Source organism: Sphaerodactylus townsendi, linkage group LG08, assembly GCF_021028975.2.
Source record: "Sphaerodactylus townsendi isolate TG3544 linkage group LG08, MPM_Stown_v2.3, whole genome shotgun sequence".
Classification (NCBI taxonomy): Eukaryota; Metazoa; Chordata; class Lepidosauria; order Squamata; family Sphaerodactylidae; genus Sphaerodactylus; species Sphaerodactylus townsendi.
In genome coordinates, this window is record NC_059432.1 from 35,069,474 (window position 1) to 35,141,562 (window position 72,089).

The 72,089-nt window shown below is 42.8% G+C and overlaps 1 protein-coding gene across 8 annotated transcripts; it reads left to right on the forward strand.

Annotated features, from left to right (window-relative positions):
• Positions 1-3,456: 3,456 nt before the first annotated feature.
• PCGF5 (polycomb group ring finger 5) lies at positions 3,457-53,596 on the forward strand. 8 transcript variants are annotated; one of them, XR_007245246.1, is made up of 10 exons: positions 3,457-3,810; positions 27,343-27,657; positions 29,139-29,235; positions 31,048-31,103; positions 31,221-31,280; positions 35,373-35,521; positions 36,957-37,055; positions 39,694-39,779; positions 42,387-42,446; positions 45,247-53,596. XR_007245246.1 is itself a non-coding variant. In XM_048505382.1 (10 exons), exons 2-10 carry the CDS (start codon positions 27,546-27,548, stop codon positions 45,256-45,258), a joined length of 735 nt encoding a protein of 244 aa, XP_048361339.1. In that variant the 5' UTR covers positions 3,462-3,810; positions 27,343-27,545; the 3' UTR covers positions 45,259-53,596. The 8 variants fall into 8 exon arrangements, 6 of the variants coding, with proteins under 6 accessions (XP_048361341.1, XP_048361339.1, XP_048361340.1 ...); XR_007245245.1 differs by having other exon boundaries at positions 3,458-3,810; positions 45,143-53,596; XM_048505382.1 differs by having other exon boundaries at positions 3,462-3,810; positions 39,690-39,779.
• Positions 53,597-72,089: the final 18,493 nt, after the last annotated feature.

A 72,089-nucleotide genomic window follows, 5' to 3' on the forward strand; every position in this document is an offset into this window, starting at 1 on the left:
GTAGTTGCCCTGTAAGTATTGAAATGCTGGGAACTCTCCAGACGGGTGTTCAAATCCCCTTCCATAAAACATAATTCCTCTTGACAGGCTGACACACAGGGGAGAAAGTGTGGATATTCCAACCATAGCAAAAGAAAATACATCTGCACATTCAAAGAAGGCAACCCGACTTGGGAAAAGCTCTCATGTAAAAAAAAACAAAGTCAAGGGTTCAAATCCCAGTAAGGGGAAACTGGAATGAAGATAAAGAACAGCTTCCAGCCAGCAACAAACTAATCAGCAGCAAGCCAGGACTGTAAGGCCCCTTCCACACACGCAAAATAATGCGTTTTCAAACCACTTTCACAACTGTTTGCAAGTGGATTTTGCCATTCTGCACAGCTTCAAAGAGCATTGAAAGCAGTTTGAAAGTGCATTATTCTGCATGTGCGGAATGAGCCTAACAATGATACTGCAGCCAGGCTGACTCCTTGGTGATCACTGCAGCTGTCGGTCATGTAGTAGGTTCTACAGATCCTTCATGTAGCACTATGATTGGAGTCCACCTTTGCTTTTATCTTTGTTGGATTGTTGCCTAGAAAAAGCCAAGAAAGAGAGGCAAGGACAGTCAGTAATGTTTTGAAGAAGCAACAAACAACGTAAAGGCTCAAACACTCTGCACATGGCATAAGCTATCTGAAAGTGTGTCATCGTGTACGTGACCTTTAGGTTCCTAAACCTCTGTTACCTCCTACTTGGGGATCTCCACATAGTGGGATTCCCCTGTCGTATCTATTTGTTAAACAATGTTTTTATGAAAACTGAGCATTCTAAAGTCCTGAAAGTTATACATATTCAGTGAGTATATTTGCTTGTTTAGTGTGTCTCTCTGTCTCAACTCAGCCTATCTTGCTGTGAGGCTGATATGCAGAAGGGGAAAGAACTATGTACGGAACCCTGAGCTGCTTGGAGGAAGAGTGGAATAAAAATGTACTTGCATTGAATAAATAACTCCACCCACCGGTGAATTCCAGAGATGACTGTCAAATGGTTGCTAGATTCATTTTGCAGCATTTAGCTGCCACAGAAAAATGTGTTTTCTGCAGCAGTAAAAGAAGTAGAAAGATGCAATCCCATCACGTGAGTAAATTTCACTGGTTTCATGAGGCTTTCTTCTGAGTATACATGCCTGGGAATTGGCTCTCTCATAGAGCTAAGCCAGAGGGCATTACCACATCTTGTAGAAGTGAATTCCCCAGATTAATCATACATTGTACACAAAAGTGTTTTCATTTGTGCTGAACACAGCTTGTCATGCACTTTTCCTGGATGACCTGGCGTTCTACTGTCGTAATTAAAGGCAAAACACTGATACATACTTTTATAAACTTCTACCTACTCCAGCCATCCTTGAATCTTTTTTCTGTAGTTAAACCTTGATATGAATTTTATGACTTGAGAAAACTGAGTAGGTACTTTGCACCATTTTGAAACAGCTACATTGGTTGCCAGTTTGTTCCCAAGTTCAGTTCTTGGTGCTGATTATGACATCCAAAGCCCTTCACCACCTGAGGCCCATCTGTCTGGAGGACTCTGTCCTCCCATGTATCAGTCACATCTTTAGGATGCTACCTGCTGGCTATTCTCTACTAAGGCTGGCCTGCCTGCCATCAACCAAAGCCTGGGCCTTTTCCATCACAGCCCCACCCTGTGCAATGGGATCCCTGAAGAAGGATCTGTTTCCTTGTATTTTGCAAAACAGTTTAAACAAATAACCATTGCAGGTGTAAGAACTGGTAGATAACTTTGCAGCAGCAACATTGCACAGCAGGAGCTGAAAATGGGTTTTCCAAGTCCACATCCAAGTGTCTAGTTTATAGAATCATAGGCTGAATCCGCATGGGCCAAAAACAGCAGTGTGAAAACGGTGTGAAAACAGTATAAACCCTTTTACACTGTTTTAAATGCTTTTACACCATGTTCACACTGCTGTTTTTGGCCCATGCGGAATCAGCCATAGAGTTGGAAGAGGCCATAAAGGCCATCTTCTAGTCCAATGCAGGATCAACCTACAGCATCCCTGACAATTGTCTAGCGCAGGGGTAGGGAACCTGCGGCTCTCCAGATGTTCAGGAACTACAATTCCCATCAGCCTCTGTCAGCATGGCCAATTGGCCATGCTGCGTAGTGATAGAATTGTAGTTCCTGGAACTATCTGGAGGAGCTCGTGGTTCCCTACCCCCACGAAGCGGCTGCTTGGAGACTGCCAGTGAGGGGGAGATGGTGAGCTCACTGGCTCACCATCTCCCAGGGAAGTCAATTCCATTGCTGAACAACTCTTACTGTAAGTATCTGTCCACCCAAAATTTAAACCCATTATTGCAAGTCCTGTCAACAGCTTCCTGCCCTTCTCTGTGTGCCAGCCTTTCAAATACTTAAAGAGAGCAATCATGTTTCCCCCCTCAACTTCCTCTTTTCCAGACTGAAGATTCCCAAGTTGCAAGCATAACACCTGTTTCAGAACTGGTAGGTATCACTCTGAATACTTGTTGGGCAGCCCAAGGCTCTCTCTGATGGCAGTCTTACTGCAAAAGGTGGCAGAAGAAGAGTGGAAGAATGAACAAATCTGCCTGGGAGCAATGTAACATGTCCACTTCAAGGGGAAGAAAAGGTGCATCTGGTCATGCTATGCTGAAGTGAACTGATTTGCTAAATTTCATGGGGCTGGCTGTGTAGCTGTGCAATCAACACAGTGAAACCCTTCTTCTAAGTCCCTTAAAGTCAATGAATTGCAAAGTGGGACACTCTGTTTAGGCTTATATTTTTGGAGGGGTTGGAGCAAGCAAGATTCGTGTAGGGCAAAAACTTTCCTGTAGTAGCATCAACCATTGATTGTGATAAAAACGTAAGCCGTTTGATGGGCCACACTAGCGGCTCCCCCCACCTCCAAAGACACACTCCCGCAATCCTTCTGTTGTGAACCCATTACCAGCGATGCTGTAAATCCCCTAGGCACACTTAACTTCTGGCAAGTCCCACTGAACTTTATGTCTCAAATAACATGGTTAGAATGGTTTTTTGTCTCTGTTTTAATTGCTCCTGGACGCGCAAGAATAAAGAAGAGAATTCTTTCAGAGTGGGGAGGGGGGGGCCCGATGGGGAAGTGGGGTCGTGACCACTCAAACGCCTCCTGATTTATGGCTAAGCATTCTCGTCAATGGGAAAAGCTAAAGTCAGGGCATTAGCTTCACTACGACTTCACTGAAGCTCAGTGAGCATGTGCAGACAACGCTCCACCATCTAAAGCCCAGGCGGCGTGTGTGCGGGACCAGGAACGGTTAAAAAAAAAGAAAGTGAAGCGGCTACCGGCGGCTGAAGGCTTGCAGAGCGGCCATGAGATTAGCCGGGGTGTGCGCGCGCGCCGCCGGGGCAGGGAGCCGCGTCTCCCTTGCACAGCAAACTTGCTGGCTTGCCTTCGCTATTCCCCGAGGGCTGTGTGGGGCACCATGACTGTGAGAGGCGAGGGCGGCGAAAGGCTGTGGCCCAGTTTGTGTCCAATCAGCGGCCTGATTGGCGTGCACCGAGCAGGGCAGCAATGCGTAAACAACCAGCCCTGGGAAAGTCCTCCGCCTCCTGCACCGCTCCGCTCTTCGAGCCTTCCTTCTCGCTAGACTCGCCACCGCCTCCTCCTTCTGCCCCCTCCCTTCTCTCATCCCCCCCCCCCCTTGTCAGCTGAACAGCAGCTGAAAACGCACCTCGCTCTTCCTTGCAACATAACCTAACTCCCGCGCCGCGTCCCCGGGGCGCTCCCTCTGGGCTGTTTGCGGGAAGGTAAGGGACCCGTCTGCCCCGATTCCTCCTCACCCCGCTGGAAAGTTGAAAGGGGGGTGGGGGGTGGAGAGAGAAGGGATGGGGCCAAGAGCGGCCGGTCTGTCATAACAAGTTGCTTAACGTGCTGACTGCTGAACCGCTGCAGCAGCAAAGGTGGGTTGGCAAGCTGGGCTTGCTTCGAAGGGGGCTCCGAAAGGCACTGGAGCGGAGAGTTAACTTTCTCCTCTTTCTCAGATGCACCCCCCCCCCCACACACACACACACCTTAATTAAGAGGCCTGCTTGAAGTATGAGAGTAGGATCGCCCGGAAAGGGGTGGGGGGCGATCGCAAAGAGGTTTTGGCGTAAGATTCGTAATGGGGGACGGAAAGGGCCGGCAGCAGCATCCCATCCTCTCTGGGGTACCCAGCCTTTTTGGCTGCTGCGTGGCTTTTTCCATTCCGGATTTTTCTAGCAAGAACGCCCGACGTCCCCAGTTCAGCAAAAGCGCGAGGTTTCTAGTCCGGAGCATCTGTTCCGAAGGAAGGTTGTTTCCAGCTCAGCACCCCCCCCCCCCCGGCGACCGGGTCGGTTTCCGCTTTTGATTAAGCTTGGATCATTATTATATAAGATGTCACAGGAGGAGGAGGAGATGGAGGGACGACGCAAGTCCTGCATAAGGCCAGGGGAGGTGTTTGCACTCTCTTGTGCATTGCTCTCTCGGTTGTGACGGGCCAGTGCAACGCGCGCACACATACACACCCCTGTGTCATCTCGCAAGTGAAACGGACAGACTGCTCTGCCAGGGATTTCGTGTGCGAAGGCAGAAGCAGTGCTCATGGCAGCTCTATCTCATTGGATATGTTGTGCTTCTCCCCTCGCACTTGCCTCTTGGAAGAAACCGGAGCACGTATTTCGCGGGGAGGCGGGGGGCGAGTTGCAAGAACTCAAATGTTGTTTCCTTTGCAAAGAGTCATAATGGAATCTGGCCGAAGCCGGTGTTTCGGGTTGAGGAGCGCTGGGATGTGAAGTGGTTTGTGGATTACAACCCACGTGTGTTTTGCTTGTTATTGTGGCCCGGAGATGATGACTGAATGGATGAATCATCAGTTCCACGGAATAGGAACCGGCGATGACTCATTTCTCTCTCTCTCTTACACATGCAGCGGCGTTGCATAGGTCTCCATGGCAGTGCTCAGTCCAAAATGGGAGGGAAAGATGGAGAGAGGGCCAACAGAACTTTAAAAGCAAGCCATCCTGAGCACACTTTCCCTAGAAATAGGATCTTCTTTCCTGTATTTGTGTTCAGGACTGGCAAGTTAAAATTGTAATCCGGAACAGGGTTAAAATGGAAGTAAGTTCTGTTGCTTTTGAGAAAAAGGGTTGAGGGATAGGAGGGCCAATAGACTTTGGTTGCCCGCTATCATTTGTGGGAAAGATTGGGTGGAATACTAATTTTTCCTCTTTACAAGCTACTGATCCTTTTGAGTTCTTTCTTCAAGATTGTTCTGTTAATATTTAAGGCATTCAAAACACTGTGGACATTTGAGACGTTAGTGGTACTGGTTGGTTTTTTAAAATTATTTTACCGTCTGATTTAAAATTGCCACTGATTTGAATAGCTGTGTGTGTTAGATATTTCAAATGATGACTCTTAACAAGAGATGCTTCAGCAAGAGACTTGTAGTGGCTACTATCAAATGTTAGGTTCAAATAATTGACTCATGAAGCTTATACCCTTGGAAAAAGTTTGTTGGTCTTAAGATGCTACTGGACTCATGTTTTGTGTTTTACTACTGTAAACTAGCAAGACTGCTCACCTGAGGCTAGGTTTACATCCTCACTATACAATAAAGCTTAGTTGGCTGAACTTGAACCAGCCATACTTTTCCAACTTAACCTACTTCATTCACAGCATTCTTGTGAGGACAAAGCAGGGCAAGGAGGGCCACGTATGCCATTCTGAACTCCTTTAAGAAGGGTCAGAAATAAAAATATACAAGGTAATACTTCAATGGAAAGTCAGTCTGGCAAGTTTTTAATCTGTTTGCGATATTATGCCCTTCAGTTACAAAACCTACATTAATTTAAGCGCCAATGGAAATGGGAAGCTTTTGACTCTCTTGACTACATGAATAGAATGTGCCCCCCAATCAAGGGAAAACGATTTTAAAAACCATATTGAAGACTTTCAGGCTCTCTTGTTAGTCACAAAACTGGGCTGTAAAAAAATCAGATGGAGGTTTGTTATTAACTTCCATATGGGCAAGATTGCACCATAAACTCAGATTCAGTTAATGGGAAAAGTTAATCACACTTGATGTGTGTTCAAGTGATGCAGGTTCCTTTTGGTTGTATCAGGACCATGGTCTTTAGGGTCCTGACTGCTGATGAAGATGTTGGAGAACAAAAGTTTTAAGCTACAAGAGGATTCATAACCATTTAGTAAACAGAGTATGTGGCTCAGTGGTAGTACACCCCTTTTTCAGTCTTTGGCATCTCCAGTTAAAAGGGATCTCAAGTAACAGGTGTTAGGAATAAGCTTTCTCTTGTTCTACACTCCAGAGATCTTTTTTCTGGTCAGAGTAGTCATCATTTTGATCAGAGTAGATCAGTGGTCTTGATCTCATGAGCTGCAGTTCTTGGGTGGATCATGGATCCCCAACTTTTGGGTGATACACTTCTGTAAAGCTGCCAGAGTTTGTTTTGCTTTTGCAACTTTTTGGAAGGATCTGTTAATAGTATCCAATCATAGAGAACTAGGGCTACACACTTCCTGTATCTCTTGCAGGTACTCTGAGAGCAGGAAAGTAAATTACATTAGTGGCAGAGAGAATTTCTTTTTAATATAAGGAAATTCAGAGCACCATCTCTATAAAAACTCTTATTACCCTATGCAGCAAAGCAAAACCTGGATAGCCCCCACCTCCACAAATTGACCTCCAGTGCTCTCTATGTGTTTGTGGCATAAGGTCCTTTTTTCTACAGATGTGGTTATAACTTTGGCCCCACTTTTATCATGTGACAGAAAGACATTTGGCTGTGATCCCCCTTATTGTTATTTAGTGGGTTCACAGTGTAGCCCCTGGAGGGTTAAATGTGGGCCCTGGATTGATTTGTAAAGGTTGAGGACCACTAATTTAGAAAAATCAATTAACTTATCTGGTACAGGGAAGCTTTGAATGTTACAGAGCATCAATATATTGCACTCTCAGTGTGGCCTTGAATGTGGATGCTCATATCCAGAGAGTAATGAACAGACTAGTCAAATATTGATACAAAACTGAAAAAAGCTCCAGGTTTGAAAAAAAGTCAAATCTTAAAAAATTCATTGGGAGTGGTTAATAACCCCTCAAATAATGGAAGCAGTGCCGGCATCTTTAAGAAATATGATCTCAGTTGTCATTATGGGAATTGCTAAGCAGCCACAACAATATTGCCAGCCTTCAAACCTGGATTTCTGTCAATAAAGGGTGTGTATATTGGGGTGTGTGTGTGTTTCTAGGGCTATTTCAGTTTTCCAGTGTACCCCTGTTCCTCTCCCTCTTATCCTGGAGGGGAGACTCATGCAGGATCAGGGCCAGAAGCCATCACAAGGCAGCTTGCAATGTGGGTTACTCACTCAGGATCAGTGGTAGCTAACAGATGATTTGACACCAGGTAGCCTGATGCAACATAATTCACCTGATCCTGGTAGCAGCCTCCACACATCTTCCATTGCTTGGCTACGTGCAGTTGTGGTTACCCAGGACTGGATTTATCGATAGGCCAGGCAGACTGAAGCCTAGGACCTCAAAATCTAGAGGGCCTTCAGTCAAGGGTGAATAATATTTTTGACACTGTCTCTCATAGGTCTTTCTTACACATGCTGTAATAACACACTATTGTTTTTAAGCAACCCTTCTGTAATTTTCCTTGTGTAACCCTGAGTCCCCTAGGAGAGATAAAGAGTTTCGATATTCCATATAAGGAAGAAAAGGCATAATCTTCTCAGATTCACTGGAGGACCTGACGCTACAGGTAGTTCCACTCAGAAGGACCCCAGTAGACTACATAGTAATATTCTAGGTATAAGAATTTCTTATACTGATTGCTGGAAGGGGGCGTTGTGTTTATATTAATTGGCTATTAGCCTGTATTTTTTTATTCTATGCTTTATTGCATGCTCTGGTCACTCTTTAAACCTGGAGGGCTGTTTGGCTGTTGACTGCTGTCTTGACGCAGTGAACTATTTTGGCATTATCAATGACATTTATACCTTTTTCATCCTCCACAAAGAGATAGGCAGTTCTAAAATCATTTCTGCAACCTCAGTCTAAAGTGCCTAAACATTTATCAGGCACTAGGTGTGAGGCACATTCAAAAGCCACAAAAGCTGTTTTGGAAAGTTACAGTGCTATCACTGATGCCCTCAGTCATTTGTGCTTTGGTGTTTATGGGAAGGATGGTACCAGGCATCAAGATAACAATCTTTTGCAGAAAATTGAAGAACTGGAGTTTGTGTTTATGCTGCAACTTTGGACCCATGTGCTAGGTCCAAAGGGTCAGAGGGTCAGCAAAGCCATTCAGAAATCAGAACTGTTATTGAATACTTTTGCAAGTTTGTACAGTTCACTTCAGGATTTTTAAACAAAATTAGAGTAGATTTTGAGGAGTTTGAGCAACAAGCAAAAGCCACCTTGATAAATGTTAACTATAGAACTGTCACAAGGAGACAAAGGCTCATTCCGCACACGCAAAATAATGCACTTTCAAGCTGCTTTCACAACTGTTTTTGCCATTCCGCACAGCTTCAAAGAGCCCTGAAAGCAGCTTGAAAGTGCATTATTCTGTGTGTGCGGAATGAGCCAAAGAGTAAGGAAACAGCAAGGAAATGATGGAAGTGCACCTTGTCCTGATGCTTCAGATGAACTTTCTACAAGTTCAGGGTTAAATCCTTTATCCCTATACTAGATGCAATTGAATTCAGTTTAAGAAGAGGTATTGTATACAGTGATATTGCACAGGTGTTTTCCTTTCTTGCTAATCTGACAGCATCTAAGCAAGAAATTCAGCAAGGTGTTGATGGAAGCATACCCGGCATAATACCTTGACCTGAAACTTACTGACAAACTTTTCACTTTCGCTTGTATATGAGACAAACCATAGGCCTACAAAAGAACACTCTCTGTCTCATGCAGACCTTTATCAAATTATATACAAGGAAAAAATTCAGATGGCCTCACCTAACATGGAAACAATCTTGCGGTTGTTTCTTAGCTTAATGGTTACAACACCAGAACCAAGAGGGAGGGCTGATAACTGTTATTGGAATTATGACAAGCAAAATGAAAAGAAATCTTCACCTCCTGGTGGAAGACACCATTAGAGTGAGACAGGTGAAAGATGGGAAGGCTGATAAAAGAAAGGTGGGTTGGTGTGTGGAAGGAGCAGACATGGTGGCTGCCAGGAGAAGAGAAAGAGGATGTATTGTCAAAGGCTTTAGAGGATGTCATTGGGATATAAGAAATGAAGTGGCTCCAAGTGACTCCCTTTGCATCCCTGTTTGTTCTTTGAAGCATAAAAACTTTCGCACAGGGGTCTGCAACCTGCGGCTCTTCAGATGTTCATGGACTACAATTCCCATCAGCCCCTGCCAGCATGGCCAATTGGGATTTGTAGTCCATGAACATCTGGAGAGTCGCAGGTTGCAGACCCCTGCTTTAGCATAATATATCAATGAGTAATTCAGTCTATCAACGATGTTACTTTGAGGAACACTCCATAAGAGCATATCCGTATGGTGGCTTTGTGTATTTATGAACCAACAAGTCTCTGTTTCAAATTTCAGTTAAGCCATTAACTTACTGGCCTCATCCATAATACTTAGTGGGATCCTATGGCTCTATTCTGCTAATGATGGAGCTCTCTGTTGTTGCAAGGAGCCTTCCACTGATGAAAGACTCTTTGCACAGGAGATTTCTACCATTAGCAGAACTGTGCCATATGGTCCAACTGATGGTAGTGTTGGAGGGGTTACTTATATAAAATATATGAAACATTATATTTCACATACAGAAAACAGTGAAACATGCAAACATTAAAATAAACAGAACATAATCTTATAAATAGTACTGATGTCTTGCCTGTCTTTGCCCATCTGCAACACAAACTGTAGAAAGTTCCTTCTTATGTGAACTAGGGAACCTCATGGCTATAGTAATGCAGTGACTGCTCAAAGAAGTTCCTGTATCTTGTAGACTTTATTTGCTTCCAGTTTTCTGCTCAGGTTCTAATTACAGAGCAGGAACTGTTGTTCAGATACTTCCCTATAGACTCTAGAGAGTATGCAAGACCAGCATGTTGATGTAGGCCTTTGAATTATGCAGAATTGCAAACCAATCCATCAATAGTAGGCATATTGTAGCACCTCAATCCCTTTTTTTTTGCCATCACCTCTGACTTACGGTGGAATTTTCAAGGCAAGAGGCATTCAGATGTGGTTTGCCACTGCTTGTTTCCATGTCATGATTCTGGTATTTCTGAAAGGTGTCCCATTGAAACACTTGATTAGCTTCTGAGATCTGACCAAATCAAGTTATAGCTGCATATAAATAAAGCTGCTAACAACTTGTTTGAAAATGAAGATGAGAATGGTAAGTACTAGTTGACTTTATGGGCTACCAAGCCAACCAATTGGCTAACTGGAATGTTCATCCCTCTCCAAGCAATATAGTACAAATAGCTGGCATCCTTATTCTGATAATCACAGACAGAAATTCCTGTAGAGACCTCAGTTGAACTAGTGTTACGATGCTCAAAAATAATGAGAAATGGATGGATAGTGGGCCTTCCTGTGGAAACAATGAGCTTCCTTAACTTTCTATTTTTATACCATGAATGTTTGTGTATTTTGGCTTTCTTTAAGAATGACACCTTTTTTGGGGGAAAAAAGGCAAGTACTATTTTATTGCAGAAACAAGCAGACTTGAACGGCAGGGAGCACAGTATATCAGCTCAAGTACTACACCACTGTTCCTGTCTGTTCTTAATGCTCTCTCGATGCTGTGTGCTGTCAAAGTAGAGCCAGTTTAACTTAGTTCAGGGGTAGGGAACCTGCGGCTCTCCAGATGTTCAGGAACTACAATTCCCATCAGCCCCTACCAGGATGGCCAATTGGCCATGCTGACAGAGGCTGATGGGTGCTATTCCTAATTTATGAAGCCACGTCTACCAATTCCTCATCTTTCAGAAGACAATGGATCAAGAGTGGTGGAATGGAAGGGTGCCCTATTGGAATACAGAGTGTGGCTGCTTCTGTACAGTTTCTTTGATGCACGAAGCAAGGCTTGATTACCAGAGAATCTAGTTTTGGAAAAAGAAGTCAAAAGTTGGATATCAGCCTGTCAATTACATTGGCTCATGTCTTGATATACCGGGTGTCACTTTTGCTGTGACACCTGCAGTGATGTTCCAAGCATTGTACCTTTCAGAAACGGCTGAAGTAAAAATACTGAAGAAAATACAGTGCTTCTGTTGTCCATTTTGCACGCTTCAAGTCACTGGTAGGGCTGGTGCCTTCATTCAGATACTTATCCCAACTACGAAAAATAAAAATGTATAGATATTCTCTCAGTTAAAATAAAGGTATAAAGTTCACTCCTGTGTTTAAAAATCCTTGCTAGCACTATGCAGCGAGTCAAAGCAGCATTCTAAGCATCACTAGACAAACTGCGGCAAAGACACAGAATTGCCAAGAAAATTAGTCCAGAGACCACCTTGTTACATAAGCAAGAGATGAGGCTGGCAAAAAGGTGTCTATAGAAATATTAGATTAACTGAAGTTAGGTACTGTCAGTCTAGGGGTCTACGGGGACGAGTTCACTGACTGAAATCTGCCTTGCGTGTGGTTGGTCATCCAGGATTAGAGCTGTGGAAAGCTCCTTGGGTGAGGTATGTGCATCAGCACCATGAAGCCAGAGCCGTTCTGTTCCCACATGTTCAAACCCCTTATATGCAGTTTCATCTCTAATAAGCTATGCCTGTTCAGGAATAGCTAATGTGATGCAGTGGTTGGAGGATCAAGCTGGGAGACTCAGGTTTTGAACTGTTGCTCCACCATGGAAACTGGTTGGGTAATGTTGTGCCAATGGTGCAAACGCTCAGCTTAAGCTATCCCACAGGCTTGTTCTGAGGATAGAGTTAATGAGAGGTCCCCACCGGAGAGGAAGCTGAAATATAAATTAAGTAAACAAACACCCAAAGTCTCTGCAGGTATTATTAAATGTGGCAGGTTTGTGGCTGCAATGTAGGTAGCTAAGCCTTTATTTCACCTGAAATGGATGGAACTGACAACCCTATTACTGTGTAGACCCCATAAATGACCCTGATTGCAGAGCATATGGATAAGGGTTAGGAGCTCTGAATAGCACAGGCCCCATACATTTGATATACACTGGAATGTGTCTAAAATTATACACGGCTGCAATGATCTTTCTTGTATGTAGTGCCTTCAGTACTATGAACAGTAGTAGTTTTGCAACCCAAATTATACATATTGTCATTTGTCAATACAGAGAGGTAGTGTTTGCCTATATTTGCCATCGTCTAAATAACCTCTGCCTTGCAGTCCGATTTTGTACGTCCACACTAGCTGAAGCAGCTTGCACTGTGGCAGCGAAAGCAGAATCCACAGCCTGGCAAGGAAATGGCAGCAGGGCAAGTCACCACAAAGTCCACTACAGATAGTTATGCTTTAAGTCATGTTGCCTGTGCTAAAACAGAGGATTCTTCTAATGTTGCATTGATACACTGACCTGTTCCTTGTAAGTGCAATGGAAATATACATGTTATAAGATCAGGGACAAGTACCCTAGCAACAGGTTCATCTAACGTTCTAGCACTGCACAGCATGCTTCAGTACTGAGCCATGAAAGGGGCATTACATCCAGGATTGCAGAACACAGGAATTAATGGTCTATACCAGGCTGCTATGGTACGTGTTGATAACTCAGCAAGAAACAATCATAGTCAGAGACTGCATTTGTTTCAGAAGCCTGCAAGTATTTCTCTCGATATTTAGCCATGTATTTTGTTATGTCAGTATATATAAAAGGATACTGGAATGGGGAGGGCGGGGGCAAATGAACAGCACGACAGAGTGGCATTATGATGTAGTTTCACACTAAAATTCCAACCTGAACTCACGTTTTACATATTGATATTGATCATTCCGTTATTGGATCTGGTGGCATACGAGCAGCATGGCAGAAGGCTGATGCAGCAGAGAAGCGAGTTGATAAAATACAGAGAAATGCACATCAATTTGGCAAATATAGGCTGTGTTTGGTCTAGTAGGACAGAATATCAAGACCTTGTCAAGAAAACAATCTAGTGAAACAGGATGCCATTTGAATCAGTTAAAGAACTAAATAAAGAAGCTTCACTTGCTACAGGAAGATCAAAGTACTAAATACAAAATATATTTTGCATATGCCGTGTGTGTGTGTGTGTGTGTGTGTGTGTGTGTGTGTGTGTGTGTGTGTGAGAGAGAGAGAGAGAGAGAGAGAGAGAGAGAGAGAGAGAGCAAACTTATGGCAACCCCAGCAAAGGACTTTCAAGAAAAATGAGGAGGAGAAATGGTTTGCCATGGCCTTCCTCAGCAGAGTCTTCTTTGGTGGTCCAGCTTCCAAGTACCAGCCCCACTTATTTCCAAGATCTGTGAGCTCAGGCTATACTGTACCACCTTCCCTTCCTATGTCTTTAATAGCTAAAGTTTAAAGTTAACTAAATATTATGCTCAAGATTTTATTTATGTTAAAATATAGTTACTCTAACTTGTGGGATAATTCAAGGCAGCTTGCAATCAAAATCAAGTGAAAACCAGCTACAATAAAATAGATCTTCACCAGGCAGCTTGATCCGATGCCTCACTGGCTACTGCAGAATAAGATTGTATAAAAGTCAAAAGACCTATGAAAATATTTTGAAAAAATTTGCTGTAGGCTTTTTTGTTTGTGCTTTAAAGCTTTCATTTCAAAGAGTTGCCCTCTATACCACAACTTGTAAGCTTCGTTTCTGGACTCTTCCTAATCCATGTTCTGCCTCTAGAACAAAACTTGTAACATGTTGGATATTTTTCATTATTCAGAAGTAGCTTTTTTTGAAAAAAAAAGGTCGACAACCTGGGCAACGAAACCTCACTTCAAACAGGACAATAAAAGCAGAGAACTACTCAAAATTCACTTCTGCACATGCAGTCAACAGTCCAGTACTGACAACAAGAAGAAGAGTTTGGATTTATACCCCGCCTTTCTTCCCTGTTAGAAATCTCAAAGAGGCTTACAAACTCCTTCTGTTCCTCTCCCCACAACAGACCCCTTGTGAGGTAGGTAGGGCTAACAGAGTTCTGAGGGAATAGGGACTAGACCAAGGTCACTCAACAAGCTTCATGTGTAGGAGTGGGGAAACAAATCCAGATCACCAGATAAGAGTTTGCCACTCAGGTGGAGGAGTGGGGACTCAAACTCGGTTCTCCAGATTACAGTTCATACATTTAATAATGCCGGATTTCAACTGGTAGTCCATAAGGTCTTTCAGAAAAGGCCCAGGGAAACTGCACTGCCTTTTGGGCCTTTCATTTATTTATTTATTTATTTATTTATACTTTGGGCTTCTAGACCGCCCCATCCCCACTGTCTCTCGCCCCCATTTTAAAACTATCACATGAGATGGTGCCTTCTGTACAATCTCCAAGACCTGTTCCACAAGAGACAACAAGGAATAAACAGAAGAAGAGAGTTCCTCCTGCAATGAAAGTGCCTGTAATGGACTGTTGCATTGTAGGAAGTTGTCTCAGTTATAGAAATCCATGACTGACAGGGAGTTTGAATACAATTCTGAGAGTGGCAGTTAGAACTCTGTCAGTTAAGAACTGGCAGTTGACTGAGAGAGAAGTTAACCGATAGGGATTGGAAACAGCTATGTAAGCTGTCTAGTGGAGGATTTCTCCTCAGGAGTCAGAAGAAACATAGTTTGGGTTTTTGGAGCAGAACAGAATCTATAACCAGTTAGATAAGGAAAATAGCTCTAAAGTTTTATAGTGTGATTCCTAAAAGTATAATGGGAGATAGCTCTTGTGAAATGAGTGATCCCTGGCCAGTTTAATAGAGAAACTGGGTAAGTGTGTTGCAGCCCAATCAAAAGGCTACTGCAGCCAGGGATGGTTCCACCACTGTGTTGCCTCCAGAGGGCTTTCAGGTGGCATGGGGGTGCAGCAAAAAAGCCTGAAAGCCCTCCATAGGGCTGAATGGAGTTACACCATGCTTTTTTGTTTTCCTAGAGAAAGTAGAACTGTGAAAGCCAATAAACTGTATATTCTAGTCGCACTGCAGAGGTAAGTTAACTTTTGTTAACAAAAGTTGTTTGGCTAGTTGCTGCACTCTGCCTCGGCAGAAACTGTCTACATTCATCCATCTGTGGGATAGCAGGAGTTTTCAAACCATAAAAAATATCTTGTCTCACCAGCGAGCAAGCAAAGTGACATGAAATAACTTTAAAATAAAATTTCATACTCAAATGTTTCTAAATGTTTGAGAAAGAAAACAGAGTAGGAGGTGCTAAAACTCAACTAAATATTACATTTTTTAAAAATGCTGTTTCTTGAAACTTGCAGCATGTCTGGAAAAAAATACCAGACGCTGACTGCTTAGGTTTCTAAAGATATGATGCATGAACCTAGTAATTTAAATATTTTCTCAGCAAATTGTAACTCTTGAAATTTGTACATAATTCTTTTATCATCCATAAGCAGTTATGATATTGCCAGTTACAAAATAGTCTCCCAAGTTTTCTTTTAACTTTGTGAAGAAAGTTTAATAAAAGAAGGTAAGTTCAAGAACAACCAACACTCCTTAGTTCCCCAGTTTTGTATGCCATGACTGGGACAAAAGTTGTCCTGCTCAGAAGTTGTCCTGCTCCCAACCAAGGCATCCCATTTAACTGTTTAAACTACTTTTTGGGTGATTCTGTCTTCATTCATACCTTGGTGTTTATTGGGCAAGAGGATAAGGACAATTTTATCATTTCCTTTCTACTTAAAAGCTTTTTCAATGACATAACTGGAAAACTCTTAATTTAAAGGTGTTCTGTGTTTATCATCTACTGGATCATAATTCAAAAGGACATTCTTTAAAGTTAGGTGAAATACTACGAAATTACAGCTATTTCTTGAGTATTTTCAGTGTTTGGAGTAAAGATTCTAATCACCTGTTTAGGGTTTCTTTCCAGTTAGAAATGCATGCTATTGTTTCTGAAATGAAGAAAATACCAACTAAGATTTATAAGTTAGGTTTGACAAGCTAAAATTTATGGCTACATATGATTGTACATATAGTCTTAAAGTAATATAATCAAAGTGCGTGTTAAGTGTTCACAAACTTATTTTCTCATCAAAAATCCAATGACAAATAAAGGCACATAGTATCCATTTTTTACATCCCAAAATGGATATTAACATCATAACGAGAGCAGGAATGTCTTCTTCTGGAGAGTAGTTAAAAGGAATCGGAAGCACTTGGCAGGAGGACAGGAGGGGATAAGGCTGACTCTTCCCCCCCCCAATTTCCCCAGGTGAGCCATACCTCACTGTCCCATATGGAGCACCACAGGATGAGGCTGAACTGAAGTCAGGGTGAAGGGAGCTGTGGGTAGCTGGTGGAGTGGCTGCTGGGCCAGGTGCTGAAGAGGCAGCTTGCATTTGGTGAACGCTGTGCAACAACGGCTCCTCCTCGTAGCACTTGTGCGTGACTACCTTTTTTTCTGATGTGCTTTTGGGCTGTCAGAGCAAGGCCAAGCATGGGCAGGGTGAGTTGCATGCCAGGAAAGGAGAGCTGGATTACCTGTACCGTTGCACCCACTGTCTCTCGCCCCCATTCACTTGGGGGTGTTTGGGAGTGGCCAAGGAGCCTCTCACTCTGCTGATGATATCACCTAGGTTTGGTGAAATTTGGTTCATGGGGGCCAAAGTTATGGACCCTCAAATGTGTAGCCCCATCTCCTATTAGTTTCCATTGGAGGCCGTTTCCACACGGCCGCGTTGGGGTGTGTGTCGGCGTATACAATGCTGACACCTCCCCCCCGGGACCGTTCACACGAACGGTCCCGGTAGGGGCAGGGAAGATGGTGCAGCGCTGCACCGTCGCCCGATCGACGTACCTTCCCTGCGACCTTCCGGCGCGTCACCCAGACCAGGGGACACGGCCCCTGCCCTGCGCGACAGCTCTGGAGTCGCGGGGGGGGCGTGTCCCCAGGCCTGGGCGACGCACCGGAAGGTTGCAGGGAAGCTACGTCGATCAGGAAAGGGGGGATGGTGCCTTCCAGCTGCAGCCGCTGTTTCCAGAAAACCTGTTTCCAGAACCCACCCACCCACCCCCCATGCGAACAGCTCCCTAGGGATGGCGACTATCCCAGGATTAATCGCCAGTGGGAAATTGCCCAAAGTGCATTGAAAGTGGATTGAAAGTGCATTATTCTGCATGTCCAGAAGGGGCCTGAGAGGTGCCCAGCTAAGTAGCTGAAGAACATTTTTTACTGTTTATTATAAATATAAAGGTGGGAAAAACACAAAGCAATAAATAAATAAATAAATTCATGCTACTGCATCACATGCTACTGCATCACAATATTAACTGACCAAAGGGCTGCTCAGGCAAATGTAGGCCTAAATTCAGCACGCCGGTCAGCCGAAGAACGCGAGACGAGACGCTGGAGATAACATCTGGTGGTGGAGATCGGCCAGCAGCTGGAATCGGGGAGACGGTCCGTGTTCCCTAGCTTGAAGTTCCTCCGCCTGCCGTTCCTGGCACCCTTTATTGTTATCCTATTGGGGGGCTGGTGGTGAGGGAGGACTGGGGAAAGCCCCGAGAGCTGAGGGTCGGAGATCATCATGTGATGCGGCGATCTCATCTGGCTACGCGGCGGAGAGGGAGGAAGCGTCTGAGCCTAATTCCTCACCTGGGGCAAGACCATTGTCCCTTGGCGCCCGGGTGAGATTGAGCCACAGGCAGTTCATGACCGCGTGACTCCATGGGGGGGATGAGAGTGAGGCGCGGTGGCGACCAGCAACAAGGTCAGAGGTCCATTGGCGTCCCAACGCTTCTAGTACTTTCACGGTGCTGCTGGATCAGCAGTGCATTACCATATCTCCTCCTTTGCATTTTGTGAAAAGGGGGTCAAACGCTGTAAGAGGCTGCATTTAAAGGGACGCCTTTGTCTCTCCGCCGGCCCAGTCAAGCTGACCAAGCTGCTTGTGTAACATTAGAACTTGCCAAGTGCAAGGGAAATTTAGGGGCTTCTTACACATGTTACAGGCAATATTAGACACGCATTAGGCGAAACCGTTCAAGATCCGATAATAAGGCACAATAATTAAACCAATGCAGAGGCTGTACTAACAGTACTCAACCATCCTCCTCCGCAGCCAGCTCCAGAGGGCTGGACCACCAATGGGGAGCAAAACATCACTCTTTAGATTAGATGATACAACTTCTTGCAGCTCCACGACTTTCATGTGAATCAACTGGGAATTATCAGAAAGATTAAAACCAACACATATTATGCCATTCTCACAACCTTCGTGAATTATAATAACAATAAGTAATCAATAGCTGCACTCCATTGTCTAGGGTCGCTTTGACGAAGTTCGCTCGGAGGCCAGGGCCCAGAGCGTGGAGGTGGAGCTGATGGACTTCGCATAAGCAATGCCGCCAGCCGGCCAATAGTCTTTAAAGATTGTAAGAAGTTTGAAGTCCGACCCCACCAGGGCCAAGTAGGGAGATCAACTCTGTTGAGAGGGCGACCGCGTCATCCGGACAGGAGGCCCAAAGGCAGAGCGATGCTGGCGGCGCAAGGCCCGGCTCCCCGGGTGGAGCCTGGGTAGGACGATGGTGAGGCGACTAAGGCAACAAAGAGTTCGCAGAGAGTCGGGCGGAATGTAATTAAACGCTCTCCCCAGGTCCGGCAACCAGCCCCCCTGGGGAGCAGGATAAGCTCAACATGGGGGAATGTCCTCCCAGTGTGAAGTTCCACTGGCCGAAATGAATGGCCCGGTCGGCTTTGGCTGCTCGCAGATGCGGGCGAGGTGTTAGGATTCGTGTTACGCATAGCCCTTGGTGACAAGAGAGAGAGCCGGGCCGAGGGTTTGGACGACAGGTCCCCAGTCGGCTTCATAGAGCACCTGATGGATGAGGCATTCATGAAGGGCTTTAGCCCAGACCTCGCCAGGAAGTCTCCGGCTTTGCAGACGGGGAGCAGGCAGGAGTTTCTTTAGCAGGTTCCCGACTTCTAGGTACTGGCCCAGGCAGAAGGATGAGACGTTGGCAGCGGCAGCAAACTGCTCCCCAGATGCTTGGTCTGCGGAAGCTCTCAGCCAGGGGTACCGACGCTATCGCAGGAGGCGTAGAGCAGCGGTGCTGGGATGGTGGTCGCTGAGTTGGCGTAATGATTGCAAGGAGAGCGGCACAGAGGTTCTCGGGTGTCTCGGGTGGTCTTGCTGGCGCAGCAGCTCTAGGGTTTGGTTGGTGGTCGCTTGATCGCCTCAGGTCATTCGGTCTTGGGCCATGCACGGCGCTCCTGTTGAGATCGCTGGGCGGATCCTCTAGAGAGATGCGCTCCATCTCCGATGGGGTTGAGCCCTGGCCATTCCATGGGTTGGCCTGGTCATATGCAGTCGGAGTCCACAGGGACCTGTAGGAAGAGGATTGAAACACACCCTCTTTCCCAGGTTACTGGAATGGTCCCGCCAGGCTCAGTTTAGAGCAGATGGCGGAGATTGGGACGAAGTTTAAGGTTTAGAATTTAGCATAAGAAGGCTGAAGAAGGCTTGTTTTGCAGCCTGTGAAGGTTGCTTTTAACGCATCTGCCCCAAATTTACCCTCTTTTCTTTAGTTGTTTGACAGAGGGCAGGAGGTAGGGCGACCCTGGTGGGAATTGGCTTCAGAGCCATCAGGGTGCGCTGGCTTGCGGGTCCGAGCCTCGAGGGGAGGGAGCAGGATGGTCCTGGGGATTAGGTATGCATGCTTAATCAGCAACAATAAGCAATGGAGGCTTTTGGGGATGGGCTTATCCGGGAATGAAGCACTCAGGCAATTATAGCTTAATTCCTCGCACACACAAAGGAAAAAGAGGGGCCCGGTAAGGGAGTTGTACTTACCGGGTGGACCTTGGTGGCAATTTTGCGGAAGCTGGATGGTGCTAAAAAATTTTTTGACCTAATTATCTTGGGGAATTGCCGCCTCGCCGAGACCGGCCTCTTTATACGGTTGCTGAGTCATTCTAACATGGTATCACTGATAAAGTTGCCAGGCTACAGCCATGTAACCCAAAATGGGTTTGGGTATTACGCATAATGGCGTGTTCCTTTTTAAACCGGGGCCTGTCCTGACAGTGCTGCATCAGGACGGTCCAGATTTAATCCAGGGAGGGCCAACAATAATTGGCCCTCCCCGCCTACTGGTCAAAACAGAAGGAGTAAAGAGGAGGGGAGAGGGTTCAGCTTCCCTACGAAAATTAGCAAGTAGTCTCTTTGGAAGGCACGCATTGGGGACTGTCAGTGATCTCGCACGCTTTACCCATCCCAGACCAGAGTCGCTTTAACCTGACTCATGAGGTCCCTTCCCCAGAGATTGACATGCATGCTCCAAAACGCCAAGGACTGCCGCCGCCGAGCCCTGGCTGTTGACCGCGAGCTGGGCGATGTCTGGCTCACGGTTTGTCTGCCCCCCCACCCCCAGATGTGCTGGCGCTTCGGGTCGGCCGAATACTGGCCTGGCCACCGCTGCTCTGATGATTTGCAACATCAGCCGTGTCCACCAGGCCCTTGAACTACATCCTTCTGGCGCATGCAGCCCAGGTATGTACGAGCTCCCGATAGCGCCTCCACCGCCAGCGACGGTGGTGGTGGCTGCCATGTTGGCCAAGCTGGGGCTCGTGAGGCCTTTATTGGGTCGGCAGCGGTGCAGCAGGCAAGAGGGATCAGCTGAGCGGCAGCTGGCTCCGCAGGCAACCCCTGTGGATGTGTTTGTCCAGACCTGGAGACATGTCTCCCGGTGCGTGGAGTCGATCACTCCGGGACGGCGAACAGTCTCGTTCAGTGGCAGAGGCTTTGGCAGCACTAGCCCAATTGTCCCGCAGGGATGGGCCTGGCCATACCGGGTTGGGGCCACAAGGACCTCGGGGAACTTAAAGGAGATGGGCTGCGCATGCAGCCAGATGCCACTTCCAGAAGGTGGTTTTGGTAGGGCCTTTACGCTGAGCCTGCTCCAGTACTCTCCTCCTGGTCCTTGGTTAGGGGAGACGCCTGGCGTGGGAGTTTCCATGGGCAGTCGCTTCTCCAGCGGGAAGCCTTTCGGGCAACGCGGGCACCGTGGTTTTGGTGGCCTTCCTCCTGGGAGGACCTCCTCCATCGTAGGCCCCCACTGGCTGCCTTCCTACACTCCTTCGAAGTGTCCGATTCGCCGCGAAGTTAAAGCAGTCAGTCTTGAGATCGCCTCACCGTGGAGAGAGTGCTGCGCGCAGGAGGCTAGCTTGGTGGGCGGAGGATCCGGATGTCCTGGCAAGCCTGGGCATGTCGGGTTGCTCCAGGATTTTTGCCCAGGCCCGCGGATCGCCTTCAAGTGCACTGGCTGGAGAGGCGTTTCTCCCTTTGGCGAGGCGATGAGGAGCCTCGCTTGGGCCTCCTCGCTATCTACCTCGCTCCTTGACGCTTCCTGGAGCCTGGTTCACAAACTCGCATAGGGTTTCTTGGGGTTTTTGCCGGATGGAGGAGAAACTCTGGTTGGCTGGTCAGCGCTGGGGACCTTAACTAACGCCTTATAGGCTTAATTCAGAGGCTTAATCGCAGGGGCGGGTGGCCTCGGCAGGACAATCTGATCGTTAGGGTTGGCGAAAAGCCCTCGGCCGTGAAAAGCTGCGCCGGGGCGGGTAGGCCGCCAGAGGTGGCTGCTCTGTTGAAGCACTGCTATGGAATCCTCGCATTTTCCAGACCACACCGCGCGAGGGCTCAGGAGCACGCGGTAAAGGTGGCTTCCAGTCAGCTCGGAACCACAGGGTGGTTCTGGCGATGGCTCTCCGCAGCATGCCTCTCTACCGTAGGGGCTAGTGGATTCTACGCCCCGCGATTGCTTTGGCGGAGCTCTGCGAGGATGTTATAGTTTAAAGGGCGTACTCAACTCCGCTGAATGATCGCCACCCTCCCTCAGTATCTGTAAAGTGGACGGGCATAATGCAAGAATCTTCGGGTGATCGCTCTTCCTGGCCAGGGTTTCTGCAGATCGCGGGCTAATTACCGCTCTATGAGAGTTTTAAAACCCGCTTCATTACGCGGGCGCTGGACGGAGGTGCAGTGGCTGAAAATGAAGGCGAGCAGTAGAGGCGGCTGGGTCAGCGGGAGAGTTTGAATTGGGTGAAGGAGCGAGGTGGGGGGCAGAAGGAGGACAGGGCGGCCCAATTTAGTGATAGAGAAAATCTGCCACCTGAAGGTGAAAGATCGAAGGAGGGCGGCTCTACAGCAAGGGAGCCGAGGGTCTGCAGGCTGATGGCGACAAAACATTGTTCCATCGCCAGTAGCAGCTTACATCGGGCGCTACGAGGCTCTGTGCTTAAGAGGCGCCCTTTACATTTTCCTTGTGTCCTTAAGATTCAATGTCCCCCCCCTGGGTACCATGGACACTGAGCTCAATCTCTCAACCAATTTGGCGCGAGCTCCTTCTACGGGACTCCTGCCGTATTTCGCTAACGCTTAGTTCACAACTGCTTGTCATAAGCCCTGCTTTGCAAGCTCCCTACTTCACCGTGTTCCGGCCGGACGAGAGAGTGTCCTAGGACGCGTGTCTCGATGCCGATCCAGTGACAGGCGACATCAAACGGGTGGTCCCTGATGCTGACCAGCTGGACTTCGTATCGCTGCCCCTTCCCCAGGCGACGGTGAGCAGGTGGAGGTTCAGGATTCCTCTCGGTTTCGCACTAGCTAGGGGCTCCACCTCCACTGTCAGCGAAGAACGAGACGCAGACGCCGAGATAAATATCTGGTGGAGACGCCGCAGCGGAGACCGAGGTCCGTGTTCTAGCGAAGTCTCCCGGCCTGGGTCGTTCCCGGCACCTTTTATTGTTGTTATCCTATTAAAGCAGGAGGGAGACTGGGGAGTTCCGGGAGAGCCGGAGGTCGGGAGATCATCATGTGATGCATGATCTCATCTGGCTACGTGCGGAGAGGAGCTGAAGGCTTGGAGCCTCTAATCCTCACCTGCTGGGGGGGCAAGACCATATTGTCCCCATACCGTGATTGAGCCAGGCAGTTCGCGACCCGTGACTCATGGGGGGGATGAGGAGTGGGGGCGCGCACCAGCAAGGCCAGAGGGGTCCGCTGGCTACGTCCCAACGTTCTACCACGGTGCTGCTGGATCAGCAGTGCATTACTACAGGCAAAGTCTAGTGAACAGTTGGAACCTTTGGAGGGAAAATCTCCTCAGGGCACTAGCGGGCAGAGGGAAGGGGCTTAGGGATGCACAAGAGTAACCATGCATTGGATGCAACTTGACAGCAGTTAACGCACACATGAGGATTTTCCTGATTAATCTGGCAGCCTTTAAAACATTTATCTGCCTATCAATCAGAAGAGATATTCTACCTTTCTCTTTCAGACAGAATGCCTTTTCTAATTGGATGACAATTAAAAATTACATGACTATTTAAAAATCATGTTATGAATATTACATAATATTACATTTCAGTTTTATGAATGGATGCCACATAATTCACTGATGAAGATCTAAGGCCCCTTGAACTAACATGGCAATAGGCCTCATGTTTGAAAGATGATTTGTGAGGCAGATAAATAGATTTGCTTGCATTTAAATGGATTTTTTTCAGCGAGAAAAGTAGCATCTTGTAACTTGAAGTTTACTAAATAGATTCATGGAAGTCTGGAATAAACATCAGTATGAAGCAGAACTATCAGTAAGCCAGGTTATGTTTTAAAGTGATGTGAAAATGTGGCCAAGCCTGTTCTGTAGTCCATTTGCTGAACAAATGCAAAACAATTAGTATTAGTCATCTATATAATTAGAATTAGAGCACTAGTTATTTAAGAATAACCAGTACTGTATAAACATCTTGTTTTGCAAGTTCAGACCATAATTATAGTTACACTTACACACCTCATCCTAAATGCATCTATTCAGAACTCAGTCCCATGGATTTCAGTGAAAGGTACTCCTGGGTGCTGCTTTGGACATCAACATAAGCACTTGTACCTCAGGAGAAATCTCGCTGAATATTTTGACAGTGACTCATATAGGCCAACATACTTTTAGAACTGTGTTATTTCAGTTTTAAAATTATCTTGAATATTTTTGTTGGATATTGTTAAAAGTCAGCACATCAAAACTGAATAAGATTTGAAATTATCTGCATTATGGCTCAGATGCTTAATGCAGGAAAAAGAACAATGCATTACTTTTCCCTTTCCACATTTCTCAGGATTTTTCCCCCTTGCAGTTTAGAGCCAAACTGTATGTGATTTCCATCATGCAATAAATGATGAAGATACTCCCCTTGTGAAGGGTGCTTTGCACTGACATTATAACATGTAGGATGGCTGATTTTAAAGTTTTACCAGACATGGAGAATTTTTGCACCAGTGAATCACTAGCAAAGAAACCCTTAGTATCATAAAGAACTTTAGAAACAGTATTATGCTTTTTACAATTGTTGCTGCTTTTTGTTTTTATTGGCAATCTCAATTTGATATTATTGGCTTTTTTCTGAATTACTTTGAACTTGGAAGTGCAGCAAATGAATTGTAAACTTGTGTAATGAGAAACTGAAAAGAATGGAAGAATACTGAAAAATATAACATGGATTCTTCTGTGGCTGTTGCACCTCACATTTCTCCAGATGGAAGTCTAATTGTTGGCATAGACAAAACATGTATATGGTTTCAGCAATACTTGTGACTTAAAAATTAGTATTATTTTTGCAGTCTGTTTTAGCTGTAGTCTGGCACAACAGAACTTCAGGACTTGACAATTAAAAGAAACTGATTTTGAAAACCACCCAATTTATCTTGTATACCGAGGATTAGGTTTGTTCCATTTAACACTATGCTACCCCAAACCATAACTGAACAATTTTAGTATTTATTAATGTTTATATTAAAAATGAACTTAATTCTAAAAGCAGCAATGTAAAACCAAGAGACAGGTGAGTTAGTGGAGGTTTGCCCATGCTTGAATCACTGTGTGAAGGTCCTGGATTTTGTAAATGTAATTATTTTTTAGAAATGTTACGCTAAGGGGCATCTGATGCAGAAAGCTAAATATTTTGAAGCTGATACTTTTAACATCACAAGCCCTCAACATGTTAAGTAGCTAGAGATAAGGAACTTACCAAGAAAAAGAATTGAACTCAGAAGAACAGATAAGAACCTGTGATTGAACCAATTATGGAGAAGTCAGAGGGTGTGGGGGGTTTTTTCTGTTATAGAAGTGTAAATTCAAAACTTAAAATGGTTATGTTTAATGAAATCTAGTTATGTTTAATGAAAACAATAATTGTAATATTTTGAAGTGCTTATTGGGGTTATATGTCCTTCAACATATGCTCAAAGATGCACTTTTATAAGCTGTCAAGAGGGTTCACATGAATGGCAGTGGGGCCTCAGCTTATAATGAATTATAATGAACTTTTGAATCATCTTATCGACACACAAATACCTCCTTCCAAATTCTAACACTTAACAGAATTTCTACTTTAACTGTGTGCTAGTAGAGATGCAAGGGCTAATCTGAAATGTCTGCCTAGGTACCAGCATTTAGTACATGTCAACAAATTGTAGTTATTTCTATTGTACCATGCTTTAGATACCTCTCTCAATAACCTTGTAAGGCTAAGGACCTAACAGCAGAATACATGTAAATCCATGTAACTGAAAACTTAAATTCCCTCTTTTCTTTAAAAAAAAGCTATTTCATTAAAGGCTGATTTGTGGGGAAGAGCTGATAGGGAAGACAGTGTCGTTGTTTGTTACTTCATTGTTTGTTACTATTCCCTGTTTGTTACTTCATTGCTCCAGATTACCTCTTTCCAATGTAGCTGTTCCTAGAAAAAAATATCCCTGTTGTTTGGTTACACTCATTCATATGTACACTCATTCCTTTTTTCAAAGCTGTCAGGGATCAAGGCTAGGGTCGCTTGGGAAAGTCCGTCTAGCTTGGGAAATTCCTGGAGATTTGCTGGTGGAATCTGGGGAAGGTGGAGTTTGAAGAGGGGAGGGGCATCAGTAGAGTTCAATGGCCCAGAGTTCAACTGGGGAACTGAAGTTTATAGTCTGGATATTGGTTGTAATTCTGGGGGACTCTCCAAGTCCCACCTGGCGATTGGCAACTCTAAGGCTGCCTGGCACCATCCCATATGTTGCTTTTAAAACCACTTAAAGGTCTTCTGTTTCATGTCAACAAGATGTTCAATATATACCAGTGTGTTGGCCAGTCGTTTTGATAAGTGTTTTGCAAGTCAAGTCCACAGTATGCACTTGTGTAGCATAGGGAATCCTACAGCATATATGATTCCTGCCCTTTGTGTAGATGTGGTTCTGCTCCAGGGCTTGTGCAGGCAACACCGTGGTGGAAGCTGGCCTAACTCGGCCCTTGTTGCTCTGCCTCTTAATTCTCTGTCATCCCTGGTGCATACCCTTACATAAACAATGCTGAAGGAATGGATATTGTATAGTGGAAAGCTTTCAGGGCAGGAATCAACTGGCTGTTGCGGGTTTTCCACGGCCACGTATCCCGGAAAGCCCACGACAGCCGGAGACAAATAGTCTGTGCATGCTCAGATACCCTGTCCTTAACATCTAAACCTACCTCCAAGCGTGGGGCGGTGTGCGAGAGAGCGCGCGCCAGGGCTGTGGCGCAGCAAGACTTGCTTTGGGGCTGTCCCGTCGGAGGCGGGTGGCGTGGCGCGGCTTTGGCAAGGGTAGGAGGCCGCGCTTGCTCTTTCCCTTTCCCTTTCGTCGGCCGGGGCGAGGCCGCTGAACGCCGCCAGGTATGGGGCAAGAGACGTGGAGGGGAAGGCACGCAGCACAGGCCACGGCAGGAGAGAGCGCCAGCGCCAGCGCCCGAGGGGGAGGGCGTGCGAAAGTGCCGGTGGCCGGCTGCGAGCTCAGTGGCGCGTGGAGAGGAGAGCAATGGGAAGAGGGACGACGCTGCTTTCCAAAATGCCCTCCCTCCCATGGCTCTTTTTACAGGTTGCTGCCACTTGTATTGCTGGAAGGAAAGGGCTGTCCCCGCGTAGGCGACGCACCCGCCGCTGTGGCGTTGGCCCCACTTCATCCTTCCAATACAAACTCTTGGCATGTTGCCTTCTTTTCTACTTTTAAAGCCTCAACTGTGCTGAATGACAAGTGATTGCCCCCTGCCCCCCGCCCCCCCCCCATACCGCCTCCTCTGTTTCAGCTGTATTTTCTATGGTTAATCTCTCTGCTCAGACTTTCCTTTTTTGCTTTTCTGTGCCTTACAGGGCTGGAAGATGTCTAACTCTAAAAAGAAGGAGAGGTTGGGAGTCATCACCCTCTGAGAGGCCCTGCATCCCCATCCTCCAATGCCTGGAGAAGTCCGGCTGCATATAGCAGCTCACCAGCTCCTGTGATCCTGTCTTGCTTGCCTTGCACATTTCACAGCTTGGGTCCCAAACATTTTCCTCTGCTGCAGCTCCTGCCACGAATGGCTACCCAGAGGAAGCATTTTGTGAAAGATTTCAACCCCTATATCACCTGTTGTATTTGCAAAGGATACCTTATCAAACCTACTACAGTAACTGAGTGTCTCCATACTTGTAAGTAGTTTTTGTAAGTTGGGGTTTTTTTTAATGGCATCTTTGTGTGTGTTGGGGGAAAGGGTGTCTTTCTGCTAGTTGCGGTCAATCAATATTAAGGAATTGGATTATAATCTTCATAATAACAGTTTTAACACAGCTTACCCAGAAAAAATTTTGAGCACTGGTTTAATTACTAGCTAGTCTGTACATACAGCAAAAATAAAACAAAATTCCAGTGGCAACTTAAATACTAACCAAATTTATTCCAATGCGAATTTTTATGAGTCACAGCCCACTTTGCAAGATACCTATGAGAAGAAAGTCATACTGGGAGATTTTATGGAAGTGGTTTTGGGGGAGGAGTCATCAAGGATTGGTGTCAGTTACACCATGAATCTTTCAAGTGTAAATCACAATGTAAGGAGGAATGGGAGGAGTTGATGTAAAAAGGGTAAATCTGAGTCTGGCCATAACTCAACAAAATCAGCAATTACACTTACATATACTGGTTGGTTTGGAGCCCCCATGGTGCAGAGTGGTAAGTTGCAATACTGCAGTCACAGCTCTGCTCACAACCTGAGTTTGATCATGATGGAAATCAGCTTCAGGTATCTGGCTCAAGGTTGACTCAGCCTTCCATCCTTCTGTGTAAACATAGTCTGCCTAGTAAACATTGTGATGTGACTGGTGTTTGCACAAGGGACTACCTTTACCTACTGGATGGTAAGGAAGATCAGAGGTTCAAAGCCAGGGAATATCAGCACACTGTCCTCTTTTTAAAACTCAAATTCTTGAATCTTCTTGTATCATGCTAAAAAAAAAGGTAGTTAAAACTGGCAGAATTGATTGGCTCTTATATTACTGAAGCCATGGAAGTCTTGTCCTATAAAGTGTCTGGGCAGGAGACCACTTGAGAACAAAAATGAAAGGCCTTCTGAGCTGTTTAGAGGAAGTGAAAGGTGTAAATGTAATATATGCACTTTCGTTCATTCCCTGTGCACTTTGCAGTATCCATTGCAGAAGACATACATACACTAACTTGCAATAGAAACTTATATTTTAGATTCTGAATCTGTGCTTCCTGGTTGGTTTTGTTATCCTGTGCACATCATTAAATCTTTGTTATACCAGTGTCTTGAAAAGAATGGATACTTAACGTGAAGTAACATGCAAAGATCATGCCTCCTGCTGCTAGTCGTTATCTTCATGCATGCTCAGATATATGCATGGACTTCCCCTGCACGTTGGGTTACACACTGGCTTTAAATTCATGTGCAGCTCAACACAAGTAAATTAATAAAATTTGTAGGGATGACTATGATGCTGGGGGGGAGGGGGAAACTCTGAGTAACTGGGGTTCCAGCTGAGTATGGGAAGGGGTGGCAATTTGGGATGAATCCATGACAGACCTAAGGTCACTAGATATTATTTTTATGCCAATATTTAGCACTAATTCCTACATTTTCCATTTTGTCTAATATAAATCTCCTACTTTGTAGTTTGTAAGAGTTGCATTGTACAGCACTTTGAAGACAGCAACGACTGTCCCAAATGTGGCAATCAAGTGCACGAGACCAATCCTTTAGAAATGTTACGGTAAGGAGATATTGGTTATAAATTGTTTCAGTGGAACACAGCTTATCCTGATTTAGTGCAATGAGAATAGGATAGGATGTGTTAGCTTTTAAAATGAACAGATATTTTCACGAGGTTACCAGAACTTTAGATAACTGAAGTTTGAAGAATTGAAAGAAGTTCTTTGTTATTTCATGAAAAAGATTGTTATTGGAATCCTGGTGATGCTGATTGTGACTGAAACCAAAAACACCCTTCAATTCAGAAGCACTTGAAGTCATATTTTTTCAGGAGGTGGCAGAAATATCCTTAGACAGGGAAAACTCTTTCCAAGATTCTAGTGTCTTTTCCTGCTGCACTTCCTTTTCTTTTCTAAAATTGCAGTTCTGTTTTTTCTTCTTTGTCCCTTTCCACTCTGAAAAACAGGATTGTTTACTACAGTGAAACTTATTGTTGGGGAATCAAAAGGATGATGGCAACTTTTCCTAAAGTCTAAAATATGATGCCTGTTAACAGTGATGCAATAGATACTTGCATAGAGTAGGCAGGTTAAAATGTACTTTTAAAAAGTTATTTTCAGTTGTATACAACTTTTTTGGGGGAAATAACTGGTGAAGGGAAAATTTGTTTCAGATGGAATGTTTCTGTTCACAAAAAATATAAAAGTCACAGGAAGGGCAAAATAAGTTGTAAATCAGTTTTCATGCATGACAGTTAATTCATCTAAAGCATGAACTGTTGATTATACGTGTGAGTTCTATTTAAAGCAAATGGGACTTGAGTGTGTATGAAAGATACAGATGTAATTTCAAATGTGCATATCAGATTTTTTTAAATTGATGTAAGTCAGAATTGACGTGACAGCACTTAACACGATCACAATTTTCTATTGGCTTCACTGGGACTTTGTCAAGATTGACCTTAACTGGATCATGTTCTATGACTTTAGGGATATTACAAATCATTAAGGAGGTTTCTGGAGATGTAAAGGAAACTTCTCTTGCTAAGGGTGACTGAGTACAAACTCTGAGGTTTACAGTTCTCTTCTTAATGTCAGGTAGCATTGATTTAGAATTATACATAAAACAACAAGATGGACATCTTGCAGCTGATTACCCACAGGGCAGCTGCTGTACACTGGCAGCTATAGTGTGTTGGGACAAGATTTCTGTGAGCGGAAGCACAAAGCTAGTGTAGTAGTTCCATACATGTAAGCCGACAGGATAGGCAGTAGATTTTGGCTTAGATTCAGTGAACCATGGGTGGAGCACTGCTCATAGAAAGTGGTCTTCCCAGCTCCCTTGTCCTACTGCAGCCCCAACTCTGAAAAGCCACTCCTGAGCATTCATATACTTCCCAAAAACAGAATGGGATGTGGCACAGAGGCAGCAGCGAGAAGCAATCATTTGTACAAATGGCTCCCACTTGTGCAAAAAGCATTCTTCTGTGCATTCATATGCAGGGGACAATAGAAATGTAAAATGTCTAAAAAAGTTTTAATATGGGGAAATGTGTCACTCCTGTTTCTGAAATAAACACAGTGATTGCATTTCTATTAAACCTAAATTTGTCTGGCTGCTTACCAGTAAGACATGACTAATATATAACTAAGCATAGAAAGTTGTACTGTTTAGTATATTTATGAAATTTTATTTTTGTTAAAGTATTTATACCCTATCTTTCCTCTTGACTCATGAAGCAGTCTAATATTGACTTCCATGCTATATAAGAAGATTTTTGAAGTAAGCATTAAGAACAGCATTCCAGAAATAATGTTCTACCATATTTTTTAACTATCAGCTTTTTGATGACTTAATATCTTCTCTCTTAAAGGCTGGACAATACATTAGAGGAAATTATATTTAAGTTGGTACCAGGACTTCGAGAACGTAAGTTTTTTAAAAAAACTTTCATAACTAGATTTACGATCCCCCCTCCCGGGCAATTTCGTTGATAGTTCAGCATTATTGATTTGAAATATCACCCTTCTTTATTCTCCTTACCAGAAGAACTGCAGCTCGAGTCTGAATTCTGGAGGAAAAACAAACCTCAAGAAAACGGAGGAGGTAGTTTTACATTTTTTGATAATGTTGATGTTCAGTGTATTTTCATGGCAGAATGTTGTTGATGTTCAGTGTATTTTCATGGCAGAATGGATATGTATAAGAAATTGTGAATGTACTCAAAATTGACTCTTCATGCGCAGCAGTATTTACTGAAGTTAGCCCTTGTAGCAGTTTGTTACCTAAGATCCAGTAGGCAGCAAAAGATAGGTCGTATTAGATAGGTTATTATCTAATGTAGATGTTTCTTTGGCACTTATACTGAACAGGGTATATAAGAAATCCCCATTAAAGTAACCCTGTAAAACTTTATACTGCTGTTAATGTTTTGTCCAGTTACACTATATAGGATCCAGGAAGCTGACTGGTAATGTTTTAACATGGGGTCCATGCATATAAACATTTTTGTTGGAAGTTATCATTATGTAGATTTTAAGAGGCATAATCCTGTGAATACGAATAGGCAGTAGTGTAGTATCCTACCCACAGGGTCTGTAAATATCTGAAAAATACCTGTGGACTTCCATGTCTGATATCTTCTGCATGTATAATTTCTGCTAGAATTGCTCTAGGCAGTTCAGTGAAAGCAGAATATTGACATAGGTCTGGGTTAGCCCTTCAAGAACTGTAAACATGATACACTCAGCTATTTTTTCTGTTCTTCAGTTGTCTGGTCTTAGGGCCAAACTGGACATGATTCTGTCCTTATGTCCACCATGGGGATGCTGCCACCATTTTAAAGTGCTCTAAAATGCTGGTGCAGGCTGAGATGTTCCTGTTTCTCTCCATGAGACTTTTTAAGTGCTGAAATGGCCACACAGAGAGAGAGAGCGAGAGAGAGCATGCAGCTGTTTTGGAGCTTGAAAAAAGTATAACAGGGTGGGAGTGACATCGATTCAGGTCTTTGTGGCATTTTTAAATCACGTTACGATAGTAGTGGCACCTCTGTGGCCACAAGGGCTCCATTGTATCTAGTCCGCCCTTAATCTTTGCTGATGGTAGTTCGATGACATCTTGCCAGTGATGTTCTCAAAACTCAGTTAGCATTGTGAGTGTTTATGTATGCAGACTTGTGCTCCATATTTCCATGTTTGTACCTGGCCTCAGAAAGCTTATATGATAAGAGTAATATTTTAGTGGCTATCTCTGCTTTTGTGAGGCTGTTTCAGCAGTGCAAATAATTTACCACTTCCTTCCTCCCCCCCTCCCATAACCTCTTTGAAAGAGAATGTGAGTACAATTTATACTGTTCTTGTAGCACAGTCATACATAACTACCTTTTATTGCAATGGCAGCTTAAGCATAGCTCTGTTCCCATGGGGGTTGGGATGTGCATAACTATCTGAAAGCAAAGTGTAAATTGCTTGCCCTGACTGCACTATTCATTCCATTCCCTGGGAAAGCATGGACTAAAATCCTAAACCCGTAAAATAGTGTGAAAGTTGCTAGTTCACAGCATACTTGTCACTAGAGTTTCTAACCCCCTCCCACAAATAAACAGGTCTTCAGGCAGTATCTTCTATTTATATTTGAAATGCAATACATTAGGCAATGATTTTCAGCATATTACACAATTAGATAGCTACTTTAGATTGTTTGTGTAGTTTGGCTCTGGTTTACAAAACTCCTTTAAAGTATCTTCTTGCAGCCCACAGCCTTGTTGACAAGTTACCATGAACTTGGAAGTTTAAATCTACAATATATGTTTAGATAATATGTTAGCAAGGCAGGATCATGTAACAAAAGTGAAAGTTAACTTATCCAAAAGGTTTTAGATTTGTGCAAGAAAAGAAAACAAATTAGAGCACCAGTTTCTTACTAGACAATGTTAGATCGGCTATTTCTAAGAAGTTTATGCCAGAAATTTGTATACCTTCTGTCATTCAATAGAAATGCATTTTAGACATTATTTCACAAAGTTGCCTTAAATTGTACTTCTCTTCATTGTTGTGTTACCTAAAATGGTGTGATCTGCCCCTTTTAGAATAGGGGAATTAGCAAAGGCGTAGCAGGGGACATAAGCTCAAGATCTTTGTCACCAAAGTTTACAAAGATGGGTTTCTGCAAGAAATCCAGAGGACATGAGAGTAAAAGTTTAATGATTTTCATTAAAAGGGTAAAAATAATAGACATATAAGCACACAAATGTTCAAAGCACACAGAGAAGTCACACCATCCTAGGATATAGATAGTGTTGAGGGTAAAGGTCTGGAAAAGTGAGGGATTTTTGGGGAGTGAGGTGATAGTTACTGTATCTTGAAGAGGATTGGTCCGATGAGCAGAGTTGCTAAGTGCTGGATAAGGGCTAATTATAGGGGGAAATGGGCCCTCGGGTTATGCTAAGTGACCCTAATCTCCCAGGACAAAGGAGCCTCTTACCTTTCTGAGCGAAGACAAGAGAAGACACTGAACTGAAGTTTTGGATGCTTAGGTTAAGCGGTGGATAGTTAATGGTTTGGCACTTGGCTTAATGTTCTAAGCCAGGGAGTGCAAAGAAATAGTTAGCTTTTAGGGTGAAGTTGATTTAATAACAATTTTGGGACAGTGCCAAATACAAACGTTGATGGTCTTTGGAGGGGTTAGTCAAAAACTAGAAGATGATATTAGTATTTTGGCAGGAACTCTTGATGAAATCTTTGTTAGTGTATCCTTTGTCTCATGGGGCATATTGGGAATTGGCTTTTGGGAATTGGCTTTTTAGGCTGAAAACATTGATTTCTACTCTCTTTAGAAAAATGAGAGGCAAGTTATTTTGCAAGGCTGATGTCAGTGGGGGCTACTCCAAGCAGATTTTTTCTGTCCTCAAGGTTGACACTGAGCCAGTTGCAGAGGATGGCATTCCATCTTGGCACTGCATTTCCAGGCCACCGTAGAAGATTGGCAGAATAGGTAGTAGCATTGCTTCAAAAGCAGGCTTCCCGGCCACCCACCCACCCTGGGTCTGTCTGGAACAAATAGATCTATGATCTTTTTATCCATTTTTGGTATGTTTAAGCATTGTGATTGTTTTCATCCTCATGACTGTCTCAACAAAGGACATCATTTCAGCAACTTCTTTCATTTAGTTGCTTAGAGCTATTAGTACTATTGAAAAAATGGAATTTCTTATGAGTAATCCTGAAAAGTGATGATCTGTTATATCCTGGAAATTCACTTATAATTTTAAAAAGACATGCAAGATATTCTGTTAACAAAGATTGTTTCTAATTGTTGACTTTTGTAAAACTACATTTAGGTAGTTTACATGTAGAAACTACAAATTGCAGAACATTAAATAGACAAAAATATTTCCTTATTGGTGGGGGAGGGGTTAGGTAGATCTTGTTGTTCAGTTCATCTTCTTACAAGTCCTCTGAGCACATACACTGGACATTTACCAAGAAATTCCGGTTTTCATATTTTATTATTTTTATTTTTGCTAAATTTTGTACCCCGTCCATTTCCAACCCAAGACAAGATCAAGGTAGTTTACAAGAGTTTAAAACATAAATAATACAATAAACTAATAATAATACTAAAACCTAGACTTAAATCTACAGATGACAATCAATAAAACAACAGCACCCAACCTATAATATACATCTCACACCTTGACACAGTCCTTTTACAAGGCGTTGTCTGAGGGTCGGGGAGAACTGAAAAAAGAATAGAAAGAAGTGTGAGGAGGGTGCACATTTAAATGTGCATACTGGTAATTGATAGTAGATAGCTGTATGTGTGTATGTATGTGTTGGTTGATGATTTAGAACTGGTGCAGCTATGATGCTGAAGCTGTCTTTACTGTAGTTAGGAAATAGACAGTGTCAGTACAGAATCTTATGCTCCTTCCTGTTTGTAGAACAAATTCTCTTCTAGTAGTACATATCATAACAGTTAACAAATGCATCAGCATAGTTGTTTACTGAAACTAACCAGTTGCCGAGTTTCCAGGATTGTGTACTAGGTTTTGAAGCTGCACTGTTGGGCCAGCATGCAGTGACTTATATAACCCAATTATTTGCTATTCTGTCTCATTGATTCTAAGTATGTTGATGACTGAGATACTGGTACATAGGTTGCAGTTTATGAATAAATGTTTAAATTATTTTTTTTCAGAAGGAAATCCAAAATCTGAAAATCCCAATGATGATGGAGATAGAGATGAAAATCAAGATGATAAGGACTATCACAGGAGTGACCCTCAGATTGCTATCTGTTTGGATTGCTTACGCAACAATGGACAATCTGGAGATAATGTAGTAAAAGTGAGTTTTGAGAATGAAACAATTCTTTTTTTTGTATCAACTCTTTAGGTATGTTGCTGTTGGCTGTTCTCATTTTCTGTACCTTAATGTTCCCTTAAAACTGTGGGCAATCTCAGGCCAAACTTGACATTGCAGCAGCAAACCATGAGTTTCCTGGTGCCCATTAGCTTTTTGGATCTAGAGGTTAAATCCAAAATCATTTGAATGGAACACATTAAAACAGGGAGGGTCTGGGTCATTCTGTATCAGCTGGCTAAGGAAGCACTGAGTTCATCCTGGGCACCCTGTGAACCTCAATGTAGCAATAGACACACACTAGCCAGCCTGTATCTGTGGCTGCAGAAGAAGCAGATTTACCCCATTTTTTGCAAACAGAAACTAAGCAGCATTAGTTTCCCTAAGCAAAGTGCCAGTCCTATCTTTCCTCCCTCTCTGTGGTGATGTAAGACTTCTGAAGAGCCAGCAGGTACCAACTTTGCATCTGTAGTGTGTGCCCATTTGGAAGCAGCAGTCTTCATCTTGGTTTGACGCTTCTACAAAATATTTGGAGGCTCCCTACATCTTTTGATCTCCACACAAATACACACCCCATGTGACCAATTTGGTGGAGGCACTACCTTTTCTCAAAATTGAAATGTGCTCACGGGTTTTACAGGTTTTGGGGCATCTATGTCACAGCAGTGAATCCTGCTGAACAGCTGTCAAGAGGCAGAGCAGGGGTGGTGGTTTCATGCAGAAAAGCAGTGGACAAGAGAGAGCTGCTCAGCCTTTTCCCCTTCTCTCGTTTTCTCCTTGCAGCCTTTCTTTCCCAGGCTAGTTTCCCCCATCCTGACTCATTTCCATTCTCAGAGCCTGGCTCAGAGAAAAATGGTTGGGTGGAGGCAAAGGCTAGAAGGAGAAATATTAAACAAATCCAGCCTCATTTGAATTTGCTCCACACTTATACAATTCTTCAACCCTTCATTTGGAAGCACGAGTCTATCATTGGATGCATAGTTTGGATGTGTGTTTCATGAATTACATTATTAGGGTTGCCTTCCATAAAGCTTAACATGGACCTAACTGCTTGGTAGGGTTGAATTTACAGTGTTTTCATAAATGCTGCAGTCTCATCCTATGTACATAAGGAACTGCCCCAAAGATTCCAAGTTCATACTTAATCCATACAGCCTAATATTATCTGCTGTGACAGGAAGCAGCTCTGTGGCATTTCTTAAATCCGTTACTTGGACTCCTTTAGCTAGAGATGCCACAGATTGAGTCAGAGATCTTTCACATGTAAAGCATGTTCTCCATCACCAAGTATGTTCTCACCTCACTAATGACATCAAATGGTACATGTTTGTTTTCCAGTACAAGGTTTCTGGGCCTGGCTAAACAAGACCATACATTTAAAATATATATCTCAATTCATAGTGTTGTTTGTTTTCTGTAGGGATTGATGAAGAAATTCATCCGGTGTTCTACACGAGTGACCGTTGGAACTATCAAGAAGTTTCTAAGCTTAAAATTAAAGCTTCCAAGTTCTTATGAGGTACGAAGAAAACAATCCAAAGGTTGTAGAGTTCCTTGTATAATAGTTTTGAACTTAAAAGTTCAGTGGTGCAAATAGTTGTTGGCTTCTAATGCCAATGGAATGTCGTGAAATATGTGACATATGAAGAACTGCTGGTTAAAGGAAGAAATTTTAATAACTTTTGTACTTCTTTGGCTTGGATTGTTGTGCAAATTGCCTGAATGTTAAGTGCTATCAAGTCAGTTCTGACTACACATTAATGATCTCCAGAACAACCTATTGTTAAGAATCTTGCTTGGATATTTTCCTGCTTTTTCATTTCTTGATTCTTTCAACTTTTCCTAGCCTTATTGTCTTCTCCAGTGATTCTTGTACTTTGGTCCCATTATGAGAAAATAGTAGCCTCCATTATGAGAAAACAGTAGTCTGTTTACGGCCCCATCCAAAGGGCACTTGCCCCAGCCAAGGGGCGAATCCATTGGTGCACAGCTGCTGTGGCCCTCCCTGACCCTAAGACGTGGCACTGGATGAGACCCTAGTGCCCCTGCTGCTGGCGTAGCAGGAGAGGGCCGGGGGCATGGCAGGAAAGGAGCTGACATTAGTTGGCTTCCTCCCAACTATTCACCACCTTGCACCAGCTGCAGGCACTTACCTCTTAAGCCGCCATGTCTGTTTATTTTTGGTGAAAAGGAGGCTTTTTACATTGCATATCTCCCCACGCTGCCAGCAAGCCTCTTATGAGAGCAGCGGAGTGGCACAGCTGTGGCACCACAGCCAGCTGCCTGGCCACTTGGATGGGCTGCTTACTTCTAGGGAGAGTTCAGGATTGATTTGATTTTTTTAAAAAAAATTTTGCTTTTTACCATCAAGTCATATTTGACTTATGGTGACTCCAGATGGGGTTTTCAAAGCAAGAGACATTCAGAGGATATTTTCTATTACATGTCTCCATGTCACGAGCCTGGTATTTCTTGGAGGTCTCCCATCTAAATACTTGCCAGGGTCCACCCTGCTTAGCTTCTGGGATCTGTCAAGATCAAGCTTGCCTGGGCTATCCAAGTCAGGGCTGATTTGATACAGAAACCACTAGTTTGTCTTTTTGGCAGTCCACAGTATCCCTAAAGCTCTTTTCCAGCACTATATTTCAAAGAAATTCACTTTCTTCCTGTTAACTTTATTGATTGTTCAACTTTCATACCCATTCATAGTAATGAGAAACTCTATAACATGAATTATCTTCATCTTGGTCACCAACGAAACATCTCATACTCAAGAATTTTATTTAACTTCATGGCTACCCTTTCCACTCTCAGTCTCTGTTGGGTTTCATGGTAGCAGACTCCCTTTTGGTTGATGAGGGAGCTAAGTAATAGAAAATCTTCGACATTTTTAGTTTCTTCATTGTCAACTTCAAAGTTGTATAATTCACCAGCAGTCATTGCTTTTGTCTTCCTGATGTTCAGCTGTAGTTCTGCTAGGGCAATTTCTGCTTTAACTTTCATCAGTAGTCATTTCAAATCTTTCCTATTTTCTGCCAGTATTGTGGTATCATTTGCGTATCTCAAATCGTTAACGTTCATTCCACCAATATTCACTTGTTTTATTATTTCCAAGCTTACCTTGATTCATATGCCTCACATTCCATATTCCTATCAAATGTGTCAAACAGCTTTGTACTTTGTTTTTGCATGCATTCACATCAACAATTTAATGTCCTTTCGACTTAGTACAGTTATATCATTAAGGATAGCACTATTCATAGTTTTCTCAGTTCTTCCACAGTAGCTGATTGAGTGCCATCCAACCTGGGGTTCTGTTTTTCAGGGCTATACCCTTTTTCATTTTGGATTGTCTCATCATAGGATTTTTGTAGTAAGAGATGATCAGAAGTGTTTACTATTGCTGCCTTCTGTACAGCACTAACCAGGGTTAGCTGAAGTGGCATTGCTGTTGTCTACAAAAGATCCTCCACCAGTGTCACCTTCCACTACCGCTGCTGCCTAGTGGCTACCTTTCAACGATTCCTCTGCCCCAGTGGTAGGAGTCAAATAATTTAACAATTGGTTGTTTAACAACCAGTTCTGCTGAAGTGGTGCGAACCTGCTGAATCCCACCACTGCTCTGCCCCCATCCCCATTGGAACTGGTATTTGAATGGGCAGCAGTGATGTCATAAATACCAACCAGTAGCCTTCCTTTGCAGCTGGCTTTTTATCCAGGTGAAATACTCCAAAATTTTGCAGAACTATTTTGTTCCTAGAGCTAATCTCTCCCAAAAAAATTGTGTTCGTACAGCAGTAGATATCTGACTTCACTGCTTTTGATCTAAAGAAGCATACAAGGATGTCTAGGTCACATCCCAAACTACTTTTTAACCTCCTTCAAAAATGGATGTTTCAATCTGCAGTCAGGAATAAAAGAGAAAAGTCCTTGAGAGTATGTGAAGGAGTTGAGCAGATCAAGCCCATTTTGTTTTTATTTTTGTTCAGTGATCATTAACTCATTGGCAAGTTCTAATGAGGCATTTATATGCTTTCCACTTAAATGATGAATTATCATCTAGAAATGATCTAGAAAATCTTGGTAAACTGCCTGGACTCATGATTATCCTATGGTTTATTGTACTTGGTGTTTCTTTCCCTCTTTTTTCCAGTTAGATGTACTATGCAATGGGGAAATCATGGGTAAGGATCACACTATGGAATTCATCTATATGACGAGATGGAGACTACGAGGCGATAATGTAAATATATATCATTAGTTTTTAGTAGCAGTTTTGTGAATTTATAACATTTTATGGTGTATGCTTCCATTTGGTTATAAAATTCTCCACAGGGAGCTCTGCCATTTCTTACATTTTCTGCATTTGAAAAAAAAATCCAATATCTGCATTCAGGACACATCAGAAGGCCTTAATTTTAATAGGTTCCCAAAGTTACAATGTGAATTGTACAGTATGACTCTTACCAACTTACCTAAAAGTAGAAGATAAACAGGATCAGTGGTAGTTGTAGCCTTTGGTACCAAAAGACTCAATAGTTTTGTTTTTTGTTTGTGAGATTTTATATCCTTCCCTCATTCTAAAATTTACAAAATGACTAAAAATATAAGCTGAATTAAAACCATTCATAGAAAAATCACCAAAAACACCTATAAAGACTTTCAACAGCTCAGTTACTAATCAGGAAAAAAAGGCAGGGTGTAGGAATCAGCTGAAATGTGGCCTCTAAATCTCCATTAGCTAGGTATCTGTTGGGAGAAGGGCATTCCATAACTGAATGTTGGAAGCAAGTAGCCTTCTTATCAAGATACATTTTCATAGAATCACGGAAGAGACTACAAGGGCCATCTAGGTCAATCCCATCTCATGCAGGAACAATAAAAGCACTTCCAATAGATGGCCATCCAGCCTCTATTTTAAAGCCTCCAAAAAAGGAGAGTCCACTAACCTCCGAGGCAGCATATTCCACTGTCAAACAGCCCTTACCATCAGGAAGTTCTTCCTAATGTTTAGGTGGAATCTCTTTTCTCATAGTTGGAACCCATTATTCTGTGTCCTCATCTCTGAAGCCACAGGAAACAAGCTTGCTCCATCTTCAACATTACATCCCTTCAAATATTTACATGGCTGTCATATCATCTCTTTTCCTCTCCAGACTAAACATGCACAGCTCCCTAAATCTCTCTTCATTGGGCATGGATTCCAGACCTTTTACCCATTTAGTTGCCCTCCTCTGGACAAGTTGCAGCTTGTCAGTATTTTCAAAAAGATGTATCTGACATAGGTGCTACCCGTTGTGGTATGGAATGACCTAGGCAGGTTGGAAACAATTGGATAACAGGATTTTGTTTAAACTCTCCCATTTGCTGAATATCATCAATCAATATGTCTTCAGCTAATCTAGGTGGCAGTAGTTGACCATTAGCATTATATTTTGTGTTAAACATTAACCATAGCCGTAGGAAAGAATATTCAGCCCCAGGCTTCATATATTTTGGCAAGCCAGTAATTTTGAAAGTCAACGTGCCAATAGTTCTGTAATAATACAAAACATTTAAATTTATGTACAGAACAGCTAGAATGTTCTGTGCTCATTAAACTCTTTCATGTTCTATTATTAGCACTGAGATGTAGCTAATATTATATTTCTTCAGTGCATCATAGTGCGGTTAGTAGCATATTTATGTTTTTACCCTGCCTCTTCAAATGCTCAAAGTGGCTTACATGGTTAGTCAGAATAAAAGGGAAGGTGTACAGTTCTAAAAATAAATAATAGATCTGGTTAGGCAAAGTACAGTAAGAATGTGTTCTCAGAATTTTGGAATCTGCTTTGAGTCTCAGTGAGAAAGGTAGGCTATAAATACAATCAATTAATAAGTTAAATGAAACTAATAGGTAATGATGACTAAGCCAAATTGAAGCTTTTCCCCCACATGCAACTAAGTGTGTGCTTACTCTTCAATTGAAATCAACTGAAATTGAAAATACTTATATTGGGATTTCTCTACAAGACTAGTTCTGTGCTGTTATAATATATAACCAGCATCAAATTTTACTACATTTGAACTGTGTTCTTGTTCTTGTTTTAGCACATTTTTGTAATAATTAGCTAATAATAATCCTCTAGATTACTATCTACTTTTTAAAAATATGACCGGGCTTTTGTGAAATGATGCTTCTACTGGCTATAGCATTGAAAATTAAGTTTTGTGTTTATGTTTTCTGTATAAATTCTTGTTACAAAGGGTCTATCTGCAATACAAGGTTTTGCTCACTTGTATCTACATTGTGTTCTCCATTTCTTGGATCTAAAGATTCCCTGTGCCTGTGAAGAAAGTACTTCCACTCACATATCCCCCACCCCTCAACATACACACATACACACACAAACATGGGTTATAAATCTCTTCCTCCAGGTCTGTACCCTCTCCTATAACACTTGGCAACTGACTCCAGAGAAATTAGGGTCCCTTTACAGAGGCCTCTTCTCTCTCACCAGGTTTCTTTATTTGGGAGGATTTGGATGTGTGTGCGCCCCCCCCCCCCCCCCGCATGTGAGTTGAAGTGCATTCTGCTCCCACAATGGAATTCTTGGATCTAACCAATGTGTACTAAATTCTTGCTGCTCTTTTTATTTTCTAGATAAAAATGTTTTGTAACTTTAGAAATAGCCTATATTTCCAACAGAAATTGGTCCAGTAGAAGTTACATTTGCCTATTAACTCTGGGACTAATGTTGTTTCTGTATGGATTGTAAAATCCTCATGTGTAAAAAAAATTTGAATGACTGCTAATTAGTGTCCAGTTGTGGATGCCTCTTATCTGATCAGGAAATCATCTCCTTTGCAGTTTCGGTGTCAGAACTGCTCATCTTCGCAAGTCTGCTCACAGGATGGCTCTGTTTATCAGGTAAGAGGCACTCCCGACTGTACAATTACAGTCATTAATATCACATCAGTACATCCTTTATTATTCAGACCACCTGATGGAGGGAGGGGGTGATCCTGAAGTTCCATATTACAAATATCTTCCCGTCTGAAATTAAGACTGGAAGATCAGAGGCTCAAAGTGCTTTGGGGTTTTTAGTGTTTATCTAGGGTGTAAAAGAACTTCTGAATAATGTGTTCATTCAATATTTTTGTCAACACTAGGTGCTACTTTTTCCATTAGTATGTTGAAAGCCCAGCTAGCAGTGATGCATAAAACAATTACTCAAAATTGGTATCAAACCAGAGCAGACCTTAGGGAGAGTGTCATAACAACCAAATGAAAATGGAGAAGGTTGCCCTTCCATCTGCTGTTAGCAACTGATGTTGAGTAACCATAGTAGAAATGGAAGGCAGTTCTTCACTCGTGCCTTTGCTTTGGCAGTTCATTTGTCCAGTGCCAACAGCAAGAATGGCAAATAGTGCATCCATGGCCACAGACTATGTTTCTGGCTGGTTGCTCTAATGATTTTAAATGCTTCAACTGTTAAGGTACGTGCTGGTGAATCAACTGGATAAAGAACAAATAGACATTCTTAATAATGAGGAAAGACGATAGTCTAACTTCCTTCCATTTGTAACATCTAAACCAAAGTAGTAGGCCAAAATCTTTCAGCATGTCTTGTAGGTTCTTTCTGGCTAAAACTCCATTTTCAAGGATTCCCTTTATAGCAATAGGATGATCCCTGCTGTTATTACTGGCTAAAACAAAATATGTGACAGAGCATGAACTCAGATTCCTGCCACATGGCAGCTGCCACATGAATTCAGATTCCTGCCACATTTCCATGCTATCTTATGCCTACCACCACTGTGGAGGACTGAAACTGTCATTCCTTGCTTTGAAATTTCATCAGGTTGCTGCTTTTGTATACTTTTGGGGTGCCAGGGGTAGAGAAAGGAAGTTTTGTCCAGAGAGCCTGATCATACAAAAGATGTCCCATTAAGCTTTTTCAAGAACAAGTAGGTTCAACGAAGCAGTTGATCCATCAGTTAACTACCCCATTGGAATAAATAGAACTTAAAAGTACTTTGGCAGAATAGTGGCCAAAATGTTTTTGAATCATTGTCAGTCTAAGGAGTATTTTAAATTGCTGCCTGAATTAGCCCTGGAGTATAACATTTTTTAGAATGTAGACTCATAGAGTTGGAAGAGACCACAAGGACCATCAAGTCCAACCCCCTGTCATGGGGGAACACATAGTCAAAGCACTCCTGACATATGATCATCCAACCTCTGTTTAAAAACCTCCAAAGAAGGATACTCCACCAATCTGGAAGGCAGTGAGTTCCACTGTCGAACTGCTCTGACAGTCAGAAAGTTCTTCCTAATGTTTAGGTGCAGTCTCTTTTCCTACACCTTGAATCCATTACGTCATGTCCTAGTCTTTGAGGCAGCAGAAAACAAGCTTGCTCCTTCTTCAACATATCCCTTCAAATATTTAAATATAGCTATCTCCCTTTAACCTTCGCTTCTCCAGACTAAACATCCCCAGCTCCCTAAGTCTCTCTTCGTAGGGCATGGATTCCAGACCTTCTACACTTGACCACTAAAAAACCAAGTTAGCCTTGCTTCTTTAGAGCCCTCCCCTGTTCACTGAGCTCCAGATCGTAACCTAGGGATTGAAGACTTTTGCCACTAGTCACTACCTTATGTTTTGCTATCTTCCTGAAGATGGATCCTTTTACCCTGGTGTCAGTCCATGCTGATGCTTCTGAGCAAGTCAAAGAGCGAGTGGCAGTTGATTCAAATTGGTTGGGTGATTAAACAGAATCCCCACCCCTCAACAGCCTGAGGCAAACACACAGCCAACAACAAAGGAACCTCCCATACAGACAAAAGCTTCCCCAGGCCCTCAAAGAACAAACACACAGACCATCAAAAACATACACATCAGATAAGGATTGAGTTTAAGGATAACCCCCACAAAAAAAACAGAGCTCACCTTTTTCTCACTGTCTTTTACCCTGGTCCCAGAGACTACAGTCCGTGCTACTGCTTCTGAGCAAGTCAAAGAGCGAGTCAATGTATAGTCCCTCGGTGTTCATTCCAGGGACTACATTCCAGGGACTAGAATTAGAGAATTTATGCTCCATTTTTCATGATCTTTCAGTTTCTTCTTGTTGCTGAGACATGGCCTGACTGTGCAGTGACCCCAAATAAGGACTTCCCAACCCTCACCCCTGAAATATCTCATTGAAATCATTAGCTTAGTTCCTTCTGGAGGCTGTGGACCTCCCTGTGTGTTTCAAACAAGGTAATCTTGTATATAACGATTGTCCTGGGCCACAACATCAGGGAAGAGTGTGCCTAGTGAGTTTGCATTGGGAAGCTACTATGTATGTAGGAGACATAAATTCTGTGTTGCAACTACCAGGGCATTTCAGGTGCAACCTTTGCCCCACACATAGAAGTCAGGGGTTGGCTTTTCTATTTTGAGCCTTTATTTTGAACTTCAGTTTGATTATTTGATTCCCTTAATACAAAACATGTTATTATATACTGTGAGTTAGTGCTAACAATCTGTTGATAAGTCTTCTACTAGTTGTACAAGTTTTTATATTTCTGTCTATACACAGTCATTGTTTTTATTTGTTCTGTTTTCATTGTGGTTTTAGTCTTACCCCATGGTTCTGCAGTATCGACCCAGAATTGACTTCGGTTAGACCAAAGGGCCAGATCCCACTGAGATTAATCCTGCACTATGTTTACCCATCGACAGATTGCACAATGAATGGATTTGCCTGGACTGGGGGGGACACAACCAGAATTTCGGCATGTAAATATGGACTTCTTATTCGGTTGATCAACTGCATCTTTCTTTCCCCCTCCCCACCTCAATTAGAGTAAGCCAAGTGCCATTCTGCTACTGAAACATCCATAAGATATTTGTGGTATCGAAGTCTACTAGGAAAATTGTTCAATGTATAGTTAAGACTCAGAATCTCTGGAATAGTTTGCTCTGCCTGTTAGAAATTTTCCCTGGTCAGTAATGTTGATAACATTAACCAAGACGGCCATGCAGTCTTTCACATGTGGTGTTCCAGTTTTTTCACATTTACTATTTTACTGAATAACGTTGTTTAAAAGAAGTACTGTACAAAAGGTTAAAGACTATAACTTTGGAAATATTTTGTATATAATATATGTTTAAAAATGTGGTTATGTTGCCACTACCTTCTTTTTTTTCTTGTTCAGTTTCTCATAGATCCAGGTATAGCTCACTAATTAGTGTGCACCAGTCTTTTTGAAGCATCTAAAAATTAGACTTTTTGTCAGAGAAATGAAACACAATTATTCCTGAACTGAAAGTGTGTGCTGAAGCACTCAGATAAAGTCTCATAACCTCCTTTCACTAGAGTATAAAACTTACCTAGAGTTTTGAATTTGAGGAGTAGCAAATCAGCACACATGCGGCAGGTAAAATTATTTGTCTTTTTAAAAAATCCATTGCATAACATTTTTTAAAAAATATATGCCTTGGGGATAAAAAGGAATTATTATATAAACGTACTCTAAAAAGTATGCGTTGGGTGTCTTTGAAACCTGTCCTTTCAAACTTCCTCTAAAATTTGTTTTGCTCTAGTGATGATCCCGCAAAAAGGAAGACTGAAATCAGCGTTCTCAATGAATTGGGACCACTGTGCTAATCTTGTGTCAACCTACTCGTCATATGCCGATAACCATATTCTGTGGTTATTTGGAATATGGAAACTGTTGGACAGTTGGTTACCACATCCGAAACTGAAATATGGCAGACAAAGCTTTCTGACCAAAATTACTTATTGGCTATTTAGGGGAGAAGTGGATAATGCCAAAATGTTGATGATTGCCTTAGTTATCGCACATGCATTCTATTCATTTGTAAATGCTGTGTTGTGGGTTTGGACATCATTACACAATTCCTTCAGCATAAATTACGCACTATGAATAATAGTGGAATAATTAATTTCAGAAAAACAGTAATAGAATGATACTAAAAATCTGGCTTGTTAAGCACAGAAAGGGGTTAGACCATGAAAGGTTTCTGGCCATTATTTCTAAAGGAATATTGTGTGCCTTCCAAGACCAAATCAAGATATGCTTCTCAGCACCCACATAAGAGGCAGAGGCATCAATAAAAGGGATCAATAGCAACCCTCCCGCCACACTGTGTTTGAACCCCCTCTGTGAACAGTGCCTGCTTCCCTCACCTGTAGTGACTGGTCCTGTCAGAATTGGTAGTATTAATTGCATGTTGGATCTTATTGGCTCTGCTGGAGTATCATGACTGTATCCACCTGTGTTCTTCCCACTCCAGCATCCTTTATGCATTTGGTTTGACCTAAATAGCTGCTTGGGTTCATGAGGAAACTCGTGGCTGCTCAGTTTTAGCATTGTCTGTTTGAACTATTGACCCTTTCTCTGGTCCCATACCATATCAAAAATTGTTTGAAAATTTGCTTCATTTTAAAATTAGTTTGTTATATAACATCTGTTGTTCATGAAGAATATGTCCAGAGCACCTCTGGGTTCATGGAATTAGTTCTTGGATTCCTAGATAAATGCAACAGGCATTAGACCTAATTGGTCATAAACGAACTTCAGACATTAACTGGGAAACCTAAAGTGGTTTAAAAGAGATATGTGTCTCTTTCTATAGTTCTGCCTTTCAAGAAGCATCTTCTGTATCTCCTCATGCTAGGGTAGGAGTCAGAGACGCTTGAACTCAGTACATATCTAGAATTTGTACATCTTGCCATAGGAACAAGGTGCCCCTTTTGAGGATCCAGAAGCACGGAAAGGGACGCAAAAGACCACTAGTTTGCAGTTTTTCTGTAGAAGGTTGTAATTACAAGCTAGTAATTCATGATGAATTTTTTGGCATTTCTAGGGTTGCCAGTTCCCCCCCCCCCAATTGCGGGTGGAGTATCCCCCGCCTTCTGCTGTCCTTTCTAGCTGCTACTTCAGATGGTGATGGGAGACAGCAAAAAGGCCATTGAGCTAACAGCATGATGTCACTTCCCTGGAAGCAACATCAGTCCTTCCTAGAAATTTCCCTCTGGTGATTCCTGGAGGGATGTGATGTCACTAGGAGAGGAGGGGAATTAAAATCATGTCAAACCATCGCTGATGCACAGGGACAGGCATGCCCACACACACAGTCTCTTGCTGGTTGCCAGACTGTGCATATTGAATGTTTGGCCATTGACTTTAGTAAAAATGGTGCCAGTCCTTGAAGTCTGTACCATATACCATCTATTTGTTAGTACTGGGACTAACTTTTGTACTGGTTATAAATGCTCTTTTACTATCAGCAAATATGAATCTTTTATGTTCTGTTACCACTGCTCTGCCATTTTAAACATTGTACAGGCATAAAAACTATCTGAATTTTGTTCAGATGAAGTATATACTACTTCCACATTATATCTGAACTATATTACGGTTTCCTTTGTTGGCTCATGATGCATGTTTCAAAACTTCATGCCAGTTGACCAAAATGCATCTTCAGACTTTATATTTATTTTTATGTTGTATTTGCTTTTAGTGGATTTGGAGAAGGTATTTTCAAGCCCAATAATAACAGCTCATGTTTCCTATATAAGAAGAAATTTTGCTTTTTTACTGTAAAGAAATGCAAGTATTTGGGGTTTGGATCCAAAGACTTTCTTCACAAGCTCAGTAAGCCCACAGATTTTGCAGGCTGAGAATTAATGTAGGTTTAATTTTGTAAAACTTTATTTGAGAGCAAGTATCTTTCCACATGAATAATGGACAACCATGTTATGTGTGAAACTTGAAGTCTTTAAATTTCCCTTGCTCATGTAACCTTGTAGCTATACCTTGGAATTACTGGTGCTTCATAGTTACCACTGTACATTTGGCTGAATAATTGTCCAAAGGCCAGCCAACTACAGGTGTCTGCTGCAGAACTTAATATTTCAGTGAAGCATTCTACTCATTTATTCTTTGACCTTTCCTAAAAATGCATGGGTACCCAAAATAAATTCAAGATTAATTCGTGATTAGTAGAACCAATGCAATCTTTTGGTGCCAAAGAAAGATTATGTAACTAAAAATACAAGTATTCCACCCAAGCTGCTGAGTGTATCTGGAGATTTTTCATGCAAGCACTAAAACAAAGTTCAGTTGGGGACAAAAAAATTCCATATCTGACAACAGTACTGGCTGGCTGTTGTGACTCACTTTCTGCACACGCTACATTTCTTTTTCCCTTCTTTGAAAGATGATTATTCCATGCATGTATAGATATTTTCTATATTGGGCCAAAATACAAGTGACAGAGGCCACAAGTCCATCCTGTGGCCATTGATGTCATTTTAAAAACATTGGTAGTTCTTTGAAAATGGCTGCAAGATCCTAGTCCACATTTCAAGTGTAGAAACAGCCACAGCAAACTGGGCTGTGCTTGCAAATGCATCTGAGCGGGGAGGACAAGAGCTCTTGGGGCCCCAGTGCATTCAAACTGGACTGGGGCTTCCCACCAATTTTTAAAGAACCACAGATTTTTTCAAATGGCACCTGCGGCCACAGGTTGGGCCCATGAAACCACTGCAGGTCCAGTCCAGAGATCTGCAAGGCCACTGTGCTGGCAGCAAAATACTGCCTAGTGCCCAAGCTTAGGGCACACAGGTATCCATAAAAAATATGGCATTGGGTTACATAAGTTAATTTTGTTCCCTGATTGAGGCATTTACATTTTACTTAGATACTACAAAGTTAAATCTATCTCTCTTACACAAACACCGAGGTGGTGCCATCTCTTTGCTTCCACTAATGGAATCTAGACTGACTAATAATATACTTGCAACATAGGTCTTGTGCCAAATGATTTGCTTATTTTGGGGAGTGGTGTCCATTCTCAAACGCCTACAATATAGTTCAGTTAGGTTACCAAAATTCTGATAGTGCTGAAGTATTCAGCTGTAAAAAGCCCGTTCCTGCAAACCCATGTATTCAAATTATTTATCCAAAAGGTGTTCCAAAAATGTTTAGGAAGGGTTATTTTTTAGGAACTGTTGTTTGTGCTGCCTCAGGACAATTAAACAAAAAAATAGTTCCATGCCTATTGCGACTCTTGCCAAAGAAAAGTATTGGACTGAATTTGCAGGGTGACATAATTTTCCACTGTGTTTTTTTTTTCTAGCAGTATCTTTTATGTATGGTTTTCGGAGTACAGAGTATGTGACAAGAATAAAATTGAGACCGGAGGAGAAGAGCAAAAACAGTTTGTGCATATTTCTTCAAGGAATGTGTGATAGACAAGATTAGTAATTTGAGTCTGAGGGGCCCCAGACAGGAAATATTGTTTTGTTTGCCCAGTGGTACTTTAAAAAAAAATTATATGAACTTGCTTTCTAGAGAAGTAAGTTTTGTGGGGGAGGGGTTTCTAGGAATGGATTTTTTTTCCTGGAATGGTGCCTGACGTCAAAGTTGATTATCATTGTGGATGCTGGATTGTGCCTGAAGCATTTTGTGCAGCTTTAGAATTAGTCCTGCACACTTTTGGGGGTTTAAAATAAAATATTGAAGAGTTTACATGATTTAAAATGAAAAGTCGCACTAGTTGCCTCCCAATCAATGAGCATCATAACAATGAGGGGTCTCATTGATGACAATTTATGGAGAAATACAAAGGCCTTTATTTTCAGTTCTCTGCTTTTGTTATCAGTGTTTGGTTATACCTGGCCTGTGAACCAAAAATTCAGTGTGCTGTTGATCTTGCAAAATCTGCAAAGCACATCATACTGAACAAATGAATTTCTGACTTTTAAAATAGCAGCAGGGCTTAATTGCATTATATTTTGAAGTCTGGGAATACAAGTTTAGAGATTCAAAGCAAGGTAATCGCTTTCATTTTTACAGAATTTATTGTTCAGGGGGATTTTTAAAGGCAAAAATGCACTGCTTTCGGTACTGTCTCCCCAACACTGTGCGATGCAATGCATATATAATGCAGTGCATTTGATTAATCTTTTCCAGAGCAGTTCTTAATGTTAAAAGATATCTGCAAAGGCTGGATGTTAAATTCTGCCTCTGAAACTGGCAGTAAATCTATGCTGCTGTTCTCTAAAGTTACAAACAAAGCATAGACTACCACTACAAGTCGGCCGTTACAAAGAGATACTGTGCTGCATTTTTTAATATACACATATATACTAGGGTAAATGGTAACAAGAGGGGCAAGGATTTAATTCCTGTGCCTACTAAGTTGGGAATAAGTAACCCCCAGGGTTCCCAGTGACTTGACTCTGAGAAAATATGCATAGGCTTGGGCTGTAAGTGTCCTTATATCAGGTATGATCCAAGTAACGACATGAAGGAGCTGGTTGACCTGAGCGGTAGTGCTTCTATACTTGCTTTTGTCTGGTTTGATGGTTATGAGTGCATTACCACAGTCGCTCTTGCAATACGTAGAGACCTTAATACATACTACTTTGTTGCTGATTTTCTTTTTAATGTATGAAATATTTCGAGAGGGGTTTTTTGTCAAAAGTGAGAACATCTTTTAACAAACCCTTTTGTGGTTGTAAAATTCAGCTTATGAATCATTCAAATTGAAGTGAAAAAAAATCTTTCCAGGTCATTGGTTTAATGACAGTCTGTCCTACTTATTAAGAATATATGTATTTTTGTAAAAGAAATGCAGTTGTAAATATTGAAACTGTCTTGTTACCTGGGTGTTTGTTTTTTGGAACAAAAATGCTGCTGCTTAAGAGGATCACCTACTTCTTTTGAGGTTTTGTGCTCAAATGGATTTTCTTTGGATTTGTGGCATGTTTCTTCTGTACTTAGCTGAATTGTTACAACTGGGCTAAATGCATTTTATATCTAGGCCATTACAGCCTCTCATTAAATCTGTCTGAAGGCACACTTTATAATGGTGCTTTTTCCATCTTTGATATTATCCCCCTTGTGCTCTGCAACATTCCTAGTTTGTTGTTGCTGTTGTATTATTTAAAAATTCTGATTTTATTATGAAGGTCACATTCCAGCTTGATGTGTCAGTGAGTACTTATTTTCCATTTGCAACTGCTGATAAGGTTGCCAACTTTTTTTTTGTAATAGTGGCTCTTTGGGTGGGGCCAGAAGGCAGAGCCAGGGTGGACAAAGGCAAGGAAGGATCTGGTGGCTCATCTGTGAAACTTGGAGGATTTTTACAGGACAGGAAAAGAACCAAGATAGACTCCGACCCCTTCCGCACATGCAGAATAATGCACTTTCAATCCACTTTCACAATTGATTGCAAGTGGATTTTGCTATTCCACACAGTAAAATCCAGCTGCAAAGTGGATTGAAAATGCATTATTCTGCATGTGCGGAAGGGGCCTTGGAGAAGCAGGAGGTGGAGAATTACTGGTGGAGCCTGGCAGACTCTGCAGTTTATTGGTCTGTAATGTCTGTCCAGTAAGACAAGATATTCAGCACAGATTACAATACTGAGAAGCGGACATATAGGCTTTGGAAATCCCCGTAGGTGGAGAGGAGAGAGGTAGAATGTAGTTAGGAGAGGGAACTGACCAAAGCTGTAATTCATTCCAGAACTTTTGTTTTTCCTCAGCTGCATAGCCATAGAGCCTGCCCTCCAAAGCTACCATTTCCTTTGTTTAGAGGCTTGTAGCTCTACTGACAGAAAATACTTTTACTGATTGGACCAGTCAGATACTGAATGCTTGTGAGCCATGATTATAAAACACGGTTTATTCTTATATCCAGTTAATGTGGATGTAAGTGAAATGAAAAGAAAACCCCCACAAAAGAAAATTCAGATACATTTTTTTCCCAGAGCAGGGAGGGGTGGTATACCTGGTGCAGCATTTATGAAAAGCTGTTCCCTAGGAAACTGCTGTTAGAACATACAAGGTTTCAACTGCAATTCATGAATGACTAATTCAAAGAGGTGTTTTCAGCAGCCCTCTTTAAAGACTTTGGTGGTGTGGGGGAGCAGCTTCTAAAACTAGAACTAGTCACAGAAATGTGTGCAGGGGCTGAACCTTAGTTCCTTTTCACCTTTCTTTATGAGACAGCCATTAGCAACTAAATGCTTAGCAGAAATGCCTCAGAATTTAATCAAATGTCACATTCCGATATTATTCCTAACTTCTGTATCTCTATAAGGATATGCCCCATCTTTTCAGCAGACCTACCAGAGTGACCCAAGTTTCCCATCTTCTGTGTTTTGAATATTTTTGTCTGATACCTAGCACTTGTTATTAATCTCTGTGTCCATATTTTCTATTGGCAATGAATTATACCAAAGTCTGTTTTTGGATCTCATATCAAATTGTTTTCCTTGAACTGAGTTTCAGCCCTCAGACAAATAGTGGAAGGCTCTTACCATAGTGGCTAATATAACATAAAGTGGGGTACAGATATTGAGTTTACTTTGGGGCTAGCGCATGCATTTTAAACTTTAATTCATATTCAAAGGCAACTCCTACCATTGAGATTCATAGTATCACATGAAAATGGTATAAATTGTTCACTGAAGTATAATATACATTCTTGAAAGCCAATCTGTAACGTGCGCTAGACCCCCAAAAACGTTGTACTAGTCTACCCACTCACTCTTAACCTTTTTTAGTAATTTGCATCATAAAGGACAAAGAACAAAGTGTCGTCCAGTTTGTTCTTTCATAGTTGTCTGGAAGAGATTCATAGTTGTCACGGGCAATCACATGAGAGCCCATTTACCAGCCAGTTAATATATGTCACTTTTAATCTATTTTAAGTACATACTATGAGTGTGCTTCAAACTCTTTCAGTGCTAATATCAAGGATGTCCAGAGGCACCATTGTTAGTTGCTGGAAAAATTCACACCCCATATATGGTCCATATGCTGCAATATGCTTCCAGCCCAGTTGCATAAAACCCAAGAAAATCAAGTTGGGCAAGTTGTACAATGACTCTGCTTGTTAGCACTGAACTGCTCTTTTCTGAAAGCAATAAATATATTCATGTTGTAACATCTGTTGTTCAGCATACAATACAGGGCATTTTGTTGCAGTTTTGTTATCTATATAATTTATTTTGTGCTATAAAAAGAATTCTTCGGTCTATCTGAAAATTTGTCTCATGTGAGTGAATGGGTTAGTGAGTCATGGTTATGTAACACCAGCACTGTTCAACCTCACAACAATCAAACGTTGACTTGAATCTCAGGTAATCCTGACTGCCAGCACTTCTTGTTGCCTTTAATTTCTGGTCACTTTTTAGTCTCTTGCTAATCCAACATAGTAAGTATACAGAGTTGTTCCTGGAACTGCTCGGGGGATCCTTCAGAGAGTTATGATGTGAAGAAGTGCCCCCAGAAGAGAAGGTCAATACACAGACCACAGAAGTGTTTTGTTATTGGCAGGAGCCTCTGAGGATCTTAGCCTCCAAGTTTGTTTGTTTATTTAACAATTTTTTTTCAATACGTTCTGTGAATGTGTTGATTCTGATCTACAACTTCCATTAGCAAACGATCTTAACAAAGTATCCGGGTCTGCAGTTGTATAGACTCTAAAGATGCGGCTGCTTATTTAGACAGGAGGAAGGAAGCGGAGAGTGAAGCCAAAACCAGAAAGAGACGCCACGCATAACACATCTGTGCCAGTGATACACCAGGGCTGCACCCAGTTTTTGATTATGAGAGAAACCAGAACAGGGTAAAAACAAACAAAAGCTGTCCATAGACTCAACAGTATGATATGAAAGGCACTCCTTCCCGCAAATACTAGAAACTGGTTTTGTGGAAAACAGGTTGCAAACATAACCCACAAGACAGGCTTGTGCTTCTGTGTTGTTCACTGCAACATAAAAAATAACAGCATGCGTATGGAAGAACTTGGAAATCTTTTATCCCAGAACAGGGGATTTAGGTCTACATCAGAGATGACATTTTTTCCTGCCCAACCCATGCACAAGCAATGAAAAAGTAAACACTGCAGGCCATCATGAATACTCTTCCTCATTTGCCTCACTTCCTTCTTGGCTCAGTGACATCTGACATACACTACACAGTGTTCTTAGTATCTATCAATATGGCTGGTTTGTTTGCAACTCCATGTAATTGCACATTCTCTGCTTCCTGCAAGTACTCCAATGTTCCATCCAGTTTATTTTCTTTGCCAAAATTAAAGTAAGGGGCACATTGCTGCATTTAATGAGCTCAAATATAGCTAGTGAATGCCCTGCTAGGTAAAGGACCTATTATTAAATAGAAAAAAATGTGTGAGCCACCTCTTTGGTACACGCAAGAACCTTTCCCTGTTCTTAGCTGCAGTGAATGATAAACCATGAAATAATGTATGGTGATTGCAAATACTTCTCTGAACTTTTCTTTAAAAGGGATGTGTTGTTTTTACTCTTCCGTATACAGTGGAACCTCGGTTTTCGTTGGTAATCCATCCGAAAAGAATCGATGAAAACCGAGGCAAACATTTCCATAGGAATCAATGTACATCCAATTAATCCGTTCTAGGCACTCAAAAAAATATACCAAAAACACATTTTTGGTGAATAAACATAGTGTTTAATGCTGAAAACAGTAACAAACAATAACACTAGGACCAGCTTCAGAGCCAGTGAACCAGTGTCGCACCAGAAAGCTGTCCAAAGAGGTCTGTTTCTGACGCCTCTTTAAGATTTGTCTGAAATGGGGCAAGACATTGTCATTAAACAAGTTGCAGATATGGCCTGCAACAGCTTTGTCCGGGTGATTTTTCTTCACAAACCCCTGCACCTTACTGCAAATCGATGAAAACCGAGACAAATTTTTCACTGAAAAAAATCAATGAAAACCGAAACCGATGAAAACCAAGGTTCCACTGTATCGTAAATATACACATTGTTGTTACGTACTTTTATTGAGGAAACAAGATCTCTTTTGTCTAAACAGTTCTGAAAAGGTGGGGGAAGAGTGTTTTTGAATGTTGGAATGTTTGCTCTTCCTCTGCTGTTTTAATGGGACAGATGCCAACCTTTTTATTAATTATGATTGTAGAGGTCTCGTTTACAAATGAAGTTGCTGGAATCCTGCCATCAGCATGGGGAATTTGCATTGCAGGATGCCAGCACGTTTTTGTTTAAGTCAAAATTGAATGACCGAATCACTTTTTCCATCAAGGGCAAAATTTCATGCAAGAAAAAAATAAAGAAAACGCAGAGCTGCTGCACACAGCAAAGCCACCTGTAGAGCTAAAACTGTCCCAGTGATTCTTCTTTCCTTGCAGAAAAGGCTAAATAGAACATTGCCCAAGGTGGATTACAGTCTGAAAAATAGTAGACAGAAAATAATTTGGAAAGGAGAGACAAAAAACCAGTACATACCAAAAATACACGTCTGGCTGCTTGTTCACAGTTTGGGGGGCTTGGGGGGGAGAATCTCAATGTGCTGAAGTAGACTCTTTCTTTACCATTTTTCCCCCACTTCCTCATTTCACAGTTTCTCAAACTTGCTTTACTTTGATCATTTTGAAAAGAACACAGCCCAGACGCACTATTTGGAAGGCATGGTGTGTATTTGCTTGCTGCAAATATGCCATCCTCATTAGCACTTCTCTCTTTTTTTGCTGTCAGTTCTTTGCAGGCATCATTTCCCTAACCGTTGCCATTTAAAATTTGTGTCTGTTGTGTGTGATGTCAAGTCACAGCTGACTTATGGCAACCCCATCAGGTTTACAGGGCAGGAGCCATTCAGGTTGTTTGCCACCGCCTGCTTTTTTGTGGGCTGAGAGAATTCTGAGAGAACTGTGACTGGCCCAAGATCCCCCAGCAGGGTGCATGCAGAACAGTGGGGGAACCTAACCCGATTCAGCAGAATAGAGTCTGCCGCTCTTAACCACTACACCACACTGGCTTTGTATTCAGTCAGTCAAAGCCTTTTATTGGCATAATAAACAATACAGATTAGTAGTAATCATAGAGTAAAACAATCATGGTTGCAACTTAATAACATAGCACAGGTATTTAGCCACCGTTTCATTGATAGCGGAAGAATCATTGTTTAAAAGATTTTAAAAAATTGTTGATCTGATAGACCTTCTTTATTAGTGAGTAGAGGGGTCAGCAAGTTGGACCTGATTGTCTTATCAAATGGGCAATATTGAAGCATCTGTGTCCAGAGTCTGTAGCTTTCTGCACCTTTAGACTAGATTCAGATTTGATTACCTAAGTGGGCCCAACTTGCAGCAAGTGAAATAAAGAACAACGCAGCCTTCTAGAAGAGGCCAAGATTATACTGTTTTGACCCCACCCCACAAAATCTGGTATAATGCCTGTAAAGCAGATTAACCCTTAGGTAACCACACAAGAAAACAAGGCTGCTAAATTTAGAGGAAAACTTCAAATTATGCAGTAGGAGAGCCCATAACAAGGCCTTAGATTGGGGAGTTTCGTGTGCGCAGTTTTAGGAGTGATGAAGCAATAGGGAGTGGGGGGTGGGCTTAACCCTTCTCCATACTTGTCACTTCTCTGTGCAAGTTGCCCACATGTTTTCTGTTGTGCTGCTCCAGATGATGCCGTGTGATCCTAGGTGGGGTAAATTGATTTGTAGCACAGAAGCTGGGGGCAGGAAAAGGCTTTCTTCCAAATTTTCCATACTTGGCTGCTCTACATTTTTGCAAAATGAGGTTGGAGCTCCATGGTGTGCATTTGTAGGACTAAATAGTTAAGCACTTAGAAATCCCATTGATTTCAGTGGGACAATTAAACATCTGATTTTGCACTAAATATGTGAGCAAGTGATTAGGAGGGCAAATCAACGTTTTAAAATACATATGGAAATGTTAGGAAGGGGGTGCAAAATAAAAGGACAAAATGTTTTGCCAATTAATAAAAAAACAAAACCTTGCAGCTTTGTCCTAATTTCCTGGGGGCAAGCAAGATATCTGAATGATCAGCGGATGCCTATTTGCATAGTTGTTGTATTGCAATAGATTAGCAGGGCAAATAATAAGGCAGAGATGCAAGTGAGTTTTGCAGAACTTTACTAGATGACAAACGAATTTACACTAAACATTTACACTAAACATAGGAATAGCAAACTCTGTCTATGCAAGAGCTCAGTCTGTGTATCTGTTCAGTCTAACTGTGCCTCTGTGTCTGCCTCTCCTCTTTTTCTGGAAGAAGAAAAGAGAGATCTTTCCAGAAGCTCGTGATTCTAGGCATGTGACTTGAGCAGTAAACTCTTGCTTGACTGAGGTCGAATCCCCACTAGAAAATTAAATACTGATACAATGCAAATGTGAATCACTCCCTGAACTGAAAAACCCCACCTGCAATACTATGCTATCAACCACACCTTTGCCTAGCAAGTTCCACCCAAATACCCACCCGGGGACATGACAATTTATACCCCACTGAAACATTCCCTTCTCACTGGACACAGTGTGTAACAGACTTCCCTCTGTGATACACCTCTGAAGATGCCAGCCACAGATGCAGGTGAAACATTAGGAACAAGATCCACCAGACCATGGCCACACAGCCCGGAAAACCCACCACAACCAATATAGTGTGTGCGCATCGGCGATTATTGCATCATACTCTCTAGTTTTTATCACTCCATTAATAAACACAGCAGTGCTTACTGTGGAGTCCTCTATCTTTTTTTTTATTGGAGCATTTATTTTTAGCGTGGAGAAATGACCTATTAGCAGATCAGTTCATCAGAGACTTGTCAGAAGAACACAGTCTTAAATAATGCAATTAAAGATCAAATGTTTCCCTTGGAGAGGGATACCTCAAATATCTCCTAGCTTTGTGCCACAGCAAACAGGGGCAAAAAAAGGTTCTTTCAATGTACTGTGAAAGAAACTTTTCCTTTCTCCTGCATCTGATGGTTCCTTTGGAGAAATACAAAGGTAGTACAAAACCATTTATTTCCTCTTCTTGCCATAGATAATTTCTCAAAGCACTGCAAGACTTGCACGAGGATTCTCTAGTTCTAGTATCTGCTGTTCAGCCATGGGGAACTGCAGCAAAGAAAGCAGCAGGACAAGCTACAGCTATGTCTTTCTTCTGCCCCTGCATATGCCTTCTCTGAAGCTTGGCTTTTGGTATGTGGGAAGACTTTTCTCAAGTGGTCATAAGAGCAAAGTATGCCTCAGAAGCTGAAGATGAAAACTTAGCACCATTCAACCAATCATCTTTTATAAAGTGAAATATGCACTCAGGTTTCCAAAGTTCAACTGTACGCTGCAGGTATAGTCCTGCAGGCTTGTTTCTCAAGTGACTTTAGAATCTCTACCTGTGCAAAGAACTGGCGTTTGAAATCCTTTCGCTAGGGAATGTATTGCATGGCCATAGGCTGGTGCCTCATTGAACTATTTCCTGAGCTTCTGGAAATAAGAGGCCCTTTCCGCATCGCAACGGTGCGGGGGTGCGTCAGCGTAAAAGACGCCGATGCACACTCCCCCCCGGACCATTCGCATGGATGGTCCTGGGAGGGCTGCAGGCGGCGGCGCAGCCTTCACACAGGCTGCGCCGTCTCTGAAAACTTACCTCATCCCCTGGCCTCCAGCTCATCACAGAGGCCAGGGGACACACCCACACAGGCTGGAGTGATGGCTCTAGAGTCGCAGGCCAGGGGGGCATGTCCCCTGGCCTCTGCGACGAGCCAGAAGCCAAGAGACAAGGTAAGCTTTCAGGGATGGTGCGGGGGACATGGCGCCTTCCAGCCGCTGCCATTTGCACAGCAGCGGTTGGAAGTCGCTGTTTCTGGAAAACCTTGCTCGGGGAGTGAGGTTGGGAAACAGCGGCAATGCAGCAGCGCCCCCCATGCGAACAGCTCCGTAGGGATGGCGTTTTTGCCATCCCTAGAGCGCTGTTTTTGGCCTGTGCGGAAAGGGCCTGAGTCTCTCAATTGTTTGCTTCTTTCCGGGATGATTTATTTATTTATTCATTCATTCATTTTATACAAAAAACATTTGTACTCCATCTTTCCCCAAGCTTCCTCAAGGCAGCTTACAATAATCAAATGCCTATCAGCATCTAAAACCAAATTTTGATGAGATCATGTCTTAAGACCTTGACCTGAAACAAATGGCTCTTTAGGGGAAAAAATGTTTTTATTCTATTCCATCTGGCCTCATGAAGAGTTCTGGAACACTCAAATCCTTCCACAATGTTTTGTATCAAATTGGTTAGCTCTGATAAACTAGTAAAAGTAAATTCATTCAATTCGGTCTACAGACCCAAACAAAAGAAAATATGAAACAAAATACAGAAGTGGACCTGTCCACACCACCCACAAACACAGCAGAAAATATATGCAGTACTCTTGATCATTTGTTCATGGGTTCTCAAGACCTCAGATAAGAACTTAGCAACCATTAGCAATATCTTTGGATTCTTATCCTCAAATAATTACTTCAAATAAAATCAAGACAATTGATTGGGAGCATACTTCAGCAAGGGATAAACTGTTGTTGTAACAACCTGTAGGAATCACAACATAGAAGAATATGCTCTACTGTATCAACAACCTTTTTGCAGCAGGGGCATAGCCTAAAGTGTAAGAGATGCCTGCACATCTGCCATGGAGTGTTCATTGGATAAAACACTGGATCTAGCCTTAGCCAAAAGGTTGCATTAGTCATTGTGTAATGCACAACATGACCACAGATACAGTCTAGGAATGCTGTGTACACTGTGTACTCTGATAATCTAATAGTAATAAAAGTAAAATTCATGGACTTGGTTCCCCCCACCGCCCCTTGAATTTTGTATGGATCGATATGACTGTTGAATTTCTATCTCCTGGAACTGGACTGTCTTATGTCACTTTCAGCCCTTTCACTCTCTCAGTGTTCCAATGATGGGATGTTCCATCCCTGTACCAGATATATGGCAGACCAGATGCCACCAGTTAAATTGCACTTGTGACTCTGGGAAACAAAAGCTCCCAGGAACCCTGGAGAACTCCCATGTGTCATTTTCTCACATTACAGAGCCTGACATCATCATCATCATCATCATCATCATCATCATCATCATCATCATCATCATCATCATTAATTCGATTTAATAGACCGCCCTACCACCGAAGGGCTCAGGGCAGTTCACACACCAATCAAACATAATATAATACAAGTAAAATCGAATAATCCCAATTAAAACAATAAATATGATAAAACAGTAGCAGTAGCAACAATAACCTGTCCGTAGTTAGAACAAAGTGCTAATCAGAGAAGTCTGGTTTTGTATTTTGTTACATCTAGCCCAGAGGGGTAGCTGGTGTTCCAAGTCCTGATGATGTGGTTTCTCATACTAGATGAAACTGATGCAAGTGAAGTGCAGCTAGCCAGTTTTCTTGGCCAGGTTATACCCAGGTTACTCCTGAGAAGTGTCCCAGCTGAGCTGATCTGCCATTTTGCCTGCCTGCCCATCTCCTTATTGTTTCTTTTTAGCCTCCATTTGGAGAGGCTAACCCTTGTCAATTTCAGCAGATTCACCACTCCAGCAACAGAGCTTTACCAAGAGAAGAAGGAGAAGAAGAACCTTTGAATTATCCTGAAATAGTGGTCCAAAGAGTGGGAGGAACTACTGTGGCCTGGGCAGGGGAAGATGGGGAGGAGTGAGAAAACTTGAGGAAAGACAACACATTATGACCTCCTTCGCTTTCCCTGCAAAGGGAGAGCAAAAGTCTCTGAATGCAGGAGCAAGTGCTGAGGTGGGGAAATGTATGTGTAACCAAGAATCAAACCTGAAGGAAATATTTGCTCTGATCAAAGAATACCGCATGTGTGTAAATGGTGAATGTGTTCCTTTGCATTGTTTTATTATTGGGTGTTTGTGTGCATGCAAAGTTAGAATAAAACATGAGGCATCCTCAACAAAAGATTTTAATCAAATGCTTTGGGAAAACAGCACTGTGGCATATAAATAAAAACAAGAACAGAGTTTGCAATGCAAAAAAAAAAAAACCCTGGCATTTAGAGCCGCTGGAATTAACGTATATGCAATCTACATTTTGTCAAGAGGGTCACATATGCTATTTGCTGAAAAATAATCTGCCATACTGGGGTTGTTCTTAACCCAATTCTAGCTTGTTGCATCTTCTTCAAGAAAGATGTCACGATAATGTACTTTGATCAGATATTTCAAAGCCTGCTCTTTGTGAACGCTTAATATGAATTCTTTTCTTGATTCACCGGAAAAAAAAGTATTTTCACCCTACCCAGGACATGAGATATGCTTGAATGATCCTTCCATTGCTGCATAAATCACTCACCAGCCCAGATTCTCCGCTCAGCAACTTTCATGTGGGGCAAGTACAACCTGTTGGCCCACAGTTGACTGTGTCCAGGTGCTCCACCTATTGTTTTCATCTTATTCAAAGCTGTCCCTAGCTTGAGGTAGTTCTAATCAACTCTTGTATGAAGGGCCCTTCTTCCTCATTATGGCCCTTCCCCAAGGCTTCTGTTTTCATCCCTTCTCTTGCCACTCCTGCCCCACCTCCCTGGTCGGCTTTCATTTTGATTCTCTGTCCGTTCTCTGGACCAGTTTCTCTCAGACAACCAAACTGTAACCTGTTAGGCCTGCTTCCTCCGGATCTTTGCCTATTTCTGGGCAATGGCTTGCCATTCGAATGCTGGTTCAAGGGCTGGAAACCACACTGCCACTCCTGCTGGCCAGCTTTTCAGCAGACCTGAACTCATCTACCGCTGCCATCTTCTACTGCCCCCTGAACCTCCTCCAGTCCAGCATCTTCAGGTCTTTGATCCCTAAGTAGAGTTTCCAGCCTCCAGCCTGAGCCTGGTGATCTCCCACTATTACATCAGATCTCCAGGTGACAGAGATCAGTTCACCTAGAGAAAATGGCCATTTTGGAAGGTGGGCTCTATGTCATTGTACCCCATTGAAGTCCCTCCCCAAATCCTGCCCTCCTCAGTTTCCACCCCCCAAATCCCCAGGTATTTCCCAATCTAAAGCTGGCAACTCTACCCTTAAGGTAGATTTCCATCAGTCAACATTTGGTCCAGGCTGCAGCAGGGCCACCACAGTCAGGTAGGGAGCTGTCCATAGTGGCTGCCATTCCAATGCCAAAGTTCATCAAAGCCCAACTTACATGTTTTTGAAAGTGAGATGCTTATGATGTTGCCTCAGTCAGGCCATTGGCCCTCCAACTCAGTACTCAGAAGACTTATTCTGCTAACATATCTTTTAGGGCATACCTTTGGGACCCTTACTTATGTTTACATATGTGTATCCAAGTGTGGTTTCAAAATTTCTGGAAATTTAACCTCTCCAATTAGGATAGAAACATTTAAAATAAATATGTATATAAAATGTAGACGTTACCATGCAGTTATTTGTTTGTTCCCGTTTGTTCAGAGACAACTCCAAACTGAAGTGTGGGAGAAAGGGGCTGGATCAGTAACAAAGCCAAAAGTGGAAGGAAGGGCCCTGATTCAACTTCTGACATCTCCTGTTAAAGGACAAGTGGTGGTATTTCTGTGTGCTATAGACAGTGCTTTGTCAGATGGACCAGTGACCTTACTTGGTATAAGGTAGCATCATAGGTTCTCTTTCCCAAAACTGGATGGGCATTGGAATGGCAGTCACTCTTGATATGCCAAGCAATGTAGGAAGGAAGGCAGCATAGTACAGCCCGATCTTGTCAGATCTCCAAAGTTAAATAGCATCAGTGCTTGGAAAGGAGACCTGCAAGGAAGACTGCAGAGGAAGGCAATGGCCGTCCACCTCTTCTCACTTGCCTTGAAAGCCTCTTGCTAGGGTCGCCATAAGTCAGCTGTGACATGATGACACTTCATGCACACACACAAATCCAGCAAACATTTTATATCGGCTAGAAGGATACATCCTTCTAAGATATAAAACTCAAAGCACTAAAGGCTTTATAGTCAAAATCAGGACCTTGAAAGTACCCTGAAAGTAATGGGAAGCTAGGCAGATCCTATTCCACATTGTGTTGTTGACTTTTTCTTCTGCCTGCTGAATCAAATCAAGAAGAAGAGTTTGGATTTATACCCCACCTTTCTCTCCTGTAAGGAGACTCAAGGCGGCTTACAAATTCCTTACCCTTCCTCTTCCCACAACAAATATCTTGTCAGGTAGGTGAGACTGAGAGAGTTTGAACAAACTGTGACTAGCCCAAGGTCACCCAGCAGGACTGTAGGAGTGGGGAAGCAAATCTGTTTCACCAGGTAAGAGTCTGCCACTCATGTGGAGGAGTGAGGAATCAAACTGGTTTTTCAGATCAGACTCCACTGCTCTTAACCACTACACAACACTGCCTCTGAACAAATCTTTGAGACAGTTTGGTACAAAAAAATGCCTTGAACCAGCCCTGGTTAGAGTTGAGTGGAAGAGAGGGGTGGGAGGGGATGGGAAAGGTCAGGTAGACCCTTTCCTTCTCAATCACTTGTCCACTCAAAATTGCAGCCCTTACTGCTTTTTTTCCTAAGACACAAAAGATGGGGAACATTAACTGAATGTGATACTGTCACATTCAGGCACATCCAGTCCCAATCCAAGGTGAGCATTATAACCTGAAAACTTTTTCTCCATCTTGAAATAAAATCCCAAGAATTCCTCCCCCACCTATCCCGGGTACCTGGCCACCACTACTTTTTTTTTCTATTTTAAACGCAAGAGCGAAAACTGTCTGCTTGAGCTTGGGATAGATCACTGACCTCTGCTTCAAGACATGAAGTGATGTCTCTTCCACTGTGGTGCCTACTTTGACAAATGTATGCATCAACTGAAACCTGTGTGTGTGCTTTTTCTTTCCTGTTGCCGTGCTCGCTTTCAAATATATGCAGATTAAATTGAAACGTCTGCCTGAGCTTTAACAGTATCCAGGCTTTCAATATCTCAGCTGCCTTGTTTTAAAATTAAAATTTCCATTCTTAGCAACATCTGCTGGTTTTAGAGATATTAGCCATGGCCTGTAACGACTTCCTGGGCAAACTACACATCCCAGGCCAAGAGCAATTATTAAAAGAAGGATCCTTACTGGCTCAATCTTGCTGCAGTGGCAGGCAGCTGCCCGACATCTGTGGCCTGTGTCATCAAAGGGGAATGAGTGACAGGGATGAGTGGCAAATGGTGTGAGAAAATGTAATCCATGCCCTTTCTGCCTTTCTGTTTAGATATAATTATGAACAAGCCAAAGCTTTCATACCCAGCACACCCAAGGCAAATGAGGCCACTGATATTTGGGGTAGTTTTTCTTTGAGGAATTCATTAACGTTACATAATTTTTAGAAAGAAAAGTCCAAAGCCCCTTTCCTCAAATCCCAACTCCCTAGCTTCTCACTACTATAATTCAGTACTGAGAAGCACTCTAAACATGCTCTGTACATTCTTTCTTTGAAGTTGTTTTTCACATCTTCTGGGGCAGAGAACTGAGCCTACATGAGGCCTGGTATAAATTTGGCTCTAGTCAATAATTGTTGATGTATCCTGTCAACTGGTTTGTGCAAGGAAAGAGGAAGGGAAGGGGAAAGAGAAACATGAAAACAAACACTAGGAAAAATGCTGCCATAACCTGTAATTCATCAATGTCTTGGATGTATGTTAAGCTTTCTGACATCTTTGTACAGAAGAACCCAGCCCCTTCTCCACCTAGACTCTTTGAACAGTTGTTGTGTCCAAGATCATAGCATTGCATGTGTCTGACAAAGTGGGTTCATGCTGACATAGTTTATGCCACAATCAAGGTGTACATTTTTAAATGTCACTCAACTTTATGGTGTAATAAAAGAAATGAAGGTATTCATTCTTCAGAAATCTAACATTCAGTATTAGTGAATGTAAGTTATGAATCACTGGGGAAAGTATGCTTGCATTTCTGAGGAAAACCAGAGAAGGGAAAAAGGAAAGGAAACAGGCTCTTCTGTTTAGTGCTTGCTCATATCCTTTAAAAAACAGACACACCATTAAAAAATAAAGGAGAGCCTTGTTTTCCAGTGTATTTTTTTTCCTGCCAAAGTAGATTTGGCACCCTTCAGTGAATAAGATTTTCTGTAGATACTAAAATAGGCATAAAAATAATAGATGCTGACTCTAAATTTTCCAGAGCATTGTCACAAAGTTGCCCCAGACTGGAGGGGCTCGTTTCAGCTTGGGACGGTGAAAATGACAGGCCTGGAGATCGGTAAAAACCACCCCGTCTCCAGGCCGCCGTCGCGACGAGGGAGCCGCAGCTGCAAGCGCCCAGCAGCGCCAGCCCTCGCTGGCCATGCCGCCCTTGGCCTGGAGTCAAGGCAGTTTCCCCAGAGCGCTTCCTAGCGCTCTTTTTGGGGAAACGCCACCGAGTGAACGCCGCTGCTGCATGACGAAACGGCAGCGGCTTCACTCTCGACTCCCCACCGGTACCACTCGCTTGTCCCTGGAACTCCGTGGCGTCGCTGAGGCCACTGGGGATACGCCCTACTCGCCGCTCGAGCAGACTCGCGCCCAGGGCCAGGGGCGATGTCCCCAGGCCTCCGCGACATAAAGCCTCCGGAGGCCCATAGCGGACAATGGCCTGTTTTCGCGGGCGCCCGCGCCTCGCATGGCGCCAGCTGCACTCACCTCTCTAAGGATTGCGTCCGTCGCCGGACCCGAGGTCCCGTAGCCTTCCGAATTAAATGGCGCCGAAAGCGCCGACCCAGCCGTTTCCGCTGCCATGCGGAAACGGCCTAAGTTTTCCCACACCAAATGACAGAGAAGCCCCAAATATGACAGAATTACCACTGGGAGGAATAACCATTTGAATGGGTACTATTTGCAGAAGAATACAGAAAGTGGCATACATTTCTTGTTAGGGTGAAGAACACAGATATAATATTGTTAAGAGGCATGGGGAACAGCTTTTAAATGCCCTCATTCCATTCAATACAAAAAACATTTCCCCATTGTCGTACAAGTTTTCAGTACTGTTCGATCTGGAGTGAGAACAAAGCCAGCTAGCACTTGAGTCTCTGCAAGGTCCGCTTGCTTTCCAGTCCCCTGAACAGTTTTGCAAGTTTAAAAAATGTTTCCAGGGTTTTATTTTTAATAAAGCAAGCAATAGGTCCTTAATGTCAAAAATGCTTTGCACTGATCCACAGAAAACCACTGTGTTGCATAAGTCTTACTGGTATTTACAGACTGAAGCTGACAACAGTGACTTGCTCCAGTACCACACAAGAATCCTATAGTTGTGTTGAGATTTGAGCCAACTGAACACCACAGTCCTAATTATTTAACACACACATACACACATTTACCCAGTTTGCACAAATCGAATAAAGCTTTGCTAGGTGGTGGCAATGAATGCAAAAGCTGTTGGATGGTTTCTCTATTGGTTTGGTGTCTTTCCCCCAAACAAAACTTTTGGTACCTGCCTGAACAAATCCCACCCCATCCTTCATCTAGTGAATTTTATTTGCTACTTCAAAACCCACTCAAATATTCCCAGAGAATAATCCAAGAGTACTACATCAGCAATTAAAGACAACGATTGAGCTCCTTTTTTCTCCTTCAGACCAAATCAAGAAAACTTTAATTAGCTTCAGGAAGTACTTAGGAAAACATATACACAATGTGTTCCTCCTTGGGGCTACAATGTGCCTCCAAACTATAACTGGATCAGGGCCATAGCTTAAAAAACCCACTGCTCCCTAACGATAAGAGATTCCAATTTATGTAAATGGAAGTGTAGAGTTGTATATCCCAGCCCTTGGCTATTAATTAAGATATCAACGATTAGGAAGAAGGCAAGTGGGAACTGTCAACAGAGGCTAGTGACGTCTGACTTGCTTTGGAGTTTTGGGGTGTTGAAGACAGTTCTGATAGTCTTTGACAACAAATGAGTGCATGTATTGCTGGCTCTTTTTCATTATCCATTTTACAGTAAAGTCACATTTTCTCGCTGGAAGAGAAGGGAGGGGTCTTTTTTTAAAGTTTGTGGCTCAGAATGAGTAATTCTTTAAAGATGATCCAGTTCCATTATAGATGAGAAAGCTGATACAGCTACTCCACCACGTGGTTGCAGTTCTCTCCATGATCTGCATGATTTCATAAAGAAGGCATTCAGACAATGTTACCAGCTGAAAGAACTCTACCTTATTAGGATAAGGAAGGCTTGTCGGAGAGGCTGCATTTTTTCATATTCCAGCAAAGATTTGTGGGCAGTTAATGCCCAACCAAAACTTGTCTTCTATTGCTAAGCTAAAAAAAATACTTCCAAATAAATGGTGGAACACATTATTATTCTGTCAGTGTTTTGTGGCATGGCATAGTTTGTCAGATTCAGTAGTATCAATGGCAAAAGATTTTTGCCCTGCTCTGGGTGTGGAACATGACACACTTCTTTAAGCTAGGTGGTTGTATCTTTTTATAACTGTGCCCTGCTCTGAAACAAATATTAAGTCAGCTAAAGAGTTGGGTGGTGTCCTATTTGGCTCCAGATTTCCACATAATAGTATGGGTAAGCATTCAGAGATGTTCAGTCATTAAGAGAAACTTGCTGAATGTTGACATTTGCCAGTGGTTCTTAAGAGGTAAACGTCAGAAAATTCTCTTAGCCAACTAATACATTTTTAGTCAACTACTACATTTTTTTCAAAAAAAATCTTTATGTGTCCATCATTAACCAGTAAATCCAGTCTATTCTCAACAAATATTCTTGGGTTCTTGCTGAATTTTGACCCATCTTTTGACTCTAGGAGGGATGGGCTGCTACAGTTTTCCTCCTACAGGTTCTGTGCCTTTAACAAAAAAAAGGCACAGACCAGCTGGCATGCGCCCAGGTACATGTGACCACATGCTTAGGACTTTACCCCATTACATATAGCAGGGGCTGGATAAAATGAGTTTCTGCAATAGTTGTAGAGGCCAGGAAAGGAAAATAATGTTGGCAATGCCACAGACACTTTTCATTACAAACAATTTTTTCCCAGTAAATCAGATGGGCACTGCCGAGGGTGCAGTCCTGTGTACCCCTTCCTGGGCCCAGGCACCAGTAAATGTGACCGGGGCTCATGCGCCTTTGGGTTGATGATTCTAACTGCATAGCTCTCCTCTGTGCTTGGGTAGAGAGGATGTATTATGTCCTGCAATAGAACTGAAGCAAAAAGTGGGGAAGGGTTTATGAAGCTGGAAAGGAGATCTTAAAGCCATGGAGGGCAACAAAAGAGAGCAGCATTTTTTTAAAAAACATTGATTAAGCAGAAGGGTTGCTTATTTTCTGGACTAAAGCAGATTTAGGCAGGTTGCTTGTTCTTTGGAGTGGCGGAGGCTTGGGAGGGCTGCTGCTGGGCCCAGTGGGCAGGAGGAAATGTTTCCCACCATTACTCTTCCTGGTCTGGCTTGGTGTTTGGGGCAGGGGGAGGGTTGGAGGGGGAGGGAGTAGTGGCGGATGAATTCACAGTTCCACTTGTATCTTTGGGTGAGACAGTACAGATCCAGTTGTCCGAATTTTCGAAAAATTTCAAATCAAAATCATTCTACTGTCTGAAAAGTTGGCTGTGGGTAGTTTGGAGGGGAAGTTGTATCCATGTATATGTAATTACATATAAGTGCATTCAGATGCACCTTTCTTCCACTACTTCAATATTTCTTTTTAGAAAGTGGGAGAGCATTCAGGATTTCTAGTGTGCCTGTAAGTGCCTAGCAACAGGGTACATATTCACTTTCTGGTGTTTTTTTATTTTCAGCACCCCACCTATTCCTGGGCAGTTCTGAGTCTTGACAAATATTGCTTACATGCCCTTTATAGCACATAGTGTATATTTTGACTATTCTTTAAGCATATATTTTAGACATTTTTAAAAGGATCCATGCCTATCCAATACATAAAGGCAGGACATGTTCTTCCGCTGCAAACTTGTTTCAACTTTTAAGTATGTTTTCTGTAACTTTATAGTTTTTCCTTTATAAAGTATTTCCAAGGACATTCCACAATGACTCCTTCACTGTTTTTTTAACCAAGTTGCAAAGTTACACCCTTGACTTCCTACATTGGATGCCAAAGAGAAAGCACAATCTTTTGTTCTTGGTTTTGTTCTTAACCTCATAGCTTCTTTGTGCTCTTCCAACCCACTTAACACTTTCCATTCTGGGCAGCTGGAAGAGAAAGAACTATGTATGAGTTTCATTATTGTCGTCTGGCACTGAAAATCATATTGAACTCTGCAGAAAGTCAGGCCCTTTCTGCAGAGCAGAAAGGGTGCCTCTCCACAGACAGAAATTATGCCGGTGGAGGAGAGGGGGCCGTTCGCACGGGAGCGCATATCGCGGCTGGCCCCCGCAGAGAGGCTACAGCACAGAAGAGGGGCAGCTCCACACCGAAGGTCAGCCTCTTTCTGCATCCCCCCCCACTTCAGCCCCTCCTCCTCCAATCGGGTCGGGTCTGGAAGGCTGCAGGGACCCACCCATGCTGCCCTCTGACCTCCAGGGGTCAGAGGGCAGCGTGGGTGGGTCTCAGCAGCCCTCCAGACTGACGCTGGAGGACAAGGTGAGTGGGGAGGGGACGGGAAAGCGGCGCCTTCAGCGTGGTGCGGTTCGCACCGCACCGATGGGAAGGCGGCGCTTTCCAAAAACCTCCCTCGGGAAGGGAGGTGGAAAGCGGCGCCTTCACGCCGCTCGGGGCCGCACAGGATGGCGCTGCTGTGTTGCAGCAGCACTACCTGTGTGAACAGCTGCCCAGGGACGGCGTTTTTGCCGTCCCTGGGCCGCTGTAAATGGCCCGTGCGGAAAGGGCCTCTGAGTAATGTTTAACACCATGGGGGCCATTTTAGTTTTATTTTTACTATAAGGTCATGTCATTTCATCTAAAAACTCTAAAACCTGCCATCACTTATTAGGGTTGTCATCTCTTTGTTGGGTATTTCCTGAAGATCTGGGGTGGGGGGTGAAGTCTAGTGAGGGCACCATTTGAGGAGGAAGTGACCTCAGTGGTGTATAATACCATAGAGTACATTCATCCAAAACAGCCATTTTCTCCAGGAGAGCTTTAACCTGAGTGGAGATCTTAACCCAGCAGCATCTTTAGGATAGAAATCAGAGGCAGCAGCAAGGGGGCATTTGTTCTTTATGTTCACGACACTTACAGTGCAATCCATGGGGCAACGGGGGAGGGAACTGCAAGTCATGGAAGCAGTGCAAGGATACCCTGATGTGAGTGCCCCATATGCCAATGTAGTAGGCAAATATGCCAGTGGGAGGGACGCCAACTCTGGCAGTGGAGTGTGATGTGGTTCCATGGCATTGAAATACAGGAGCTGCTGCTGCACTGGTGCTCCTCCATTGCAGGAGTCTGTGCCAGCACTGGTGGGGCATTCTGGGGCATTCCTGGGGTTGGATCCATCTTTAGATGGTGTGAGTGCCTCCTCTGCTGGTCACCCTTGCAGGGAAGGGCATTTCCTTTAGCTCATTTCAATGTTCTCCCTTTGGCTTATGTGGAAGGCAGATATAATAAGATTCCCAAAGAAAAGAGATACTGCTCCTGTGATATAAGGGAGGTAGAAACTCTTGTACATTCCTTCCACTGTTGTCTGAAATTCAAAGCACCTAGGGGGGAAATATTTAGCTCCAATAATTCTGAAATGCACTGAGATGTCAGATCTACAAAAAAAATCCATGTTAAATAGTCCTGATTTAAGCTTGTGTGAAATAGTAGCTGATTTCATAACAATATCATGCTCATAAATATGATGCTTAGACATTGTTTGTTTATCCTTTGTTGAGGTTTTACAATTTAATTCTGTATATAATGTTTTTAATCTAATATGCCAATAAAGGCTTTCTTCTTCTTCACTTCCCTGGGATGTCCTTGAATGACCCTCTTTGGGAGACTGCAAATTACATTTGAAGACTAGTCTTCCCTGGATGTTTTCTGCTCCTGTTTCTTCAAATGATGATGCTCTGTGTATGAACGGGGAGAGGGGGCTTCCCTTTTTGTTGCTGACAAAGGAAATACAGCATTCTTCCAAATGGAATCTGGCATGCTTCATGCCACAGAAAATAGGGTATCAAAATGAATCTTTAACAGAAACTAGGACTGCTGCCTTCTCTGAATCTTCCGGCTCTTGTTAAATGTTACTTGCAGGACACTGACCATCTGAAGGAAGCTACAGAAAATCAGAGCATTTCTCCTCCCTCCTATCACTGAAAGTGAACAAGACATTCTACAGTGTCATGCACAGAGAGACTGAAAGATATGTGCAAATGAGAGGGAGTGAAGACTTTGTGCCTTAACCACCAGAACAAGAAAAGTAATCAAAAATTACATTACAAAAATTACATTTTGGTTTGTGTTCACAGTAAATTTGAGGGTTGTGAGGTAGAAATTATGAGCAGAAAAGTATTTTCATCACAACTAGTAACTGCCTTGGATTGATCTGAGGAAAAAAGGAAGTGTATATTATGGGGCAGAGGTTATTCCTGCGCAACAAGCACAAAATGGGGAGGCGGGGGATCCCAATTAGAGTCTTGTGTCACATGGTCCCTGGACAAGCTGTGTGACCGCACTGTGACCATATGCAGTGATCGTTCCAAAAACATACAGAGGGCAAGCGGCTCCCTCCTCAGTCAAACAATTGGGTGATGCAGAAGAGTGGCTGGCTTCTCCCACTGGGGAC

Excerpts from the sequence above, each read along its gene's own strand:
- PCGF5 (XM_048505379.1), top strand. The coding sequence starts at position 27,546 with ATGGCTACCCAGAGGAAGCATTTTGTGAAAGATTTCAACCCCTATATC. Across the intron at positions 35,522-36,956 it reads CTGGAGATAATGTAGTAAAA|GGATTGATGAAGAAATTCAT; the intron begins GTGAGTTTTGAG and ends TGTTTTCTGTAG. Across the intron at positions 37,056-39,689 it reads AGCTTCCAAGTTCTTATGAG|TTAGATGTACTATGCAATGG; the intron begins GTACGAAGAAAA and ends TCTTTTTTCCAG.